The sequence below is a fragment of the Hetaerina americana genome, unplaced genomic scaffold (assembly GCF_022747635.1).
Source record: "Hetaerina americana unplaced genomic scaffold, ioHetAmer1.1.p SCAF_10, whole genome shotgun sequence".
Classification (NCBI taxonomy): Eukaryota; Metazoa; Arthropoda; class Insecta; order Odonata; family Calopterygidae; genus Hetaerina; species Hetaerina americana.
This window is the reverse complement of record NW_027286070.1, coordinates 18,598,170-18,670,258: the sequence shown is the minus strand read 5'-3', so window position 1 is coordinate 18,670,258 and position 72,089 is coordinate 18,598,170. Positions and strand designations below refer to the sequence as shown.

The 72,089-nt window shown below is 39.2% G+C and overlaps 1 protein-coding gene across 1 annotated transcript; it reads left to right on the top strand.

The window, feature by feature from the left end:
* Positions 1 to 20,299: 20,299 nt before the first annotated feature.
* Positions 20,300 to 67,626, top strand: LOC139698285 (RNA-binding protein 42). Its single transcript, XM_071597170.1, has 6 exons — positions 20,300 to 20,443; positions 20,663 to 20,964; positions 21,564 to 21,729; positions 25,417 to 25,898; positions 29,114 to 29,308; positions 66,755 to 67,626. Exons 1-6 carry the CDS (start codon positions 20,391 to 20,393, stop codon positions 66,877 to 66,879), a joined length of 1,323 nt encoding a protein of 440 aa, XP_071453271.1. The 5' UTR covers positions 20,300 to 20,390; the 3' UTR covers positions 66,880 to 67,626.
* The last annotated feature ends 4,463 nt before the right edge of the window (positions 67,627 to 72,089 follow it).

Genomic DNA, 72,089 nt, shown 5'->3' with positions numbered 1-72,089 from the left:
AGATATTAATCGGATATTAATCCATGAAGTATGTTATGGCTCATATTTCAAGTATTCCAATGTTTGTCAGTAGAATGAAGTACTATTGTTTCCAGTTGATATTTAAGTTAAATTAAAACCCTTGATGAGTTCATTGGAAGATCAGGGAGACAAGTATCGGATGACAATCATTGTACACTTAACAAAGGTTGTAAGGTTTTAGAGATACATGCAGGCTAAGTAAAACGCTAAAATACAGAAAATACAGGAGGATGAAAACTAGAGTAGGTAGAAAAGTTCAATACATTGAACGTGTTTTGAACCAAGATTATCAAAATACTAGGGGCATCGGAAGAATAATCAGTTAGGCAAAAATGCTTTCACAAGGAGGAAGGAATTGATGACACCAATGTTGAGTAAGGATGTTAAGAAATCTCAAAAAAAAGAAGCTCGTCAAAATTTTTATATGAAGCGTGGTTTTCACGGCTCAGAAACATGTTCATTGAAGCAAGTTGAAAGCCGTAGATTGGTTGCTTTTGAGTCGTGGGTGTGGGGAAGGATACGGAGGGCTATGTGGAGGGAGAGGAAAACAAATGCAGAGTTATTAAGCGGGGAAGGATAGAGGATTATTGAGATGAATCCAAAGGAGGGAGCAAAGGTGAATTCAGAGCGTTTTGATTGCCGATAAAATGTTTAAGACACTTGTGGAGAGGAGATTGTTAGGTAAGCGATGCAGAGGGAGGAAAATGATACGGCATGTTAGGCAAAATAAGAGGAGATAGAATCTTTGTGTAATAGAGGGACAATTAAATGTATTTTTCTTGATATATTTTACTCGAGAAATACCCCAAAAATGTTTCTCTTTACAACGTATCCTTATGTTCATGCTGATATTTGTTTCTCTCTATACTCTTCTCTTACGTAGTAAAGGCTGACATATGTTATGATCCTCATAAAAAAGGGTTAATCTCCAAATTACAGCAAATGTTTCCTGGGTATCTTACATTCTGTATGTATTGTTACTAATGGCATTAAAACCTCATTATTCATTCCATTCAGAAATTTTGATACTTGTCCCCTCAAATTTGACCCGAGTGGCCCTATAAAAAAACCTTGTTTCGGTTATTTTAGGCTCTCCCAGACGCCTGCGAAGTTTCATTAAAATCAGCGGCGACGCTGCCACCATCGAGTAATCGACCCTTCTCTGTGGGCGTCCGAATCCAGCATTAGGGGCCGTTATTCACAACCCATATGGGCAACAGGGAAAACGGGATGAAATTTCCGATGGGAGAGAACTCAAGTTACTTTTACAAAAGGAGGAGACGATTCACGCTAGATGATTGTGGTCATATTCAACCTGTTTGTTTTCCCCAACTAGTAATATAGTATCTATGAATGATAAAACAAGACATTTTATTAGGCTTACTACATTTTACTTATCTCGAGCTACAATGACTTTGCAAAACTAAAATTAGGACAAGAAATAATATTGTCTTCATTCATTTTACTGACTAATATTTTAATATCTTGACCAAATTTTTTAATTTGATGAAAATATTTCATTTCAACAGGCAAACTGAAGTATCCAGGACATAAACATATAGTTGAATGAAAAATATTCCGAGTTATTCCGGTTGGAAAGTATGGATGTTTCCATTGTCAAACGGGATAATATGCTTTTAAAAATAAGCAAATGATAGTAAGTAGATAACGTACGAGACTGCAAAACTTTAGTTGAAAAAATAAAACGTAGGAATACAATTTTATATAGATATATATATTTTTTTTAAAGTGCTCCAATTCTTTGGCCAGGAGATGCCGTTCGGTAGTTGTTTCTTCCACCACCAAACGAGAAATGGATGAAAACCCAAGGGTATAAAGTAGCAGTCATACGTATGCATACAATGTCATAAAAGATATGAACAGTGCGATTCGTGGCACGCATAGCCAGAAGAAAGAAACGAACCACTTTGGCCAAAACCTCGTTCAAACACGAAAACCTGCCAAATGGCGAACAAATTATCATTCACATGGGTATACATTTATGTAAAAGGGATAAAAACACATATTAAAGACAAATACAGAAGCGGTAGAGACGCCAGAACCGAGTATATATATATATATATATATATATATATATATATATATATATATATATATATATAGTTCTGTATATGCATATAATGTATATATATATATATATATATATATATATATATATATATATATATATATATATATATATATATATAGTTCTGTATATGCATATAATGTGTATATATATATAATTGCTTGAAAAAGAATTACTATACATTTCTCTGTAACTCTTTCATATAAATTAATACAAATATAAATTTCAGCAAAATTTTAAAAATTCATTCTATTTCAAAGTGAATAAAACAAAAAATGATAATGCAAATAAATTTTTCTTTGGTTCCTTTATTGATGACTTTCACGATTGTGCTCAGCAGCCAAACGAAACTATAAAATTCCAAGGATCAATTAAGGCATGCGATTGAAATGGTGGATACAATGCGAGTTCAACCTCCTCTTTACTTTATTATCTTTTATTATCATTCCCTTTCATGTGCAGAATTTTGTGGAAACCAAACTTGGCATTTTCTCTTCGAGGTGAAAGTAATTAACCTACGGAGGACGAGGGGATTCCCTCGCCTCAAGTCGGGCGCTTGCTGATGCGTTTTCCAGTGAATATAAATTGGAAAGGATACACCGGGTGTGTTTGGCATTTTTGCCCACCCATATATTTTTACGCTTCGCCCCAAAATGTGATCCACGCCCACAAAATCGGAGAGGGAAAAGATTCCACCCTTTGAAATTGGACCCTTGGTTAAACCCCACACACCACCCTCCGTCGCACCACCCCCTCCCCCACGAAGCGATGCGTTGGCTCCGGGCCTGTGGAGTTTCATTCAAATGGACAGTGACAACCCTTCCAGACCCCCTCCTCACATGGAATGGAGACAAACCTTCCGAGGTGAACCCTCAACCCCCACGAAATTACCATGCCGAGCTCTCTCTCTCTCTCTCTCTCTCTCTCTCTCTCTCTCTCTGAGCATGCTATGTAGTACGCGCCATGGGGTTAATTAACAGAAACAAGCATATCCTTAATTGCCACCGTACCCCTCCCCCCTATCCAGCGCGATCGTTACGATGTGCATTTCCTTTTCTCCCCCCCTCTCCGAAATGCTAGTAATTCTGCGACCACTTGTCTGTTCTCGGGAGAAATTACGAGAGACTTCCTCTACTTTGCGGAAGACCGAGTGAGAAGGCCTCGGATGAACCTGGACTAATGTCTTTCCCAAGTTCTTAACCAAATATGATGAATTTCAACTCCTGCCATGACCATAAACTCGCTAGTAATCCGAATTCCCCGGCATTCGAAGCGAACTTGAAGACGAATCATTCAAGTTACCAGAAAATGCACATTGCGTAAGTATCCTTGGCGTTAAAAGCATTGTTGGTTGCAATATTTTCATGAGTTTGGCTCAAGATCACTTCCTATAGATTCCAATGGCTTCCATGAGTTTTTCATCAAAAGGTTTTCGTCCAACTTTCCGCTTGAGAAGGCTCCCAAGTGTACACGTACCATCCATCTCTAGGTGTCTTTTCACGCGATAAATATATAGGTATTCTTCCAACGTGTGGTCTACCTCCCGCAACCCTCAAACTAATTAAATAACCATGAATTTTGAGCTTTCATTGTGCAGGATTTTTCAAGTTGTGTATTTTTTCTCAGTCAACTCATATTAGATGTAATGAAACAATGACTGAAACATCACATTCCACATTAATTGACTGATATAGCATGTGTCAAGACGTGTGTACCAAAATAGTTGAAGGCAAAGGTAAAAAATATTTGGTACTGAAGCAGAACAAAAACAAATTTATGAAGCTAGATTTGCTGAAAAACGGTAATATGATCGAGGAATACTTCCCCACGGCAGCCGTATCCTATAATCCCATAATCAATAGAAAGTGACAAAACAATTGTAAATAATATAACTCACGATTGGAGAATAGCTGGGTTTTACTTTATAGGATTCCGTGTGATTTTATAGGATTTTGACTTTCAATACTTCATCTTAATAAACATATTTTCAAAAATCCACAAATAAATAAATAAATGCAGCTTAGCAATTAAATAATACATAATAATTTGTAACCTAGACAACTCATAATATAATGACAGATCACCGTCGTAAATAAAATTATTGCGGTAGATCACTTAAAGGCCGGTTGATTTGTAGAGTACACATATTTATTGGTAAAAAACGATAAATGAAAACTTAGAAACATAATAAACCGAATAATGTTGCCATAATAAAACAAAAATAAAGTAAAACTTAATGCTTGATACCTGGCGTAGGATCAGCCCCTGCCACACACCCTAGCGTTAGCATGCCAAGAGCCATGCAAAGGTAGAACTCTGAGAATATCGCAATCGACGACTTGAAAGGGCTTATTGGATAAGCCTTCTCAATAACTGCCATATAGGCATGGATAGCTCTTCCATGTTAGTTATTGAAATTTCCGCGGAGCCTTTTTCCAGGTACTTATGATTGCTGTGGTTTTTTTCCATATTTGTCTCATCTTTTTCGGGATGTACCAGCCCGTTTCACGATTCAGCACTCCATTGTTATTGAAAATAACGCTTTCATTCCATATTTGCTTTTGATTATTACTCGCACGAGTATACAATATTGCGTATTCATGGTTGGTTACATTCAACTAGGAGATTAACATTTAGTGTGCCCTACAGCTTCTTGTTCGGCTTCTTTTCCGATTCTCATACATTTCCATAATAATCCACGTGCGAGCTGCTCGGAAATTTGGTCCGTGTTATAGCATCCTTTTATAAATTGTGGTTATAGAAATTCCCGTTCCTGAATACTATTTATCCGTAATACTATACCAGTTGCTCTTGTTGTTATGGATAAAACAAGGGTCCGAAATTTTCACCCCATTCAAAAAAAGGCAAAAATTGTTTTCCCATAGAATCTTCATAGAATGTTACTAAATAACAGCCTTCATTTTCGTTTATTATCTTAGTTTGAAATAAAAAATCGTACATTATTTTTGTACTCGATGCAATTTCAATAAATCAGCATCTGAAGACTTGGAAGGGCTTATTATTTTACATTTATTTTTATCTTTGCTTTTGTGAAAGAGTATGGATTTTCTTACCTGTATGTGGAATAAAAGTCCCGTTGTGTTTTTATTTCTACTAGTATTTAGGTATATTTTCAATTTATTATAGCCCATTTTCACCTTGTTCACCATTCGCACAGTAGTTTTCTGCTGTCAATAGTCGAGTTTCCATGCCCTACTAGCTTTATAATTATAGTTATACAAAACTCGTAGGGAAAAATTGTCCTCACTAAGCCCTTGCTCTTGCAGATATTCGTATGATTCCCGTGCGATTTTAATAAAATTCCACATGCGAGTCGGTCAACGATGCGAGTTGTGCAAAACCCCGGTTCGTGTGACATTACCCTAAGCACAAAAAAACTCATTCAAAGCGCATAAATAAATAAATATTTTCACAAAATTAGAAAGGAATTTTGTAGAAGACTAAAACCCAGCAGTAATATCTCAATGATGCTACTAAATTAATAACCTACAATTCTCCAACGAATTGCAATCCACCACAGGGATTTTGAGGATGTTAAACGTTATCAGGGCATGTCTATTAAAAAAGGAGGAAGGAAGAATTTTCCAAAGGGGAGATATTTCGTAAAATATCTGTGTTTGCATATTTTATTGTGAATGTATAAAAGTGTATCACAGCAGTTATTTTGCATGAAAAAAAGCTCTTCTCTCTTTATTTATTCAACTTGAAACTCCTAAGGAAGCATACTGTCAGCAATGTTACTTCAATATACTTTCCAACTATTTGCTTAACAAATGTGAATTTATTCAAGGGCTTATTTAGTGCGTGCATATTTTTGTCATGTTATCCAATTTAATAATGGTATATTTCCCATTCAGCAATTCTTATTTGTACTCCTCCGAATATGTATTTTTACACATAGGGTATAGAATGCCATGTAGATGTATATACTGTGCAAAGCTGCTGGTACTGTATCACCACCCCCTACCATACGCCCTTACGGCGGCTTACTGGGTATCGATTAGATGAGAATGCATGTGTATCTTTGATATTTTTTTCATGTTGGCAATGCTCTTACCTACCACATGTGCTCTCCTATTTATGGAGTTTTTAACAATTTTGACCGATATCCATTTAACCTTTTTCAATGTCGAAATTAAAGTTTTCTACCATGGATCCAAATATTTGCATGTATATATTTCTATATTGTTAAGTCCACGTTTTAGTTCTATTTAGTTTGGTAGACGTAGGTAGTTCTTTAGCCACTGACGGTTGTCATCTGGTACTCACCGCCACACGCCCTTTGGGAGACTTTCAGGGTACGCTGTACATTAATATGTAGTTATTTACGTATAATTTGCAAGACCTGTACTTGCGAGGAAATTTGTTTAGCACGCTTCCCAAATAATACTGACATCGCTTTAATTATTTCCTCTACAAATTATTTTTTCTTTGGTGAAAATTTTAATTTGCTTTTTAATTTTAAATTCCATTTTTCATTAAATTTTCTACTTTAAATTTTCCTGAGGGACTTCCAGACAATGTTAAAACTTAATTGGAACTGGACCCGTTTTTTGTTGATACCGGACGTTTTCGGTCGAAGAAAAAATTTGTGAATCCAGTCTATTTTCTTTTTTCTTTGCCTTGAAGCTCATTTGTAAATTTTGCGGGAAGGACTTGATCGAAGAATATAAGTTTATAGATATTGTATCTAACTGTCTACACGTTTCGGTCAAGAATGGAGTTCCGAGTGACGGTTGTTATTTCCCAAAGATCTGACTGGTATCGCGGAACCCATGAGGAAGTCGGAGTGTTGAAGACGGAAATAAAGTTCTGTCAGCGTCCATAACTCCAAGCTATTCGAAAGCAGCGGAGAGTAATTAGTGTCCAACTCTTTGGAGGAAACAAATGACAGCCCAAGGAGCCTGAGAATTCAAGGTCCCTGCTTGCCGAATTAGGCCCTATTGAAGCTATCCTACCCCTCTTATTCCTAAGCCTCAACTTCTCTCGGATAAATAATTTCTGATAACTCACAGACGCAAGCCCTATGAGAACGTGTATTTGGATAATGCAATGTTAATACGAATTAAAGCTGCTGACTTACAGATTAGGGAAGATTTTTGATGGACCCTGACAGCCCACACAAGTTTACTCCTAAGCCCTGGCTGACATAACACAAAATATCCTTAAATCCCAACCCAACACATTGAAATAACTCATTTTTTAGCTCTGAATATTTTCCGTCTGCCTCAATCCAATCTAAAACGTCTGTTTTTTTCCTTCCTTACCTCTATCACGGCATTCTCCCTCTATTACAGTCTTCAGCATCTCATGACCTCTCACAATCTCCTGCGTCTACTGGTTCCGCCTACTTCGAATTTCTGCTAACAGCCATCTCTCCTCACCTATCATGCCTAAACTTCATCGTGGAGTTTCCTATTCGTCCATCATACGGGGTTCGGTCCGAAAGTAATACAATTATTTTTTTAAAGTAATTCACTGAACAGATTTGCACAAATTCTTAAAAGTCTTCAAAGTACTGTCCTTGGGCCTCTACATTTTTTTCCAGCGGCTCTGCCATAACAGGTTCGCGCCCTGGAAGGCACATCCTTTTGCAATGTTTTCGTCACGGCTTATTGGATCCTCTCTATGGACGAAAAACGGCTTCCTTTCAGTGCTGTCTTAATCCGAGGGAACAAAAAGAAGTCTGCTGGGGCAATGTCAGGACTATAGGAGGGGGGGAGTAGCGTCAGCACCTGGTTTTTGGCCAGGTGCTGACTCGCGGATTCGTAGAGCGTTGTCGTGATGGAGTTGACAGGTAGCGGAGATGTCTTTTCTCGTCTTGATGACCCTCTTCCGGAGTCTATCCACCACATCCACGTAGTAAGCAGCATTAATTGTCTGTCCTTGAGAAAAAAACTCCTTATGGTCCACACCTTCACTGTCGAAATAGACAATGAGCATTGTTTTCACTTTTGATTTGCTCATTCTTGCCTTTTCCGGCCATTCTTGCCTTGCCTGTATTTTTCCATAATTCCCTACACCCACATCTCAAAGGTCTCGATTCGACGCTAACCCTGCTCCCTTAACGACATAGTTTCTGCATAAAATTACTATGCATATTGAATGTTTCACTATTCTTTTCTTTAACCCTTATAGGATCAATTGAGGAGGCTTCGTTACATACATATTCATAATATTCAGAATGACCTACATTTGGGATGAAGAACCTAAGGTTTTTCAATATTTAAATCTGGCTCTAGCGTGCGATTATTTGCGTGACAGAACGTTTGGTACTTTTAGAAAAGATCATGAGTTAAATAAAGCTAGTGATCATCCTTTTATAATCCTAGAAGAATAAAATATGCAATAAATTAATATAATGCAAAAAAACTTCTGCAATATTATCTTTAGATTCAACCCAGGGTGGTTAATATTTAGTTAAAATTGGGACATAAATTTGCATATCCTATTGACACGTTAATGATATCCCGCACGTCATATTTCTTCCTTAATGGTTAAAGAATATTGGCCAATACTTTTATTGGTCCTCAATATTCGCCACCTGGATAGGCTATGTCATGATAAAAGTAGATTTATGCAACCTAATGAGGAAATTTTCCGTGAAGATTCAATTCATTAGATTGGGGTTAAAATTAGAATATCTCAATACTGGTCACAGTTGCTGGTAAATTGCACCGCCAAACTAACCGTATTAAAAGCAGATTTCCGATAATATTTATGCAAATTAAGAAAACATTGCTTGAAAAGACAGAGCCGTACGAGTAAACACGATGCGTCCCCTAAAGGATAATTTATCGAAAAACAACTCTATCAACATTGCACTATCATTAATGTGAAAGATTAAATTCTTCGTATGATGTAATTTACCATAAAGAATCATTTGAATATGGAGTGTTGATGTAAAACGTGAATTATCCCAGCTGTCAAATGACGGCAATTATAAGAACCGATCTCAAATTTTGGTCGACTCAAATGATTTTTAATGGCATAATTTCACGAAATCTTTTATTGAAATATTTAAATTGGTACGAAATAGTGTTTGCAGTATTTTAAGCCAATGAATCTTACTTGGTACAATGTGTTTTTGTCTTCTCCTTGGAATATGTTTAAATAGTATATTAGTAATTTTTGTATGAACTTTATTGAGAGAGATAATATGTTAATTTTTCTCCGAGCCCAGAATCGATGTTCTTCGCCCTGTTCTTTCGGGGCTGCGCATTTAAAGCTTCAATTTGAACCGTACCAAATTGATCCATGACAGATAGGATACATGGGAATCTGAGGTAAAATGCACTCATTACGGTGTTTTAGCTCTAAGATTTTTTAGAAAATGTATGCTCACTACTGTGCTTTAACTTGTGAGCGTAGCTGTAATATAATTTACTTTGGAAGTGTTGAATTTCCCGGAAAGTCATGTCATGAAAATATTTTCAATATAATTACATAAAAATCTGGGCAGCACCCGAATGTAATTGGTAAAATCGGATTTTTCTCGGTATGCAATTCTTATTTGCGGTGATGCAATTGTAATTTGCAGTGAGGTATTGGAATTATGTTTAGAATGAACCTAAGGGAGGAAAACAATCACTGAAAAATCTCTTTTATTCCAAATGAAAGCGTTACCAAAAACACCCGCTTGGATCAATTCATTTATTGCTCGAATTTCCAATTTTGTCCCTTTTTTTGTTTAAGCCTCCCCGAGAAATTTCATTCCGACTTGAGGGCTAAATTGATGCAGCCTGGCAATTTCTGTGGCTTATTTTTAATCTCAAACCTCAAGCTTCCAACCATCTGGGCAACAGATGGTCTCAGAAAAAAAAATCTTTTTAGTAAATTTACCATGATTTTTTTTTCGATTTTTGTGTTTCACTATTTCGTTCAGTTCAAACAGACCAAGATTGAGCTATTCATTTTTTTCTTGCCACCAATAAATAGATATTTTAGTTTTTTTCTTGGGCACGAATAATGCTTTGATATTTTTAACGGCTCATAAATGGATGCACGAAGAATAAATCAAATTTGATTGGTTTTAATTATTCTTCTAAGTATTTAGTAAATTATTGGAAGCTAAAAATGAGATCAAAGTATGATAGCAGAGTCGTGCGATCTCATTTCAGCCAATTCGGGTGCAATGTAGGAAAGGCGTCTTTGGAAATATAATAGCTTGACGCAAGGATAAATTTACCAATCACCCTGCTATCCTCTCATGCCTAAACATTCTTAAGAAACACATTTAATAAGTGCTTTAAAGAACCAAGGAAGCAAAAGACAAGCAAATAATAGTTAATTATATTTGTCTTTTTATTTTCGTCAGTTTAATTTAGGAATTTAAAAATGAACAAAGGATTATTTGGGTACTCTTCATATTTGCCCATAAAATAACCAATGTCTTCATTTGTTCTGTTCCTATCCGTCGTTAGCCCAATTTGACTTCAAACTTATGCATTTTCGTTCCAGCAAAGTTTATATCTTAGATCTGAATATTTAATTTTAGCAGGGCATCATATTTTTCAGAACAGAAATATTATTCCCCTTACTGCCGGCTTAACATTTGTTCGGACAGTTTCATAAATATTAATGTGCAAACCATTGAAACAACAACTTTCTATTTCACAAGAATATTGCTTTCGCTGGCTGGATGAGACAATAAAAAAATTTGTTTTACCATCCTAATTAGTCTGGTTAATTAATTAATATTGACAATGCTAATATTTTACATATTAAAACAAGTAGCTATAAGTAACTAGGTTTTTAATCATTTAAACCAATCACTGAAGAAAATTAGATGATGCATCATATAACGAATATGAGATACTTAACGTATTATTCTTTTAACATAATAAACGGGAATATAACCGTCGTTGAAGAGGCTGAAATGGAAGAATACCGTCAAGTTGACTCAATTTTGAAGACAAAAGTGAGGTAAAGCTTTTAAAACTTGTAAGTTACTGCTTTTTAAGGATGCTACTAAGAATAATTCAAGGAGAATAGGGCAATTTGCTTAAAACGTAAATTTTTGCAAACAAAGATTTCCTTTAATCGACGGCAAAAATTATCATGCGCGACCGACGAGTTTTCTGGGATGCCATCGCGAAGACGAAGAAATGAGACATTTAGTAGTGTATGAAGTCAAAAATCCAGCCAAGCAAAGCAAAAAGTGAGAGAAAGCGGGCGTGACCTTTGGCAATTTTTCCCATCGTGCATGGAGAAGGAATTTCTCGATTACACTTTTACCTTGGGGATCGAGATGGTGTGGGGGCTAACGTACTAGCTTCCCACCCAGAGGGCCCGGGTTCAAATACCGGTGCTGTTGAATATTTTTCAGTTGTATTTCGATCCGTACTTGAGGTGCTGTGTGGAGGGCACTTGAGCGCCTTTCATAAAGAGTAGGCTAATGCCGACGCCGGGTTTCTCTCCACCCTTAATCCTTTTTGTCCATCCCCTATGGCGCAAATGATCTCAGCTGTCGGTCGTCTCCCCTAAATACTAATATTACTACTACATTTACCTTTTTTGGAATCGTCACGTAATACGTGGGATATTCTGGAAGAACCAATCAGTGATTAAAAAGAACCAGAAAGTAATTAATTGAATTAGGTTCATAAAATACTATAGATCGTAATTTTTTACCAAACAGATATTATGTCCTCTCATAAATATCTTGCAAAAATCGATTATTTTTATCTTAAAGGGAACAAAAGTGGAAATGTGAAATTATTTTTAGCGATACTACCACATCTGCATTATACTTTCCCGGTCTGTCAATAGAAAAATATGAAGGGTTGGTAAACTCACTTGAAATAAATGAATATATGTTGATTAAAAAGACTGTTAAAGTCAAAATAATGCTTCAGAAAAAGTGTCAAAGAAGAGAGATAAAGAATACGAGAAGAAGTAAGAAGGAAACCAGCTTCCAGGTTTACGATCCGATCCAAAAAATAAAATTGATAGGAAAGGATAGAATTATTTCAAAGGAACAGAGAAGTCCTGGGAAAAAATCCTAAACGACCGCGATAAGAAATTCTTCTGTTATAGTATCAAGTATAATCACATGAAACCCCGAACTTCAGCTGAGAAGAAGATATTAAAAAAGGGATGAAACATCAGAAAATAAGAACTTGTTCAAACAGCAAAGGTAAGAAAAGATAAAGTTTTGTGGGCTCATGGGGAATCATTGATACCTGTGGTGTATTGCAATGGCATTCAGCGACATCAGACCTAATGGCACCATACATGGAATTTCAAAGAAATTTCTCAACATGAAGAGGTTTAAATTGGGGTCAGTGCAGAACTTATGATGAAATGTACCTCGTATTCACGAATAGTATTACTCCACATGGCCAATGCTTCTGAGTGTTGTAATTATAAATTATCATAAGGGACTAGGACATCTTCACTCATAATCAGTATTTCAATCCTAAAATGGATAACTGTAACCCTCCTTTCTACTCTCATCCCTTGATAGCTTTTCTGTTTCACATCCTTCTTAATTTGCCCTACTTGTCTCTTAGTCGTCCTTGAGAGGTTTTCCTTTCCACTTTGTCTTCTGTTATGTTTCTCACTAATCCATTCTGTCTCAAAATGTGTCCAATCCATCAGGTTCTTTTTTGAGATAGATTACTATGTTGCTTTTCTCTTCTGCTCTTCTATTTACTTCCTCGTATCTCACTTTGTTCATCCATTTAATATTCATCTCCTCCAGCCCTATGGTTGAAAGCCTTCTGTAATTCACAAATCTCCTACTAAAACATGCTGAAGAATAGGAATATAGACTCTAAATATGGAAGAAGTGATAAAGAATATATGTGTTATCAGCTATATAAATGATCAGAAATAAAGTGTTCTGAAAGCTTATCAAATTAAGCCGCTGATATTTTTTTTTAATTGGAAGGCTTAGCTATTTAAATTGAAAAGATACCAGTTGCTGTAGGATAAGGGGTAATGACTTGTATATCACTGTTTACAATATTTTTAACTTTGCATCTTCTTTTCCAACATCAAAATGTTTTCCATTCTGCTTTCAGCTATTCCATGGTGCAATGCAATATTAGGCAGAGGGCAGAAGAAGCCTCTTCTTATCTATGCATTCCATAGGGTTGCCGTCTGGAGGACCCTGAATGATGATTTTGGAGGATTTCAATTGCAATCATGTGTTGGCTTTTTATTAGGCATTAGTTAAAAACAGATCTCACACCCATACCCCTTATAATTTGCAGATTCATTAGACAAACTCTGGAAAATTTCATTGCTTTTCAAGTTCTCTCATAAATGATTAGCCATGTAAATATATCTGGCTATACTGCTGTAAATAAATGTTATTCCATGTAGCTTGTAGTTGTTAGTGATTTGATTTCATTCAAAACATTCATAATTTTGAGCAAAAATTTCCAGATAGTATTCATATATTTTCATCCTTATTTTGTTTAATGAGATGAATTAATTAGTGCAATAATACAGATGATGCTGGGTAGGGTATAGCTCAATGATAATAGTAACAGAGAGGATTTACTCCAAGATCAGTAGTGACTCTACGCAACCTGTGCTCATCCAATGAAATTCCAGGTATAAGGGCCAATAAGGGAATATTTTCACAGGGTAATTTGATACACCAAGAAGTATAGAATAGTAACTCCCTAAAGCCCAAAGAGTATAGCAATTGCTAAGGATGTGATATTTTGTAAGGAGATTATAACTGAGATGTAACAAAGAATAAAAAGGGGGACATGAAGGTACCAATTTGTTAATCAACAGATGACATGAGTGATGTCACACCTCAAGAGAAAACTTCTTCAGAAACTTCAGAAAATCCGCAATGATAGCGTGAACAACACAGCACCTGATGAGACTGATCAAACTACTGAAGATGAAGAATATTTACAAATTACCTCAGTAATCATGGGACTAATAAAAAAATTACTGCTATGAAGAAGATCAGGTCCCCAAGAATTTATTTTGGTGACAGGGTAATAGAATTGTATAGCAAACTGATTTTATCCGACTCACAGAGCACAAAAATGCAAAACATTTACTCTAACTGAACTGAACTCAAGTATAACAATCCATATTTTAATTTTCTTGATTAAGGTTAATGTTCACATGTTTCTTCCTGCGTCAGTATAGGATTATGAATTACATAATTAAAATAATTTTTTGAGTCCATTATTTACTACACTAAATTTAAGATTTCCAAAATACATAGTTAAATGTCCCAGGATATATGTAAATAATACCTAAATATATAGGATAGTATTAAGTATTATTACTGTAGTCATAAGGAATCAATCTCTTCGGCAAAGACAACATGCATGAAAGGGGTCAATTTTCTTTAAAAATCACTATTTAGAGAGAAGAGAATATTCATGGGATTGGGATCATGTCCTCCTGGAGGCAGGAATAGGAGGAGTATAGAATCAGATGACAAGTGAGGGCAGGGCAACATGTATGACAGGTGTAGAAGACTGAGGAAAGGAATATGGGAGAGGCCAGAGGAGTAAGATATGAAGACATAGACATTAGAATTTCTGGGTCGGGGGAAAATTTCATTGTGATGAATCCCAGTTCCTGAATTCTCTCACCTATATTCTTCATATTCTGTCTATAACAACTATGTTAAAGAGGTATTGTAGTCATCCTTGACACCCTTATTATGCCTTCCATGTCATATTATCTATTTGGACTCCCCACCCATGATCCCTAGTTAAGTAAATGCCTTAATATTTGCAATGACTGCTACATGGGATTCTTTCTCCAGAGAGGGTGTAAATTTCCTTTTCTGCAATCTTTTTATTTGAAAATTTTATTTGCTTACTCTTACTAACATTAATGCCCATATTGTTATTTGTAACCCAGTCACCAAGGCGATCAATGTCATTTTGTAGTATTACGCGGTCATTTACATGCTCTACCCATCTGTATATAATGCAGTCATCAGCAAAGAGTCTTATTTGGGAGTGTATATTGTTTGGTAGATTATTTACATAAATTAGGAAGAGTAAAAGCCCTAGAACCCTTCCTTGTGGAACTCCTACTGTAACGTTTGCCTCTTTTAAAAATACATCCCCTAATTTTACTTTTTGTATTCTGTCTGCAAGGAAATTTTTATCCATTGCTTTACCCTCAAATCCAATGGTATGGAATCCAACTTTAACAATAATTTATCGACCGGCACTCAGTTGAAAGCTGCCAAAAAATCAACGATTACTGCATCTACATCCTTCCTGTCATTTATTGCATCACTGATATATTGGCTAAATTCAAAAAGCTGCATTTCACACAAATATCCCATTCTAAACTCATGTTAGTGTTTGCATAGTCATTTATCTCATGTCCACCATTCCTGAATATAGTCAACAATTCTTTTTTCCATTATTTTGCAAACAACTGAGGTTATGCTTACCGGTCTGTAATTGTTGGCTATTGTTTTATATCCTTTCTTGAAAATTGGTGTAATATTTGCTTTTTTCTAATCATTTGGCAAGGTATCATTATCTAAAATTACATTGAATAGATGACTCAGGTTCAAAGCTGTTACGGTATCACCCAGCTTAAGAATGTCAATTGATGTATTCTCTGGCCCCACTGACTTATTTTTCCTTACCTTCCTTATTTTTTTAACAAAATATGAATCCTCCACAAAAATACTGTTTCTTGCAGGAAGTGAGCTATTTGGTACTATTATCCTGATGAAGGTCTCTTTTGTTTATGAGCTATTTAAGCAAGCCTTATTTTCCTTTTTGTTTTCTATTCCCTGAAAAACATCCGTAAAGCAGGAGTTAAAAATATTTGCTATTTCTACAGTGCCTATTATAATGCCATTTTCCTTAGTTTTAAATATTTTCATGTATTTCCTGTTGCCTTTCCTCTTTCTCATGTATCTATTGCATTGTCTTTTGAAATTGCATTAATAAGAAATTTTTCCTTTGCCTATTATTATTATTAGTGGTGTAAGAGCAAGATCGAATTACAGAAAGGTACTACTGATTTATGAATAATCCCACAGGACTGTTCTCTTTATGTTGAAAGTTAAGATATTGATACAAGCATTATATCACCCTCTTTCCTTTATCTGTATGACTTTCTTGTCAGTGATGAGGTATTTTTCCATTTTACTTGGACAAAAAGTCCTTATAGCAAACCTCTCCTCTCACAGATAGAGACAAAAGATTCATGCCATCAATATATTTTTCAAAATTGAATGAAAATTGGGTGCCACAATAAGTGTGTTCATCATTGTAATAGAATCCCATGACTACTAATTCTCAAAGGTCCATGCCCTCTGGACAGCTTTCTCCTACATTATGCCCACCACAAATATCCGCCTTTATTCAGCACCCCTGCCTCTGTGCACAAACCCAACCTTTAAAACTGAAATAGACGGGTTTATTCAAATACATTGCTTGCACCTAAGGTTTCCAAAATGTGGATTCATTCTTGAAAGATTTTGTTTTTAATATTTGTAATATCCTGTTCCACAAATTCTTCTTTCTTTGGAAAATTTTCTCTTCTCCACTCCCTGTCACTACAGAACTAACACATCTGGTACTTTTGTCAATCAAATAATTTCATTTCTTTTCTGACTGAACATCTTTCTTGCTGTAGAGGATTTTACCATCTGCAGATTGCTCTAAATTATTTCTTCTAAAGTTTTTATTTAATATGGTCATTTTGATATTATCCACCTCATATCAGCAGTTGTAGAGTCAACAATTATCACAAGATTTCTCTAGCCCTCAGGTAAACCTTTGAGAAGGCAACTCTAGTTTGCCATTGGTTCTCTGATTGCTATGCGCTTCAATGATAATCACATAGCCTCATTGATGTATATGTTCACTATCTCCAAGCTCACCAGACTGAGATCAGAAAATAATTTTGGAGCAATTACGTTTGGCTCTACCTCCCTTTATCCCTAACTCTTAAAAGACATGGATGAATGAAAGAAGGAAAAAGACAAATTTGAACGCAGAATTACAAAGAGCTGAACAATAAACTGAGGTGAGAAACAAATAGGGAAAAAGAAAAATAATGGAAATAGCAATGGAAAGTTATGGCATATTTTCTGAGATAAGGCAAAATGACCATGCTATATAGGAGGCAACTGTCAGGATATAAGACAGGAAATTTCATTGACACCAATAGAAATTCAACAGGAAAAAAATTAATTGAAAAAGAGGTTCTGACAAGCTGGAAAGGATTTTAGAGAAACCTATGTAACAGATAAGAGGCTGAGTAGTTGGGGTATAGATAGGTAATACTAGGTAGTATGATGTTGGTAATGATAACTGAGGACCAGGAAGGACTTGAATGCAAGGTAGAAAGGGCATCAAAATATATTAAATCAAAGAAGGCTGTGGGAACAGATATCATTATAACAGAACTTCTCAAGAATTTGGGGAAGAAATGGTTTTGGGCTCAAGTATACTATTTATGAGGAAGTAATTTTGCCAGTAGATTTTTGTGTGTGCTGATTATCCTCCCAAGAAAGGGAAAACCAGCAAGCAGTACAAGTATGTGAGAATAATTAGTTTGATTTCACACATGACAAAGGTATTACTCAGGATAAAGGATGGGGAAAAAGCAAGCGAGTACTTAGTAGAAGATAAGTTTGGGTGTATAAAGATTATGGGCATGTCTTATATCATAGCAGTAATGAGGTGACAAGCATAAAGGAACATAGAGTATAACAAGTATTTGAATGCTTTCCAGATTTTGAGATGGTATTAGACAAAATAAACTGTGCAAAATTAATGGACATTCTGCAGAAGATGGGACTATAGAGATAGCCAACCTATTTGGTATCTGCAGGTGTACCAAACGGCACACGTGTGGAGAGCAAATGGATTGTTAGGATGAGCAGTGCTAGGCAGGGAAGTAAGACATGTGTGTCCATAATCGCCTGTTCTTTTCATTGTACGTACCTATGTACATAAAGAAGAAATGGCAAGAGAGGCATATGAAGAGCTGGGGGTCAGAGAGCAGGTAGGGATCTTTTCAAATTCGATTTTGTGGATTTGAAACTATGATCAAGTCAGCCAATGGTTAAAATCATTCCTTAGAGCATTGTGGAATATGTGTAATAGGTCTTAAATTAAAGCAGGGGATATAGACTAAAATAAGTAAACAGCTCGCCTTTTTGGTAATTTTTCATGAGGGTGGGTAGGGTAGTAGGATCAATGAAAGAAGAATTGTACTCAGAAAAGGAGAATTACAAAGATTTGGGAGTTAATGATGGGCACCTTTGTAAAGGTGTAAAGATAAGACCAGATAAGTGTAAATTGGAGACCTTTTAGATGAGGTAGTGAAGAACCATGGAAAAAATAAAATGAATGGAAAAGAAAACCAATAATGAAGTTCTATGCAGGCATGGTGGGTGAAAACGGAAGGTTTTAGGAAGAAGTCCGAAGAAGACAGAACAAATAAATGCTTGAGATAATAAGAAGCAATGGCATGCTGAAGAGAAATGCAGAGTAGAATGTCAGGCAAGTTAGGTCTAGGAAAGAATAAAACATGATTTTGGGTGGAATTAATGGTGGTAGAATGTATGCAAACCTAAAAAATTAGTATTGTAATATGTATGTCATAAGGGATCTAAAGATATTTAGAGTTGTTTTTTAGTGCTTAGAATTTCAACAGTGAGTAGTTCCAGCACTCATCAAAAACTTACCCTGACCTATAAGATTAAAACTAATTATAGTAAAAACTAGACCTTCAATGCCTAATAACACACCTCATATTAAAATAGTTGGATGTGATTGATGCTGAGGACGTTTTTTTAAATGGATTTGGTTTGATGACATTCTTAAATGCTTCCCTACTCTATTGAATGTTTAAAAAAATATGTCAGAATTTACGAGAAAAATTGACTGCAGCCTGTAGCATATTTTGTTTTACATTTCCAAGACTCATTAACTTTAAGATATTCCATGTCATCTCTCGGTGAAATTTTCAAATAGTTATAAAGAATATTAGAGTAAAATACTCTTTTTTTTTTAACTCTGTATTTATAAATTAATTGCCCAATATCCCCTCTATCCTTCCATCTCACCAAGTACCTATATACACATGTATAGCTACGTTGAAAAGAATGGGTGAAATTGGACAAACTTATTCTTCCCGACTCTCCATCCACTATATCTGGCTAGTGTGACACATATTCCAGGTAATTGGCTTTTCCCCTCTGTCTATCACTATTTTCTGTATAAATTCATTCATTCTACCTAATTTATCCTGTTGAACACGTTTTCAAAGATAAAATAAGAAATATTTGTTTCGTGCTATAATTTTTCTCTCAGCATCTTCATTACTACTGCAGCATCATATCTACTTGTATCCTTTTTGAACGACGGCTGACCCTCCTTTAAATAATCCATTACCCTCTTCACCATTAACTTTAGCATACAATATTGTTGTTGATGGGGTGAATCACCAAAATTTTTGAGCATTTTTGTCATGTTCACTCCATCTGCTATTAGAAACGTCTTCTTCAGGTGTTTAATATCAACTAGAAAGCTTCCCCTGTCGGTTATAGGTATGGTCCTCTGTATCAATGATAACAGGACAGCATGGCATTAGAAATGATGATAGTGGCTGCTACCATTGAGATACAAATGGAAGTGGATGGGTTCACCAAATCTCCTAACGGTAAATCAATATAGGTTGACTAAATCTCAATAATCCTCTTCAATCATGTGAATTAAATTATTTATCTACCAGCAAATGTAAGAAAAGCTAGATTCGCCAAATTCAGCTCAATGATGCACTCAATCATGGTTAGCATTAGAAGCTCATTCGGCATATAAATATTTCTCTCTTGCTGTTTCTGACCTTGTATTTTTTTGCACCTCAAATAAAATAGAGTTGTATGCTTTGTCTCCATATTCTTGACGAGGCCCATTTTATTTTATATCCTCAACAACCGATAAATGCTATTAAATAACTGAAGTTATATATTTCTGATCCCCCCCGAAAATTTCAATATTTATCTACGATAACTATGATGAGTAACTACTTAATAATATTATTATTTAAACAAATGCTGATGCATAGTCACGGTTTATTTCTAGCAATCAGACTGGTTCCATTTCAAAGAAACCGCTATTCAAAATATTTCACTAATTTCGGCTGTCAATTGTTATTAGTTACACAAGCTGCGTACGCGCGGAGGGCGTCATGCAGCAGGCAAATTGCGAAGTGGTTTTAATAAGGAGTGAGTAAATTGAATACCTTATATATTAAAAATTTGCTCGCAACAAAACCAAAAATGGAAGCCGAGTGCGAAGATAAGCTCAAACTAATGGAGGCGGAAATGAATAGGTTTGTATAATTGTGTAATAAATAAACATACTTTTAAAACACTAGTGGATTAACTTGGTATCATGTTTTCAAAGGGTAATATATCGAAATGATTATACAAAATATAATAGATCATTGGTGCTTATTTTCTATTTTCAACTTTAATTATTCGCTTCACCTCCTCGTTCATGAGGAAACGTAATAGGAAACTCGTTGCAAATTATTTGTTTACATTCGTAGGTTTGAGGCAGAAATTGCAGTTCCTGTCCTACCACCGCCTCCACCACCACGACAGGTAATTGGTTCTAATACATACAGACAAGTACAAAAGCAGTTGGAGCAACAACAAACTGTGGTTGTTCCTCCTTTGACTGGGCCCATGCCTTTTCCACCGATGTTAACTCCTGTACCAGGGGGTTTTGCAGGAATTCCACCACCTCCGCCCCCGCCGTCTTTGCCACCACCACCGCCTCCTCCACCAATGCTCATTCCTCATCAAGTTCAAAGAAGTGCTCTTGGCATGAGAAATGGATTTGATCCTGGTAGGTGTATAATAGAAAAATATGTACATTATGTTTGTGTAAACGTTATTACTGGAAATAGAATTTTAGTCTTTAAGCTTTATGAATGAATGTTTGAGCCGAAAGGGAATAGTTTGTAAAGGCACAACGTAACATGCTCAAACAGTATCAATATTGCAATGATATTAAATATCAATGCTGTCTGAGGGCACCCAATGAACCATAGCCGTAAATACGAAGATTTTATTGTTTAGATATTACTCACTTTCAGAAAATATATGACTTTTGTTGCCTTATTTCCATTTACACTATCCATTTATGTACCCTATTAAGAAGATGAATGTTTTTCATAAGAAAATAGTTAAAATGAACGTATGCATGAATACAAAAATGGGCAATTGATGTATCAGCTTGAAAGAAAACTTCATATCGTTGACATCAAAGAATATGCTTTGTAATCCACGTAAATATATATTACAACAACCTTTTCCATAGCTCCATCATTAGGTGTACAATATCTTATTTTTCTTCCATAATCTGCTTTATTTTCAGTTATTCTCAGTGCTCATTTAAAATCTACTTTGTCTTTAATTCATTAAATATTCTCCCTGAATTATCAGGCATGCATGGAATGGGCATTCCACCTGGTCCCCACTTACTGCCTCCACCTCCTCCAACTGGATTTTTGGGTCACCCATTGGAGCACCAGCAATTCATGACTGCTGCCATGCCACCAACCATGGAGAATCCTGTTGTTCCCATGACAACAGTAGAACCTATTGTCAGGTATGTGAAGATGCTCATAGTTATATTACTGGAAGAGTCATTACAGATCACAATCATATTGTGTATCATTTGATATATTTTTGCCAGGCTAATTCTTTTTGCCACCCTTGAAGGCCAAGTTTTAACTTCTCTTTTTTTTTAGAGGGACTGTTCAAATAATGTTGAGATGAGGAAACAAAATTGAGCATAATCATAAGTATAATTAATGGTTTTCCCAATTAAAAAATATAATAATAATGTCCGATTAACTGATCTTGAAGCTCTTTGTATTGTGTGCTGTTTCATAACTTCCAATTTTTTTTAACAATTTGGGGAACTTTGAACTACATAAAATGAGAGAATGCTACTTTAAAATCCATATCTGTTGTAGCTTAATCCCCAAAAGTAAGGTTGTGTGTAGTTCCACGATTGGCATTGGTGTTAATGCTCAGGGTTATCATTTTGAAGAATTTTAGTAATTTGTACTTCTATATGCAATCACTTTATTCCCATTTTTATTCTACTTATTTTTGGAAGAGACCCTGTTAGAATCTAACTTCTTCGAAATCACTATTAGGAAGTATCCAGGTACTTTTATTTTATATGAATATACCCAGGAAGAGTGTTGGATCCTCATGCTGGGAGAGCGCTCAGCGATTAAAGAAGGGGATAGGAAAAGGAAATGCATGGTAGAAAACCCATGAAAACTTGACTAGAATTGTATTTTGGGAAAATGCCAGATGAAGAAGGGTTTACTGTAATGCCAGGCATCAGGCCGTGTTTTGTTGGGAGTGGCTACCAATGTATTGGTGTTCAGTATGTGTCCATTGAAAACCCACCTTAAATGGTAGTCTACCTAATAATAATAAAACTTCCTGGTAGCATCACTCGGGGCTGTTTACTTCGGCGTATTTTTCAGCCCACAAGACCTGATTTTTCAAGTTGGACTTTATAAAAAATATATGGATCATGCAAAGAAGGTCAAAATATTTTGATGTTAACACTTAATGCAAAGAAATTTGAACTGTTTTATTAAAAATTACCACCTACATGTACTACCTTGATCAAAAATTTCCCGGAATTTATTCAGAAAATTAAAAATACAAGTTTATTCATCTAAATCTATATTGTCCCCTTCAAAGTAATCCCCATCGACTGCAACACACTTATGCCAGCGCTTGATCCAATCCTCGAAACATTTTTTATATTCGGTTTTCGGTATGTCCATCAGTGCTTCCTGCGATTTTTCCATTACTTCCTCTCGGCTGCTAAAACGCGTTCCCCGTAATGGTTTTTTAACTCGATTGAACAGAAAGAAGTCACAGGGAGCCAAATCAGGTGAATTCGGTGGCTGTTGGATGGTATTTGTTGCATTTTTCGTCAAAAAATTACGAATAATGATAGCACTGTGCGACGGTGCGTTATCATGGTGCAAAATCCACGAGTTTTCTGCCCACATTTCTGGTCTCTTTCGGCGAATTGCTTCACGCAAACGTCTCATAACGCCCAAATAATACTCTTTGTTTACTGTCTGGCCTTCTGGCAAAAATTCATGATGCACTACACCGTTGTAATCCATGAAAACCGTCAGCATTGCCTTCTTTTTTGACTGAAAACGACGTGGTTTTTTTGGTCTCGGCTCATTTGGTGAACGCCATTCACTTGCCTGATGTCTGGATTGCGTGTCGTACTCATAAACCCACGTCTCGTCTCCAGTAATGATCCTTTTGATGAATGTGGGATCGGATTCAGCCTCGCAAATCATGTCTTTTGCGACGTCAACACGGTCTCTTTTTTGCATGAAATTGAGGTCTTTTGGCACCAACTTTGCTGCTACACGACGGAAACCCAAATCATTAACCACAATGTCTTGGGCGGATCCATAGGCAATGTTCAAGTCCTCCGCTATTTCTCTGATGGTTAATTTGCGGTTATTGACCAACATTTCTTTTACTTTATCAATTTTTTCACCGACTTTCGATGTCGATGGTCTGCCACTGCGTTCATCATCTTCGATTGACTCACGACCACTTCTGAACCGCTCGTGCCACTGGTAAACGACCATTTTTTTTAGAGAATCGTTGCCGAAACACTTTTCCAACATTTCCAACGTCTGTGCACCACTAAATCCGTTTTTTACGCAAAATTTAATACAAGTTCATTGTTGCAAATTTAAATCCATTTCTGCAATTGTAAAAAATCGCCAACACACACAGAGATAGATGTACTCTTGGCTACGTAACTTTTGCAAATGTCAAGTTATGACACTAAGATTTAAAGGGAATATCAACAACAGATGTACCAATTTAACAAAAAAAACAGAACTCAAATGGGAACGATGGGAGGTGGTTATACAACAATGGTTATTCCGGGAACTTTTTGATCAAGGTAGTATATCAACTTTTATTCATCATAGAATTCCAGAAATTCATTATCACAGGGCCAAAATGCCTTGAGCTGCCTTGTTTCCATGCTCTGAAGCGTAATTTATGAGTTGAAGTTTTATTACAATACTGTATGACAACCTTCTTTCTTTAGATCCCACGAGGGCATTATTATTTTAACTTCTTATGTGACACTTTGTTTCTGTTAATATTTTGATATTATCAAAATTTGTGTTAAATGCAACCATTTTCTATGATTTTATGACACACTCATGCTACTATAGATTGAATGCCTGCATACTCCTAAGTTTATCAGGTGAGATATATGGTATTTATGTATCAGCAGAGAGGTGATTTCCCCTTTAGCCCAATGCAAATTAAGTTAAGCAGCAGCCCCACTTGTGAGATGAAACTAAATACCCAATACCATATGCATTCATAATTCATTTTATAATTTTTGGGAAGTACATTCAATGAAACATTAAAACTCTTGCTTAATACTGACTAAAAACAGTAATTATATCAAAATTTGTAATAAAGGCAACCATTTTGTATGCCCGATGTTGGGAAAAATACTTAACAGTAGGCATTTATCTGGCGAATCAGCTTGCGCTGATAGGTCAAAGTTATGCCCATGTACTCCTGGCCTATTAGATGCTGGGTAATTTTAGAGCACATTTTGGAGTGAAAACAGTTCCTCTTATGGGCCAGGAAGTATGGTACTTCACTTTTGAGTGCCCCCATAGTCTTTCATTTGAAGCTATTGATGATATCATTAAGTTAAGGCATTAGGGTGAAAGACTTATGTGGCATAATTGTAATATCTTCTAATTCTCCTTTATTTGATCTTTATCAGTATGTCAGTGGAAATTCTTCATGCAGTTCTCCACTTTTCCACTCCACTTTTTTATTGCTAACTCCCTCAAGTTCTGATTGATTGTCAGTATATTATCCTTTTACTTGACCTAAATATTTGTCTTTAATTAATTAATTGTAGTGCTTACCCTGTCTGTATTTTCCTTCCATTATGTTCCTAACAGACATGTATTAAGTCTCAAAGAGCTGCTGGGCCAACTTGATTTTTCTCTTCATTTTCTAATTCGGTCAAGTATTTTGAAGGCTTTAATTCATCTTAAATTAAGATTTCACATGTTTTGTCTTATTAATGATGTACTTAAATAAAGAAAGCGCTTTCCACTCAGTGCTTGTGCTCAGCCAATGATGTTGTGCCCTTTCCTTTGAGAGAGTTGGTTCTTTGTCTTCCAATAAATAACTTCAGTGTGAACTTTTCTTTACTGAAGTAATTGCTTGAATTTTTTTCCAGTGCCACCCCTAAGTTGTATGTTGCAAAGCCTGAACTACCAGATCATTTAATGGAGAATGTATCTGGAGAGCATGATCCCTCAGGTCTTGGGGTAGAGTACCACGGGGAAGACCAAATGAACAACCAAAATCCCCCACAGATGATGCAGATGATGTCCTCCTCCAGCCAAGTAAGCGCAGCTCAGATGATTGATCGTAAATTGGGGAAGAAATGGAAGGGAGCTGGAAACATGGGTGCAGGGGCCATTGGTGGCGGAGGTGGGAGTGGTGGAATGCAGCATGCTCGTGGAGGTGGTGGAGGCAGAGGGGACAAGTCAAAGCCCACTGTAGTTCCTCTCATGAGCATCACAGTGAACCCTGGGATTGTTGCATCTCTGGGAGAAGACCCGTCAACACAGAAGAAGCCCAAAAGGACCAAGAAAATAATAAGAGTAGCTGGTGGTCAACAATGGGAGGACAATTCCCTTGCGGAGTGGGATGACGGTTAGTATGGTGATATTTATGATGTAATTCTTGAGCAGACATAGTGGCCTTAAGTCAAAGCTGACAGTTATTTACTTCTCCTGGAGATTTGTTTCTACACTATGTATTGTTCCTTCATTACAGAAGGAGCATATACTCATGGGTCAATTGTTTGGTCTAAGTAATTATATCCCATGAGACCTTGCTTTTTTTGTTTTTGCTCAGGAGATTTATTAAATCTAGGGAATATTCACATCAATGTATTCACGCATTTAATTCCCTGAGTCTGCCAAAATGTTACTCGTTCACATTATTTTTACTTGTGTTTAATACATTCATGTTAGTACAAATTTTCTGAGCAAATACTTTTACTTTTTTTAAAATACATGATCATTTTTGATACTATAGATACCATTGAGTACTATGTTAAATTAGTTATTTTTGTTAGTATATTACAAAAATAATATTTTTTGGTCTCAGGACTTACAAAGTAAAATATAGGACAAGTCAGAGAATAAACCATCAACTGTTTCAGTCTTCTGAGGACTCTAGAAACTCTTCTACACTATAATAGCATTTATCTATCAAAAAATGCTGGAGATAGTTCTTAAATGTACCCCTAGAAGGAGATTTTATTTTCCACTTGCAGATTAAAATTTCAACTATCTGCCTGTAGGTTATGCATAGCAGAAGAGTGGCAGAACATATGTACATCAACACTCTGTCTAGTATTATGCCCATGTACTTGAGCATTGGTGATTTGTGGTTTCATATTACCCTTAAGATACGTACATAAGTAATAAACATGCAAAAAAGGTAAATCTAAAATTTTCAATTCTTTAAAATAAGGTTTGCAAGTTTGCCATGGAGGCAGTTTTGATGTTCACCTAATACATCTTTTTTGGATTATAACAACTGTATGGAAGCCAGGTGCTGCTGCCCAAAATATAATTCTTTAGCTCATATGCGACTCAAAGTTGCCATAGTAATCCATTTTCAGTGTATTTAAATCGACAATCTTTGTAAGATATCATAGAATAAATCCACTTCTTGCCAAGGTGGACCATATGCCAATGGTATGGATCCCTTAGTTTAAGGACTCGTCAATGGAAAAATCTAAAAACTTGGTGCTGTTTCATTTCTATGGGCTGCCTTTTTAAGCCAAGGTCTTAGGCACTTTACTTCTTTTTTAAATTAAATATGATTTAATTATTGTACATTTACAGACAGTTTATTCACGTTGAACCATTTTTCCAAGAGCCATAATTAGCTATTAAGCTTAGCTTGCAACAAGTTAGGATCCTTGTGGCTCATTACCAGAGTTGTATCATCTGCATACTTTGTTGTTATTATCAATATATATATAGGCTAATCATTGATATATAGTAGAAGTGATAATGTCCCATGAATGCTTCCTTGTGGCACCCCAACAATTATTGTTTCTATGGTTGATAAGTGATTTATTATAATGTTGTTGACCCCAATGCCAGAAACCTCCACAACTGTTTCCTGTCCTATAAATATGATTTAAGCCATTAATGGGCAGTTACCCTAATCCCAACACATTCACATTTACTTTAAAAAATTTCATGGCCCACAATATCAAATGCATGTGAAAGGTCATTGAATACAACACCAACAGAGTATTCCTTTGAGTCCCAAGAAGTCATTACCATTTTTAGAAAACTTTCAAGAGTAATATTGGTACCTTTTCCCACTTTGAATCCAAATTGTTCCTTACTTGAAATTTTATTTTTAATGAAATATTTAATAAGTCTCTCTCTCATTATGTACTTTAAGATTTATGAAAAATTAGCCCATCAGGACACTGGTCAGTATTAGTTAATATTATCCTCATTTCCTTTTTGTGAATATAATATATATTCCCTTTGTTATTTTTAGATGGTCTGGAAACTTGCTATTTGTGAAGGACTCATTTATTATAAATGTTAAGGGTTTGCTCATTGCCTTGGAGCATTTTTGTATTAATCATTGTGGGAATATTGTCGATTCTGACTGATGATTTACTTTTATGTCTGATGATGCACTTCAAGACCTCATCCTCTGTTGCAGGAAAGAGGACCATGGAAGATGTCACATGTTGGCAAAACTGTGCATCAAATCTATCGCTACTCATTATTCTATTTTGTAATTTCAGAGTCACATTAGCTAGGTAATTAATGGGAAACTCGGCATATTGTTTTAGATGGGATAGACCGACCATCTCCCTATTTTTAATGTTAAAATTGCTGTGTGTGCCCTTCCCCAGGTTACATTATTAACTACTTGCCGTGATGTTTTAGTGAAATTGTCAGATTGGCTAATGACTTTGTTATAATATGATTTCCATGCTTGAAGCAGAAAAGACATACCCTTTTTATACCTCTGGGAGTAGTGAATGAAGCCAGGGTTTGTATTTAGAGTATACTTGGTTAAAAAGTTGGAGTGAAAGTCAAAGAATACAAGGCTTTTGAAAAGGAATTGGGCTGAGTTAAATGTTGACATAAGAGAGCAAAAACTAGAGCAGGTGGAGCAGTTAACGTATCTTGGAAGTACTTTGGACCAAGGTGGTTTAGGTACTAGGAATGTTGGAAGAATAATAAGGATCCCAGAAAAATACTTGTGAAAACTCTGAAATGGAGTACAGTCTGGAAATATAGTTGTTGGTGCAAGATGAATGGTGTAGATTGGAGGCATGTGGAGAAAGATGGAAAGAAAACTCAACCAAGAAGTACTTTGTATAGTGGGAGAGGAGAGCGAATTGTTGGGAGAAATCTAAAGGAGGCAGGAAAGGTGGTTGTCTAGAATTTTAATTAAGGATGGAATGTTGATAACTGTCATAGAAGGGAGAATGTTAAGCAGGCAAGGTAGGGGGAAGAAAAGGATAGGTGCTTTGGACAGAACGAAGGGAGGGAAAATATATGCAGAATTGAAAAACTTTCAACTGCAGTTGGGGTATCAGTGTGTCTTCTGTTAGACAAGCCTGAGAAATGTAGCAATATTCCATCTATGTTCATCTAAAACATATCTTAAACAACAGAATAACAATATAAACCCATGTATTGTAAGAGAGTGAGCTGAAGATGTGTCATAATAAATCTCAGGTTCTATGGATAAAAATCATTAATTTGATTTTACTAAGTTTTTATTATTATCTCCATAAAATTCAGTAGTGTGAATTTTGAGTTTAACTAAAGAATCTTAATATATTGCTGGTACTTTTGGTTGTTTTTCAGATGATTATCGAATATTCTGTGGAGACTTGGGCAATGATGTCACAGATGAAGTGCTGACAAGAGCTTTCAGCAAGTACCAGTCATTTTTGAAAGCAAAGGTTGTCAGGGACAAGCGTACAAACAAAACTAAGGGATTTGGATTTGTCAGTTTTAAGGATCCACAAGATTTTATTAAAGCAATGAAAGAGATGAACGGTAAGTGAAAGTTTTAATACTCCATTGCATGCTTGTTAATTGGATGACTAGTAGAAACTTCAATGTAGCCAAAAGAAAGTTTTGTTCCTCCATTAGCTTATTCAGGTAAAAATTTAATTTCCCCCATGCGAATTATTACTTAATATCATGAATTTTTTTTGTTTAAATTTTGTTATATTGCTCTAGGATTTGATTAGCTTTATAATTGAAATCGTGAACTGAATTTATTTCTCTTTTAGAATTATTTAATTACAGTTTTAATTATTTTCACACAAATTAAAACTCTTTTCAGCAATGATTATATTTTTGAAAACTCTTGCAGTGTAGGTAATTATTTTGTTCAATGCAAGATTTTTTGACCAAATTAATGCCTTTGTGATGATCTTTTAATTCTTGTAAATTTCATCAATTTTTGATTATAATGGAAAAATTTTTGCATCAATGAATTAAGCACCAGGGAAAAATGCTGTTCCTCTCACCAATGGTGGTAGACCTCCCGTTGATGTGATTTTCTTGCTCAAATTATTGTATTTTTTAATTATCTGAGTCGAATGCAACCCAATACTGACGTTACAAGTAATTGATAGTTAAAAATCTTTTTAAGGTTTAAAAAGTTAAAATGATTCTTTATATTTGTTTGGCATGGCTATATTGAAATACTGGTTGTCCCTGGATGAATGACAACCCGACCTAAAAGCATTTTGTTTTTGTTGAATGAGTTCCCTTGACTCAGGGTAATTTATAATTACGTATCTATTTGCATTAATAATTCTGGAACTGTTTTCTTTCTCACTTCATCTTCATGCCAGTTTCTCTATGTGGTCAGTTGTTTATACAAAGCATCCATATTGATTGTATCTATTGCAAATCAGAGTACAATATATGTACACCATTTTCGTAGACTGCCAAAAACCTAGTTTTATAGGGTAGATTTTCTTTAATTGATCAATTATGCCTTTCTTTTATACCTTAATATTTATTTCTTTTGAATCAACATATACTGTTATGATCATGCATTTATTACCTCATGTGGATCATTACAGTAGTTTTATCTAAATCATTACTATCATGTGTACATGGTGTTCTTCAAGGTCACCAGTTACTTACAAAGTCGATGTAGAGTATTCTTAGAAATATATTTCATCCATAAACTGGTAGGTGAAATGAGGCTTTGCATCATTTGAGTTCACTCCTTTCCTTCAGTTGTATACTCTCATGAAAGCTTTGGTATGATTAATTTTCATGGGATTTGTGGAATCTGGTTGAAAAATATAACCGTTTTCTAGTCCTGAAATTCAGCTGATGATTAATGTGATGCCAATAGCCCTTACTGTCTACTCTTCATATTATGTACTCTCCCGGATTTATTCTGCTACATTTTTTCTCAAGTAATCAGATTGGAGTTTTATAATATGAATTTTTTTTTGCATTCATATTTTACATTACCCATTGCATCAGCAATATTTCATGATAAGCTTAAGAATAAGTGGGTTAGGATACCTTTGGCAGCCTTTGGTAACGATCCACTAATTTTAGTTAATCATTAGCAGCTTAATGGATGCCTCATTATGTATTAATGGGCACCTAGGCTGTTTAGCTAGTATTCATCATTATTTGGTTTTCTTCATGAGCTGGATATGAAATTACATTTATTCCTACCAGTTATAAGTAATAATCTTTTATAGTAAAGACAAGTCATATCCCCTTTCTTCTATATTGCCCTTTGGAGTTCTTTTGAGTATTTCTTATAATTAGTTAAAACAGTTGGTGCAGTATTTATATTTTTCCTATTTCAGTGTCTCAAAAACTTCAGATGTTGTTCATGACCATTGTTTATTCCATTTAATGATAGAGCTTAGTCAGGCAGAGAGGTTGGGGTTGGTCTAGGTAATTCCCTTGGCTATTGGTGATTTCTCTGGGGAAAAGATAACTAAGATTTTATAAGAGAGACTTGTATGGAATTTGAAGAACCTTTCTCCAAATTTTGCGAGTGGTATTGGTTATTATTTTTTGCTCATTTAATGATGGATGTATTCCATCCAAGTCTATTCCATTATTGTGGTATAATATTCAACTTTCCAAATTCTAGAGAAATTATTGCTGTTTTTGTGTATGCATCTCATAGATGTATTTTATTTTTCTTCAGAAAATTGGTTAGTAATAATGCCATAATTATACTGTAGGAAACTTGACCTTTAATTTTTTCAATTAGCCATACGCTAACAAAATCTTTTCAATCAGCCATATGCTAGCAAAATTGTCTGGAAATTGATCTAACTGCTGAAAATATAGCTTCTTTCTTTCAACTGTTAGACATTATAATCAGATACCTCAAACAAATCTTTTTAATTATGTTGACAGTGCAAAAATAAGTTAAGTGCATTGGAAGTAATAAATAAATGGTAATAATGAAATGGCTGTGATATGCTAGCTACAAATTTGGGGGAACAACTTTCGATTACCATAAGTGGCAGAAATACCTTCAGCAAGCTGCCTGAAAAATTTTAACTGGTTTTAGTGACTAAATTTTCATTGAGAGAGAAGAGGCTGTAGAAAATACAGACTTATTTTTAGTAGTGCAAGATAATCATTACAGATCAGTCTCAAGTAATTAGTTTTCCATTTCCTTGTCAATTTATTGCTGGATCCCTTTTATTTTTGTTTTTCCATTTACCAGGTTAAAAACAAATTTGGGAAATTTTTATTCAAAATAATGCTCTTGGAATGCTCTTCTGCTCATAATATGTATGCAGTTATTATTATAAATTTTGTTTCAAATATTAAGTGCTGGATTACATTAGAAAAATAATAGTGAACAGCTAAACTGCAGGTAATGTAAAAACATGATGTAGTGCAAGAAAATACAGAATACCTTAGTCAGGAAATTTATTTTTTTTTCATTGTAAATATGATGGAGTATAACTTGCATGTTAATGCAAAAGTTCGTGTCTTCTACATTGACTGCAATCACGCAGACTCATTTATATTGTTAAAAACTGATTCACTTTCTCTCTATGGCAATGGCTGTTTGTGTCGTGAAAGTGATTCATTAGAGGATTGCAAAATTGTGGGCATTAAATGAAGGAATGTCCATTACATGATACTAGAACTCTTTCCTCATTTAGATTAATTTTACAGTTTTGGAACATTGAATTACAGTATACATTGGTATATGGACTTCAACATGTATTCAGGAATCACCAAAGATTCCACTATATACACTACTTCCCCAAGGGGCCCCAGCCGTATGATACAAATAAATGTGGTAGGGTTGAGTACTGCTTTCTGGTGGTCACCACAGGTCCAGCATGTGAAACCCACTGCCCATTGTCAGGTGACCTTTGTGCTGCAGCCTGGGCATTACCTGTCCTCAGTCCATTAACTCCTAAATTACTCTTTGACCTGATCATCTGCTTGTTATGATGGTAGAGAACGCTGAAAGGGAGGCCAGCACTGGTCCACTTTTGAAAGCCATTGATCCGTCCCCTCTTAGCCAGTGGTGCGAATACTTCTGTGTTGTCTACATCATGCCTTGGCAAACAACGTACATCCTTGTTCTTGCTCCCTGTACACCCATTTCGTCCTTGAGAGGATAATCTTGAAATGAACAAGACCAAGGGCTGTGTTAAAAAGATAGGCACTTTGTATTCACCCCTCGGTTCATGGGAATCCTCCATGTCCCTCCAGTACCCTTTGTAGCTCTCCTTCATTTCCAGTTCATCTTTGTTTTCCTTTGGGGAGATGCCGTAAAAGTAACTCTCCTCGTTTTCTGATGGTATGAGTTCATTGGTCTCCTGACTATCATCCCATACTGTGAGGGTTTCATCATTTGGGATACCTTGATCAGTGGTTTCGATTTCTGCTAGAGGCAGGAAGCAAGGTGTCGATAGGCAAGGTTGTGATGCTGAGTGGACACCATGAGCCATCAGAAGGAGCTGAAGTATTAACATGCTCAGCTCTTGATAGTGATGACTCAGGAGTTTCATTCTCTGAGGGAATTTATCTGAAACGAGTGAAAGAGAATATGCAAAAGATTTGAATTAGTTTTGATTATTTGTAAGATTTTTCATTAACCATTATTCTAAACTATGTACTATGTCATCGATGGATTTTTTAAGTGGAAAAATATATGATCACTCGAAGGGACTATCACTAACTAACAAACCGTTGGTCAGGGGTCTGAAACAAGGGTTTGGTCCACATAATAAATCAAGCTAAGCTAGGCATTCAGATGCCACCCTTTATGGTTTTGGATTTATTGAATATGTCTGCCTTTCAATGCAACAATTTCACCCGCAGTTTCTTAGTAATATGTCCGCCTTTATTGGAAAATTGGCTAAATACTTCTAAAAGTGAGAAACGTGAAGTACAAATGATGGCGAGACCAGTTCATTTTTAGGTTAGAATCGCCCATTGTGATTGCAAGGGTTGACAAAAAATTAAGCGGTGGCAGGGTTTGCTGATATCAGAAACATGAGGAAAAGTATTATTTACAGAGTAACTAAGTTGACGAATATTTAATCAAATGCCCAGCACTTGGTAATGCGTGTAATATTACCCTCACCGTTATGAAATTATAATACAATTATCTCTAGTTTTTAAATGGTATAATATCTATATTCCCTCAAGAATAACTTTGTAAATGTAACCTTTTTAACCTAGATAATAGATCAATAGGCAATATAAACATATTTGGCAAAGTTACATTTACAAGATTTTATATTAAATACATATATCATTTGAAATTGCTTGTATCATTTATTAAATCGCATACAAGTTATTGTATTCAGTTACTAATTTTCTTAACCCCTCAGCCTGGTTCTCAGTCACAGTCGGACATTATCAGCGTATCGACGTACGCCATACGCCCCGTGGCCCCACTCCGCTCCATCAGTTTGGAATTTTTCTTTGCAGCGCCATCGAATATTTTTAATATCTATGGTTGCCCTAGGCCTTTCAGATTATGATTCTTCGTAATCCATCTATTTCAGCTACTTGAAAAGACTCTCTAAAAGGAAGATAAATCTATCAAGTCTAGTTTTGAGATAAGCGAGTTCTTTGCATATATTTTATTTCCTCAGGTTCTGTTCGTCTTTATTTCTTGATATGATCTCCCTATCTAATTTCTCTGGAACCATTCTTGTATCATTCTTTCTTTTTGTTTCGTAAAAACTGTTGCGAGGGCAAAACGCCTAATAACCGTCAATAGTCGTAGTTGTTAGATTTCTTTCTTGAGAAAGAGAAGTAAAAAAGCCTTGTATATAAACCCCGTAATGGTTCCAAGAGGGATAAGCTGTTTTTGAGTGAAGATAATATATTGAATTTATGTGAACTCTGGATGTAGAAAGAGAATTGATAATTAGTGCAAGTTCAAGGGAGGAAGTTTGGCCGAGGGTCACTTCGTCGGAAAGATACGGCCGACCGGGAAGAAGTCCAGGCCTTAAATAGGACGTCAAGTGTGCTCCGAACGAGGTAAAAGGAGGGATACAGTGTACTGGTGCTCCGACTGCAGTGCAGGCCTATATTTAGAGGATTATTGCAAATTATGTCACACAAAACTGAACTGTTAGAACTGAGGTTCATTAACTTAAAGGCGAATAAAGAAGTGAAAATATAACATTAGTAAAATTTTTATTGAATAGAATAAGCAATTTAACGTAAGGTAATTTTTTTTTAATTTTAGAATAAATATGTAAAAAATATAAATTATTTTCAACAATGCTGCAATAGGGAGAGGTCTTAGAAAAATTGAATACCGCGAGTCGGGCCCAAGCATTGAAATACCTATACCGGCTTGAGGGATTGAAGAAAGAGGAAATATAGGCTGGCAGTTTAGGAAGGAAAATCTGGGGAAAAGACCATGAAAATAGAGAAAAGTCAGGAAGTAGAATCTATTCAAAATGTGGCTGCCCTGTTTGATGGCAATGCTTAAATAAGCATGGTACAACTGGGGTAAATATAGTCCTACGAACTCTTCCATGACATCTGAATGATACCTCGGAATATTGCCTAAAGGGAACTAGAAAGTGGCTTTGTAAACTATTTTTTTAAATTGAGGTAGTCAGGCTTTTGTGTTAGGTTTTAGATGGACATATAGTAGGCTGTACCATGATTTTTTTTCTTTGACTCCCCTAAGGAAACACAACCTGACACTTAAAATTGTAATAAAATCCCCGTATTCAATTTCGTAAACTTCCGCCCTCTATTTCGTCCCACATTCCTCTACTTTTTCCGCCCACTTCCTCAATTGAGTTACATTCTCTCCTCTATCAGTCTTCCACATTGCATTGGCAATAAAAAGTTACTTCCAGTGAAATTGATGGCCGTTGACAATGCCCATATTTTATCTAATTTCAGTCATGGCTTGACTGAAGATGAGAGAAGTTGGCAATCTGCAATTGCAACTTTGGTGGCGAAGAGAAATCCCCACGTATGGTTAAAATAGATTTAAAAACTCTGAGAGATTAGTGTAGTTAGATGTTTCCATGTTGGTAAACAGTGAATTTTGGATTTGCATTTTCAAGGCATCAGATTGTGCAACCAGGTGTTCTCGTAGATCTCCCACTGAATTCCGGAGAAGCAGATATCTTGTGAACTCCATCATCCCCCATCGGTCAGTAACCCATCAGCCTTGGGGATAGAGGCAACGGACCCTCTCCTTGCCATTGAGAAACCATAAAAACTTCGTCACTCCACTGATGTTTCTTCTTTGAATGTTCCCTCAAGTAATTGCATCCCATGTTCTTCCCTTCTTTCCTGATTTTAATGATTTTCATTTAAATTGCCCCGGGTCATTTATGCCGGGCAAAAGTACCATAAAAACTTGCAGATATTTTTTTAAACCAGTGGGTCAACTCTGATCGATTAGGTGATGGGAACAAGAGTGAGGCCAAAGCACAATCCTTGCCATACTGTACCAGAAATGTCGTGAAGAGCTAATAAAATATGTTGACCTGAAATAAATCATGTAAGCAGTGATATTACTTCTGACCAAAGTCAATTTTTAGGACCTGGCGACGATTGCGATTACCTGTCAATAGTAACAGCAGCTGTGAGGCACTTGTAACTGTAGTCAATTTTCAAAACTGTTGGGCAGTTTTTATGAATAATTTTGAGACACGGGATTATTTGTATTCCTGTAGTTTTGGTTTTCAATCAACTGACAGTTTTTCTCCGTCGGTATGTGAAAAATGTATATTATTAGGACTTATAAATGCTTTTTCCTTTGAAATTGAAATGTTAACTGTGGGTTAACTTGCTATTATTTGAAAATATTTAGTGCGCCAATTACTTAAAGCTGATTCCGTAGGGAGTTACGTAGTATAGCTTTCCTATATCGTTTTAACGTTTTGATAATAATGTTTAGTGTAATTTCAGATTATTCAATTTTCATCGAATACCTCAGTGTGTGCCACCTGATTCGAAGCGTTCTAATTGTATCAGAGAAGTTAATTTTAATCTTAGAGAAGTTTGTGTTTCTCTTGAGCGTAAAGCTCACACCCTTGCCCCGAGTCTCGATGTTGGTTTAAAAAGGTTATCTCTCATTTTCCCGAACCTTTTCCCGTTTCCCAGAAACGACTGTACGGCGGTGAATAAAAACGGGGAATAAGAGCGAAGACCCTAGTGAGAGAGCTTGAGAATGCGGTAGACTCATTAGAGGAAATTGATCGAATCGTTCCTTTTTTCGTCGGGAGAAATATTCTGGCGAGATTTTCCTATTTCCGAATCACTTCCTATGGTTTCCCGGGGCGTGAAGATCATTTACGTAAATTTGTACCTCCTCCGATTGTATCCGGCAGTTTCGTCTACGTATTCGGCGGAATTGACTTCACTGGACGGGCAAGTTTTGCGCAACTCCCAAGACCAGTCGCTCGTTGCGGGGGTGACTCAAGGCAGTATTACTTCCCTCCCAGGACATTTCTGCCGTTCCGTCGTCATTCGGAGGACTTAATCAAGAAGCGAGGCGATCGATGCAGTAATAGGGATTGCCTGTGACGTGCAGGGGTGAATTTAGGTGCAGTGTATTCGTCTTAACTGGTTTTGTGTAAATGGCGTGTTCGAAAAAGGCTTAACGAACCTAGGGGACACAACTTATCTCGATGGGAAGACAAATGAATAATATAGTGTCGTTTTAAGTTCATCATTTTCCGTTCTTTGTGTTCTTGTTAACGTGAATTATTCTATTATGATCAATATCCTCATATTTTAATCATTGTATCTTATGAATGAAATAATTTTCCATTCTGAAGTTCTTTGCCATACAAAGTTGTGTGAGATATTTCGCGGGAATGATAAAGCAACAGAAAGGGCGCGGAGTTAGTCAGATGGGAAAATAAAATGCATCGACGGTGCATGCAATTTCACCATAGAAGGCAGTGGTTTGCCTTTTCTTTTCCAATGTATGCCATTATTGTTTTACTTTCGGTCTATTGTGGCGTCAAGTATTCGTTGTAGAAACAGCTGCTCCCGACTTGGTCTTAAATTACATTAGTGTAAATGGTGAGTAAATCTTTTAAATTAGAGTAGGTAATTGAAATTTTTCCGAAAATATCATCGTGGTGAGGGCATTGATTCATCAAATAACCAGAAATCCTGCTTATTTGGCTAATGTGATAAAATACGTTTTTGACAAACCAGTTAAAAAAGTCTCTTGTGGAAGTTCGTACTCTTTTCGTTGCCTTCTCACTCGTTGAAGTACTTGTGTGAAAGAGTCTACCTACTAATTGCCGTAAACTTCTCAATGCATAATTCTTCCTCGAACATGTGAGTTGTATTTTGTCTTGTCTGTAATATTCCTTATGTTTTCCACGAGTCATGGAAAGATCTTTGTGGTGATGCATCTGTAAATTAATAAAATGATAATTTAATCCTCTCTTTCGCTTTTTTTGACGCTGCTTTTATAAAAAAAATGCGAGTGATCCTTTAAATTTGACGCAAACGAAATCTGTTAAACTGCTCTAGTGCCGAGAAACTCTGTGGTGCTCGTTTTAAGATTAATTTTATTTTTCAACTCTTCTTTTTATTTTTAAGGTGTTTATTGCTTCCTTGGAGTTGTTTCAGTGTGGCCAATATGATTCATTCATAGAGAATTCCTGGAAGGTTCACTGCCATGACTGATTTGTACTACTAAAGATTGAATTGGTGTTCCAGTGCGACTGTTGCATGTCGCTGCGAATAGAAGTCCTATTTCGATTGCCTTGGACGTCGCAGCGGAGCGCTAAGAAATTTCACTTTGGCGAAACACATTTGGAATTTCTCATTATCGGCGATTTACAGCCAAGTCGTTTTTTCTCGGAGTCATAGTTACCGGCAACGCAGTTTGAAAGTGCTTATGGGAACCTTGGTAAATCTCATCCTTTCGGTTCGCTTAAATTACACGTTGGAAGTTTATTTTTACCCGACCAGTTTAATGCAGCGACGTTTCGCGAAGGAATAAGGCCGTCTATATCGGAAAACGGCCCTCGGAAAGAAAACGTTAAGGTTAAAAATTGGACCTCCCGATGATTTGCATCGGCAAGCCGGGAAATGAACTTGAACAGGTAGCTAATGCATGTATTTATGAAAAGCCCTTACCCTCCCGTTAAGATATTGCCTGGGTTTTGATCCGGGGCGAATCGGGGCTACGGCCGCAGTCAAATAATTAAAGGGATGCCCAGCGTCTTCAGAATTCGAAGTACCCTCGGATACTCGTAGTATATGGTATCATGCTACAGGCTTCGGCGGAAAAGATATTTCTCCGCCTTATTTCGCGCGCAACTTACCCCTGCGTGAGATTTATTTCCTGGCGGTTCCCCCATTTCCAATCCTCCCCGCGGCGGACGTACGTGAGCGAGGGGCATGCGTCAGTATTCCCCCGTTCACTTTCCCTCTGAATCAGCACCGAGTACCCTAAAAGCTTTTATTCGATTCCATTTCTATCTTCCCTCTCACGCATTCGTTCTCCCGTCGGTGAGAATTCACTTTCAAGTCAATGGGCAGCCTTGGGGAACCGCTTTACATCCCCTGACTTAGCCGATACTCCTAACCATGGAATTGCCCAGATAGAGCTGCGACCTGAGTTGATCCGTGATTGTCGATTAAAGAAGAGGGAAAATCCTTAAATACCCATGATGCCTTTTGCCTGGAATTCGGGGAAGGTCGTCGGTCGCCTTCATCTCCAATCAGATCTCCTTCATCTATCAATCAGCCTCATCGGGTTCAGTTGTCACCCTGGGGAGACCTCAGACAATATTAGCGAAACATGGGTCGTATGAACGGCCATTTGATTTTCAGCGAGCGCTTGGCGTAGCTTATAACTCCCCTCTTTCCTTTTAGTGCCCACCGAAGAATTGAAACGAACCCGGTGAGGAGAGGTTTTAATGCGTTCGCTTTGCTAACGTTCGCCGTTTTCTATTAAAGCAATGGCAAGTCGAAATTGTTGGGCTTCAACCTTGTCAGACCAGGTAATTTTACTTATTTGCCAAAGAAGGCGATCTGTGCGCTAAATTTTGAGTTTGCGTTGGTACTCTTTGCGAGCCATTTCCTTAACATGCAAGGGGTGAGCGTTCCTGATGGCATCGCTCGAGTGAACGTTCTCAAGCATGCATTTTTGATCTAATCACATTACCTTCTCTACCAAACGTAGTAATAGGGAATGCCATTGATTTTGTCATATTAAACATTTTTTGGGCTCGAAAATTTCATGAAGTTATTGGAGATTAGTGAGAAGCAAATGAAACCAATTTAGCCGTCTTAAGCCCTAGTGTTTTTTAATGCATCAAATTTCGGTGCTGTCTCGTGAGTATTACTTTTTGAATGCTGAGGTGCCGGTGTATTTAATCATTTGGTGTGTACAGTACTTCGTGAACACAAATTTACGAAAAAGAGAAAGCACGTGTAAATTAAAAAAAATAATGAATTTATTTTATGCAAAAAATATTTACACCGCACGTAATTGAGTTACAGGTATCTTTGCGACCTATTTTTATATACAACATTGGATTGTTGAAAATTACAGGTTGTATTCCGGTTTATTAGTACCCGTGGAAGTTAGTCCTTGTAAACCTGTGCTTGTGCATTGAAGAATGATATCATAATACGCTAAATCCTTAGAAAAATATTTTTATGATATGGGCTCGAGTTCTAAGGGTACTCAATCTTTTTTCTCGGAATATGGAGCAGTTATAACGATGTGGTTGAGCTTAAATTATGCGGTTACTCTCATTATCAATACAAGAAAGATTGTTTAGCTGCACAATTTTCCTACGTGTGTATTTACAGTGACAGTCGTTTTCAATACAGACTTTACATGGCATCGTTTGCTTTACCAGAAGAGCTTGATGTTCCGTTTCCTTCCTTCAATTGAGTGAGTTATGCGGTGATTGTATTATGCATGTGAAAATGTGCGTTCGTGGGTGCGACAGTCCAAACAAGGCTGAACGTTTTGTGACAGGGTCCCACACAGAAGCGTTCTCGTGAGCCATGGAATCATGGCGTGGAAGTTTTTGAAAAATATGTGCTTCTAGGGAGGCGATAGTATTGAGAAGTAACAGAAGTTTCGACTTCCTGTATTTTGTATTTTTTAGTGTCCAGAAAGCCTGCAGGGTGTGTGGCAAGGAGTGAACATGCACCAGACTAATTTTGAGCCGAATATTTTTACCCCTGCCGCGATCGGGTAAGGCTATTCTAAAAATATCAGAAAAACATTGACGAATGTTTCTAGTTAATGTTGGTCAGAAAAAATAAGAATGGTTTTCAGTTTGAACGCATCTTGCATGGGTTGTCTCCTACTGCAACGTAGGTTATTGTATTTATACTTTTAAGTTTTCGGTGCGTCATAACTTTCAGTCATCGAAGCATAAGGTAACCAATATTGCCAAGTAAGAATAGGCTTGGGGATGACAGTATCCTTTAACCCCAAACAAATCCCTTTTTCTAGGTTCTGCTAGCTTCCTAGGATGCTGGCACCGTCCATAAATCATTTCCGTTTTACGGAACATTCACCCATTTATTACCGATTTCAAAACGCCCATTTCCTCTCCGTGTATCTCCTACAACCGCTATTCATAATTTCCCCACGCAAACTCCCTCTCGTCTCAATCCCTATTTATCGCATCGTATTTCATTCATGTTATATTGAATTCGGTACCATTGAAAATTTTGCATTTAAATTACTATTGCACTATATTTTTTTCTACTTACTCTGAGCTGCTGACATTCTTCGGATGCCTGGGAGTAGATGTGTGATGGCCTTAAGTTTAGGCGTCGCAAATTCGAGAATAAAATTTTCTTGCGCGCGCTAGGCTATAAAATCATCACATTTACATTGACTCAAGCGCAACTCTCTTTCAATGGAAGTGCCACCCACGCAAGCTTTCATTTTCTTTTTCGAAACTCGACTGTCTACCCCTCGTGCGGAATATCAACATTGCTGGCTTCCGTGACGTCAGAAGACTCGGATTTTGGTTGACAAACGTTTGAGTGGCAATTTTATTTTATCCTGCCAGCTACATGCCCGAGAGGCAGAAATTTGGACCACCCAAAGGAAGCCAGAATATATACGTGTGGAAATATAGCGGAAATGCGCAGGGTTCGGTATAGACCAAAGATATAGTGAAAATTGCTCACTTTAAAATACCTCTCACTCTTTAAAATCGTATGTAATTACTGTGGTTGGGAAAGAGAATCATCCCTTAACGTTTTCGTCGTTAATTAATCGACCTGAAGGTGAAAGAAGATAGTTTTTTGAACTCTGATAGATTGGTATGGGATGGTATGTAACCTTAGACTGACAATGAGAAGGTATTTTTGTTCAATGCATAATAATAATTCCAGCAGTATATTTTTTAATGATAAAAAGAGCTTGTATATCACGTTTTGTTTCAAATAAGATAAAAAATATAGACTATACTTTCCATTCGGTCGTTCAATTATGAGCCGCGGCTAACTATTTCTTGTGATAATGGTGGAGGTTCATCGGGGAGACAGAGAATTTACGTACCCTTCTTATAGAGTTAGTCGTCGATGGGCGGACGTAATTCGAGGTTTGGTTGATGTGACTTGCCGAGAAATCGAAAATAAAATCAGAATAATGTCATCTAATCACCGCTTGGTTCTCGCGAGTCGGCGAAAAGAGAAGGGATCGATTCATTTGAAGTCGTTAAAGCTGGAGGAATGACTTGATTTGAGTAGTACTGAGAATCCGTCCTTGTTCTTGATAATGTGAGAAATTTGAGTCGCAGTCCCATGCCTGAAACGTGAAATATTCGGAAGTCGCTCGGAAAACATCTCACATTTCCCGCCTCTGAACTTCCCCGAGTTTTAAACGCGGAGTATTGATATTTCTTCTGGGTTCGGAATTCCGAACCATCATTTTTTTCCGTGGAGTCGCTTGCAAATACGTCATTTCCAAAGTCCGAAAAATTAGGTCGGCATAAGATTTTTATCCCGTGTGATATTGAATCTCAGCTCCTGAAATTTTTTTAATGGGAATTTTAGAGAGTAAGCCATGTAGGTTTTGGGATCCAAATCCTATTTCTGAAGTCCGGTGCATTATACGCCAATTGGCTCACCATCTGTGTAGCTTCCCAACTCTCATCCGACGCTTTCTTTCAAATAAGACGGAAATTGCAGTCATAGATGATGCGAAATGTTGATATGTCATGATCCTCCGTTCGATAGTATGCCTAATTTCGTAACTGTTTACTAATTTACATTATACGTGGTAACTAATATGTATAGTTTATTTCATAAGAGCTTTATAGCAGGCATTCATACTGGCCCACCTAGAATTACTGAAAGGTAAAAACGTTCATTATTTTAGCGTTCTTATTCTAAGAAGCACTTAAACTGCGACAGTATTACGTTACTCTAATAGGCTGTAGTACCTATTATCCATTGAAAGCCAATAGAGCGAATGTTTTTACCCATCCTCGATTCTCGTTGTGCCAGTGATTATCTACAAACTGTTGGCAATGATAGTACCAATGTATCACGTAATTTTTCTTATAACATTTCTTGTTTCTGGCAAAGAAGTGGGTACCTGATAATATGATACGTAAAAGAATATTCGAGAATTTGAGAAATAAATTCACTTGCTTTGGGGTAATTGGCTCATAATTTTTAAAAATTAAACAATTCGCGCCCAGAAATAAAGTTTTGGTAATCATTTTGAAATTAAGGTTAGCTTCTAAATAACGATGGTTTAATTGTAATCATTCGCTTTTTAATTAATAAATTTGGTGGATTGGGTGCGTCGAAAAAATGAGAAATGGTTTTTTATCTCGGGAAAAAACCCCACTGAATAACGTGAAAACATGAAAAGTAAGCTGCTCAAGCCGGTCTATGAATAACGCCGTATGACGTTAATTCGCTAGCTAACCCTGGAGGCACTGATTGGAATCCTTAATATGTTTTACTTGAGGGGTAAAACTCGTTGTTGTTCTTACATGATCATTCCTCAGAGCGACAGAATTAACCTTTTTCCACTCCTTGAAATCACATTAAAGTTTCTGTTGTAGCGAAAAAGCAACAGCATCTATATTTTTATAAATAAGCCTTTGTATTCTTATGATTATTTAATTTGAAAATTGAGACGCCACGTCCTGGTGTCCTCTTGGTACAATTAAAGAGACTCTAGAGTGATGGGCGCTCAAGTAGATAATATGAAACAAAGTCGCAGCTGAACCCATGACATTACAATGTAAAAAGTCATTGGAGCGCACAATCGGCTTGATAATACATTGCTGAAAAATCGGAACTTCAAAATAGTTCGAACCTTTTTTGCTTTTCTACTATCGCGGGGTCGATCAGTGATATCTGTAACGCAGTTGTTCATTTATGCCTCACTCACCTTCTCTCCCTGACTAAATTAAACCAAGTTAGACACGCCACACCAATTATGTACCAATAGGAAAATCTCTAATTTTTTCGAATTAATTTTATTTCATATCTTTGCATATGTTTGTTACAAATATCATGACAGAGTGTTTTTCTAGTGAAACTTTATTTCCCTCTAATGAAGGGTGTACATTTAGTGAAAAATGTGAAATTTATCCCTCGACGTTGATGACTTATTGTATGCGTTGGACTCGTACAGCTAGCGATTTCACTGTCCGATAGTGTACTAAACATCTTGCTTACAAGTGTTCTCACTAATCTTGCTATCTTCCGCTGAAAGATATCATCAGAAATATACTGAGGTTTTCTCGATATTAAATTAGAAAACTTTTTGTATAGCCTCGTAGACTTCGAAAGCAAATGGAAATCACTTGTATTGGGCAAAAACACCATGGAAAAACAAATGCTTTGATTTGTTTACGCAACGTATTATCCTTGCGAAATTTTAGAACGATAATCAAACGTAGAAATGATACGTAAAATAAGGAACTTACTCATTGTAGGGAAAGGCACGCACTAGGGAACGGCTGAGTTGCATTGTTTACTCTTTGAGTACTAGTATCGTATTAGCACTTATGAATCCGCAGGTAATGAGTTCTAATTCCTACCGCGGTTAAGTAAACCTATGTATAACGTTTAGTGTATCCAACGTAAATAAATACGAAAATGATTCATTTTCAAGTAACCAATAGAAAGACATCATTAGGATTAAATAAAGTTACATTCAAATATGACTACATAAATAAGTGTAATAATATTAGAAAGAACTGCCTACTGTTCCTCGGAATTTTTTTCACAGAAATGCTTAGGAAAAGTAAAACGAATAAGAGTAAAATTATAAGAGTTTCCTTCTAGTATTAGGGATATATAAAACTACCGCGAAGTGAAGTTGTAAAACTATGAAGTTCATATGGTGTACTTGTTTTTCCCACCCCCGGACATTTGGCTGTTATGCACTGCTGCATTTCACTCTTGCATGCTAAACCGCGGGCACTGGAGTACGACATTCAAATTGAAAATCACTTAAGATTACTCTGTTAATCACCCTCCATTTCGCTTTGCGGGAAATGAAACACGTTTCGCCAGCCCACTTGCCACCCCAAGAGGGTTATATCATTAATTGGCGAGCACTAAGACAAGTGGATATCTCCCATCTCTTGATCCAGTGGGAGCGTTGTTCAACCTCTCACATATTTTCTTCGCATTTTTCCTTCCGTACGTGCCGGGCATTGGACCCGTGAAATATCGTTCGGTTATTGACCTGCCAGGGCCACAGCGTACCGAATCAAACTCAGTAATGAAAGAGTCGGCGTGGTGGCCCGAGTAAAGTGACGATCGTTCTAGTACTTGTCACGAGGTCGGAAACTCGAGGGCGATCTCATTCTCGCGAAAAATCTTTGAACCTAAAATTGATAGAAGCCCTAGGAAAGGTATGCAGCCATCCTAGGCAATAGAGGGACAGAAAATGTCTCTTCTTCCATTCAATTCTTGCTTTTAGGTGTTTAATCTGGTTAGCGTTTTAGAAGTGTTTAGGGAAGAATCATTTTTTTGCCAAAAGCATTTGGCACCGACCATAAATGAGAAATATTAGTGAAAGAATTTTATTTATTTTGTGTTAGTTTTCTCGTCCCTTCACAAATTCGACGAACTTAATTGACCCCAACGGTGGCGATCGGATCGTGTCTTATAAGTGTCGATGAGGACTGGTCGGGCTGAAAGTTTGAGAGAAGTAAAGTCTAGTTTAGTTTACTCTATTTAATTTTTATTGGATTTCTTAAACCCTCCTCCCAGACATACAGTCACACGCGCTGGTGTGGCAGATCAAACCACCTGGATTAAAATAAACAAAGAAGCTGACCCGTTAAAGTGAGAAATACGTGTACATACTTCCTTTTCCCTCTCCGATTTCGTGGTCTTAATTAAAAAAAAAGTTTGTGGTCGTAATTAACCAACGGTGTGTTTGTCTGGGTAACATTTATGTGAACACTGACTCGATTACGGGCGTCGTTTGCTCGTCTTTCATCTTTAGTGTAACTTCTTAAAGTAAATTACCAATTACCCTCCCCCCCCCCTTCCACGTTGGCACGTTAAGTGGATGGCGCTTTCATTTCCCCCCTGCCGTATGCCTTGATGGCGTCCTGTGGCGTCTTATATACTCTTAATAACGCCTCCGTGAAGCTGTTCTAAGCTCCTTGAATGTTGGGGAAAAAATACAATCATCGTGACTATCATCCCATTTAGGTAATTAATGAAATAAAATTATCCGAGTCGGATGCCATGACTTCGTTGAGGTTCTTGGAATCCGTAAGGAAAATTTTAATGTTAATTAAAATACATGAAAAGAGATTTTTTTAATAATTGATAATAAAAAAGTACGCGAAAATGTATGAAATTAATTTTTGGAGAACTTCAAAGTTCCATTTCTTAATGAACAAATGAAAATGAAAATTAAGTGTCGATATGTTGTAAATACAATAATGATTATGATAATACTAGATATTTTAAGTCATGAAAAGATAGATTTAAGATGTAAATTATCCCACGAACGATAAGGGATCAAATTAGTGTTTTCCAAACGCGCTAGGGGGTAAAATATTCGGGTCAATTTTTTTATTTTTTAGTAATAGCGGTGGCTTGCAGGATATTAAAAGAATACTAATAAAAATAAAAAAATGATGTAGGTAGCGTGTTTGTAGCATTTTCCGTCCCCCACTTGCGTTGAACCTCTAAAGGAGTCACGAGGGAATGAGGCGAGGAGCGATGACGCATAAACATCTACATAATACTCCGCAAGCCGCCATAAGGGTGTGTGGCGGGGGGTAGGGCCAGTACATGCTTCCTATACATGCTGCAAGCGGCGTCGGCGGAATTCCTCCCTTACCTATGACGGCGAGAGTCCTCAGGGGGTTACTGTCGCCGGCCACCCCCTGACCCATGCCCTCCTCCTCCGACTCCTTCCTCTCTCCCGAAGCGGGAATGGGATGGACGGATGGAGGCCGCCGGTGTGCGGAGGGGAAGTGGAGTAGGCTCCGGCCGGCCCTTCGCAGCCAGCGGCTCGGTCACTCCAGTCTCGCGTCTCCTTTCGGTTCCCGGGTGGCTTCGTCGGCGGTGCGTGAGCGCGTACGTGTGGCGCCTCGGGCGTCGCAGGCTTGAGTGCCCTGCCTCCTTTCCGAATCATTCGTGGGGGTGTCGTAGTGGCGGGGTGGGATGGCGCCGGAGGGAGTGGTAGAGATCGAGGGGGGTGGGACGGAGGGTGTGTGTGGTGTGGTGCGGGCTTCCTCCTCGTGGGGAAGTTTTCGTGTGCTGGAATATGGGTGTAGTGTGGGGGGATGGGGGAAAGGGAGAGGGTATTCTCTCTTGTTTTTTTTCATTCCCTTGGAATCAAGTGGGTGTCGGATGTTTGTCAACTTTCTGCTTCTCTCTCTCTCTGCCCCCCGCTGAAGAAGTAGGCGTTCGCTCTATTATCTGCCCAAACCCACGATCCCCACTTCCCCATCGAGATGCACGGTGGATCGCGTATATGCTTCAGTCACGCCAATTGTTTCATCCAGAGCTACATAGCTCTCGTGGGCGCGTTCCCGCGCGTAGCTCGGTGTTCCGCGATATACGAGGGTCATCCGGAAAGTAGTACCCGTTCGTGAAATAAAGACACAAAAGTAAATATTAACAAACATAAAAAATTTTATTTGAAAGAGGATACTTTAAACTACTTCTCAACATAATCTCCAAGCAAATTAAGGCATTTGTCATAACGTGTGACAAGTTTCTGTATTCCTGCTGCATAGTCCTTCGCCGCTAGCTCATTGAGATACGCGAGGGACCCATCTTGCACAAATTTTTGCATAATGCAGATGGTGTTTAAAAATTTCATGAACAATTGTTCGAGAAACATTGGGAAAATGCTCACAGATGTCATCAATTGTGACGCGCCGATCGTTCCTCACGAATTCGTCAACTGAGCTCACCAGTTGGTCTGTAATGACAGACGGTCTCTCCGAACGCTCATCGTCGTGTGTGTTCCCCCTCCCCATGTTGAAGTTGCGACACCACCGCCGAACAGACGACTCGTCCATTACATTGTCTCCATACACCTCCTTTAATTGGCGATGAATATCACATGGGCGAACGTTTCTTGCATTGAGGAATTTAATCACTGCCCTCACTTCACAACTGGCGGCGTTCTCAATTTTTTTAAACATTGTAAACAATCACAGAAACAACACAGGCAATGCTAGCGTCACGCAACTTGGCTCAGAGAAGGCAGACAAGCCACTGAAGCTATCTGACCTCGTCCAGCGGCTACTCGCGTCGTCAGCACTTCATGCGGCACGAACGGGTACTACTTTCCGGATGACCCTCGTACAAAGAGTCTGAGGCAAGGTGGTTCATTCCTTAATGCTTGGAAAAAATACTTTCAAACTCTGTGTTGAGTGAACACATTTTCTTCGTATGACTGTCTACGGGGAAGGGAAAGGATCGTGTTCTAAAAATTTATGAGCCACGTACCAAGTTTCTGAATGTTCATTATGCACACGGTAATAAGTTTTTGTCATAGTTTTAAGCCTTGTCAGTATGTGATATATAGGAAAATAATCAGATTTACAATTAATTATAAGCGGTGATACAGTTATGTTTTTGAACTGTTTACGGCGCATGTAAGTAATACTTATCCCCTGCCCAGGCAAAGAGGGTAAGTGTCAGGGGTAATTAATTGAATTTTTTCCCGAGTTCAAAGGACGTCGTTTTCAAGTGTAAATTGGTTATTACCCCCCTCAAATAATATGTCGATAGTCAATCTAGTTGAAAATGTTCTCGTTTTCATAGAATTTTGTCTACTTCTATCGGATTTCAATGAAATAGTTGTCAACTTGCCCTGTATTTGTCGATTGAAAATATCTGTGGACTATATCCTCACACAACCGGTTGTGTGAGGCCATTAGTGACGTTGAATACCCAAATTTTTAGGTAATTTGAATGGGCCGGCAGGATAACATTAGGGTTTTATGTCCTCCGATGACAAAGTTCAGGCCGTATCGTAATTCTTCCCTGCCCGAATGTAGTTAGTCGCATGAAAAGGCACTAATCCATACTCCGAATGGAATATTCCTTTTCACCCCGTCAAAATGGGTTTTTAATTTTAGTTTGCGAAATTGATCTTAAGTTTATCCAATGTCGGCATAAGTAAACGTGAAAAAAACATGAGTTTTTAATTTTCGTTATATATTTAATTTTCGATCTCTCTGCGGAAGATGGGAAACGAATTCGTTGAAGAATTCCTTTCAGGACAGTTGAGATTAAAGAGATGCGGTTGCTTTTCGAAGAGAAAATTAATTAGCTATAAAAGTTAATAAATCTTTTTAAACATTAATGGCTTCATCTACGATTAATTGTGGTTCCTTTTGCCACGCAGCATTTATTTCACGCGCAAAAGATCATCCTTCTCAATCATAAGACCAGATTCGCATCCCCTGAACTCAAAGAGCTAACTCGTTGTAAGTCAACCGAGGCGGTGGGAAGTGGAAACGAAAATGAAAGTCGTCCTTTTTATGAGATATTCTGTTGCTTTCTAATGTTTTACAATAGCTTGGGAAAATTTCAGTTTCGTCGATAAATTCAAACCGGCTATTGAAAAGTTACGAGTTATTGAAATACATGGGTGGTCTGAAAAGTATCCGACCTAACAAAGATAAAAGACATTTTCTGAAATTTTTGAGGTCGGATATATAAACCCGTATATATATACGGGTTGAAGATATCGAATCACCGCTTCGTTTGTCTTCTTCTTCGTTTACAATACATTTGTAATGTTACAGTACTTGTACCTAGGAGCGATCTTGGTTGTATATTTGAAAAATATGGCTACAATGCGGTCCCATTTAACTGACAAAAACTGATCAGAAGTAGATTTACTGGGGTCAAATATGCAATTCCAAAGACCCCGAGTTTAAGTTACTAGAAATCTTATGGCTCTATTGTCTCGTTATAACTGCAAATTGCATGTAACTTGCATTAATTTATTCTCAGATACGACTTTGATTCCAGCTTTTATCCCTCCGGGTCCATGGGTTAGAAAGTTCTGATGAGGGATCATTTTTAAGTGCGTCTTAATGGCATGCAAATGAACAAAATGTTCGTGAGCCCGTGAGGTTATTGAGATTTCAACTCTCTCATCTCCTTTAACCATTCCTGCGTTTACACAGCTCCACGAGCTTCCACCAACTCAAAAACTTACTTGGCTCCTACTGCTCCTTGTTGGTGTTTCAATTGTTCAATGTCAACTAGTGTATATTATTGCTTTAAAGTTATTATTTAATTTAATTATAAATGATGTAATGAAATAATATGTATCATTATTTGATGAAATTAATTTCCGTTGACTTCAGCTAGATCGAAACTTAACTGTGCTACTTTCGAAACAGAAGCGGGAGTTCATACGATTTCTTTATGCGGAAATATGCATGTCTCTGTTTGCTAAGATCCTTTGAAGGTAATTCTGCTGAATTCCTCAGATAGATCATTTAGTTTTCACTGCATAACATACGTCATTTCGCTATTGATAGAAATTTCGCCTCCTTGCTGTTCTTCTCTTCACTTCAGTTACCATTACTTTGCTCTGCCTGGACTAGTTAATGCACATTAATAATGCAAGCTGTGCTCATTTGTTAAATTCCCATCGCTCTAGTTGATTTTGCGTGTTAATTAGACCAGCATGCAGTGCCAAGGTTAACTCTTACTTGTTTTTAAGTGCCCATGAAATAATGGTTTTGTTTCCAACCTGTCATTTTAGCATAAAAATCTGCACAAACCGCTGTTGTGGGTGTCGCTGCACGAGTCAACTTCGTTGTATTCCTGCTTAATTTTTTTGCCATTGTTAAAGCTACTTTGTAATGGAATTTGCTTTGTCAAAGGTTGCAAATGTATCGCTTTCCAGTCACGGAGGCAGGATAATGTGTAGTTCTTCATTGTCAACTGTTTTTACCCATAAATGAAAATTCATGAAGCAGCAGGAAGGCATAAACGCATATTCTCCCCCCACGAAGCAAATGCCTTTACCTCATGAATTTTTATTTCTCTTGTTTTGAATTTTATTTAAATTTAGATGGCTGCCTGATGTCTTTTTCAAATGAAAAGTTTGTATGTCACCTTGTAATTCGTCCCTGTTGTTGGTACAAGGTTTAGAATGAGTGGGTTTTTAATTCGTTTTTGAGGAAGTGGATACAAATGGAATCGGAGCGAGTTTTCGAATGCTGTTTTATTGAAGTTTTAATGCCATCCCTGGGTAGATAGTATGTTTTTCTTGAAGGTATTGAAGGTAGTTGTAAATATTGTGTATATAATGTAAGCTCTGACCTAAGATTTCCTCTATAAAATCTGATAGTCCCATATTTATTCACGCATGTGATTATCTTATGAAATCTTTTTATTTTTGAGCGCTAATTTTATTTTAATAATTTTTGGGTGGTAAAGCAGGAAAAATGGAGAAGACTTTAAATTCTCTTGATAATACTCGAAATTTCTATATGATGTGAATTATTTTGTCAAAATATGATTAAAAAATGAGGAGATGGTGCGATTTAATCATCTAACTGCTGAACCAATTCACAAAACTTAAGGTATGCGGTCGCGAAATTAATAGGTGGTGGGGAACATAATTTAAATACGGGCGTGACATCTCAATACAGTGGCCATGACTGAGGGGATCAACATGTGCGTTATGAGAAGAAAAATCAGTCTTTCGGGTCAGAAAGGTCGGCTTGAAATCGATTTTTTTCAGAAATACCATGTTAATGTGAGTGAAAGCGACAGAGCTCAAAAGATCATCTCCTGCAATAATTTCTCGGATTCTCATAGGATTCTTCCATTCATGTCCCCGCTCATTACGTCACCTACGATAAAGTGCCGTTTTCAAACGTCGTTGGACTGTGTCGACAGTGTGTGTCTCCCGGTGTAGACTGTTTGCGAAGCAGGTTAACCATTATTGGCGTGGTCGTCAGCGTAACTTTGGGGCAGATGTGACCAATCCAAGCCTAGGGTAGCAAAATTGATGGCGATTCCTCCCAACGCCTTCAGGCAAGACGATTCCCGACGTGTCAGATGGAGGACCGGTCCCCCCTCGATCTGCGTCGCCATGTATTCATCTTGTCCTTTGTCAGCGATGTCAGATGCGACCTTTTCATTATATCCACAGGACGTTACCGATGCTCCTTGACGCAGGGTGTGCCCGGTTTATAGATCTCGGTGAAAGCTTAACTCTTTCGCAATTATTCTGGCGTCCTAATAGGTGCTGTGTACAGAGTCAAACTAAGTACTTCACATAACATGAAATCAGGGAACTGGAGATCAGGCTACGCGGGATATATACGCGAGCATACGAAATCATTAAATGTATATAATATAAATATCATTAAGCCTGGTCTCCCGTTCCCTAATATCATGTAATTTGAGGTACTTAGTCTAACTCTATCATCAGCACCCATTAGGATGACAGAATATTTGCGAACGGGTTTAGGCTACCTTTAGGTGTGTGTGTGTGTGTGTGTGTGTGTGTGTGTGTGTGTGTGTGTGTGTGTGTGTGTGTGTGTGTGTGTGTGTGTGTGTGTGTGTGTGTGTGTGTGTGTGTGTGTGTGTGTGTGTGTGTGTGTGTGTGTGTGTGTGTGTGTGTGTGTGTGTGTGTGTGTGTGTGTGTGTGTGTGTGTGTGTGTGTGTGTGTGTGTGTGTGTGTGTGTGTGTGTGTGTGTGTGTGTGTGTGTGTGTGTGTGTGTGTGTGTGTGTGTGTGTGTGTGTGTGTGTGTGTGTGTGTGTGTGTGTGTGTGTGTGTGTGTGTGTGTGTGTGTGTGTGTGTGTGTGTGTGTGTGTGTGTGTGTGTGTGTGTGTGTGTGTGTGTGTGTGTGTGTGTGTGTGTGTGTGTGTGTGTGTGTGTGTGTGTGTGTGTGTGTGTGTGTGTGTGTGTGTGTGTGTGTGTGTGTGTGTGTGTGTGTGTGTGTGTGTGTGTGTGTGTGTGTGTGTGTGTGTGTGTGTGTGTGTGTGTGTGTGTGTGTGTGTGTGTGTGTGTGTGTGTGTGTGTGTGTGTGTGTGTGTGTGTGTGTGTGTGTGTGTGTGTGTGTGTGTGTGTGTGTGTGTGTGTGTGTGTGTGTGTGTGTGTGTGTGTGTGTGTGTGTGTGTGTGTGTGTGTGTGTGTGTGTGTGTGTGTGTGTGTGTGTGTGTGTGTGTGTGTGTGTGTGTGTGTGTGTGTGTGTGTGTGTGTGTGTGTGTGTGTGTGTGTGTGTGTGTGTGTGTGTGTGTGTGTGTGTGTGTGTGTGTGTGTGTGTGTGTGTGTGTGTGTGTGTGTGTGTGTGTGTGTGTGTGTGTGTGTGTGTGTGTGTGTGTGTGTGTGTGTGTGTGTGTGTGTGTGTGTGTGTGTGTGTGTGTGTGTGTGTGTGTGTGTGTGTGTGTGTGTGTGTGTGTGTGTGTGTGTGTGTGTGTGTGTGTGTGTGTGTGTGTGTGTGTGTGTGTGTGTGTGTGTGTGTGTGTGTGTGTGTGTGTGTGTGTGTGTGTGTGTGTGTGTGTGTGTGTGTGTGTGTGTGTGTGTGTGTGTGTGTGTGTGTGTGTGTGTGTGTGTGTGTGTGTGTGTGTGTGTGTGTGTGTGTGTGTGTGTGTGTGTGTGTGTGTGTGTGTGTGTGTGTGTGTGTGTGTGTGTGTGTGTGTGTGTGTGTGTGTGTGTGTGTGTGTGTGTGTGTGTGTGTGTGTGTGTGTGTGTGTGTGTGTGTGTGTGTGTGTGTGTGTGTGTGTGTGTGTGTGTGTGTGTGTGTGTGTGTGTGTGTGTGTGTGTGTGTGTGTGTGTGTGTGTGTGTGTGTGTGTGTGTGTGTGTGTGTGTGTGTGTGTGTGTGTGTGTGTGTGTGTGTGTGTGTGTGTGTGTGTGTGTGTGTGTGTGTGTGTGTGTGTGTGTGTGTGTGTGTGTGTGTGTGTGTGTGTGTGTGTGTGTGTGTGTGTGTGTGTGTGTGTGTGTGTGTGTGTGTGTGTGTGTGTGTGTGTGTGTGTGTGTGTGTGTGTGTGTGTGTGTGTGTGTGTGTGTGTGTGTGTGTGTGTGTGTGTGTGTGTGTGTGTGTGTGTGTGTGTGTGTGTGTGTGTGTGTGTGTGTGTGTGTGTGTGTGTGTGTGTGTGTGTGTGTGTGTGTGTGTGTGTGTGTGTGTGTGTGTGTGTGTGTGTGTGTGTGTGTGTGTGTGTGTGTGTGTGTGTGTGTGTGTGTGTGTGTGTGTGTGTGTGTGTGTGTGTGTGTGTGTGTGTGTGTGTGTGTGTGTGTGTGTGTGTGTGTGTGTGTGTGTGTGTGTGTGTGTGTGTGTGTGTGTGTGTGTGTGTGTGTGTGTGTGTGTGTGTGTGTGTGTGTGTGTGTGTGTGTGTGTGTGTGTGTGTGTGTGTGTGTGTGTGTGTGTGTGTGTGTGTGTGTGTGTGTGTGTGTGTGTGTGTGTGTGTGTGTGTGTGTGTGTGTGTGTGTGTGTGTGTGTGTGTGTGTGTGTGTGTGTGTGTGTGTGTGTGTGTGTGTGTGTGTGTGTGTGTGTGTGTGTGTGTGTGTGTGTGTGTGTGTGTGTGTGTGTGTGTGTGTGTGTGTGTGTGTGTGTGTGTGTGTGTGTGTGTGTGTGTGTGTGTGTGTGTGTGTGTGTGTGTGTGTGTGTGTGTGTGTGTGTGTGTGTGTGTGTGTGTGTGTGTGTGTGTGTGTGTGTGTGTGTGTGTGTGTGTGTGTGTGTGTGTGTGTGTGTGTGTGTGTGTGTGTGTGTGTGTGTGTGTGTGTGTGTGTGTGTGTGTGTGTGTGTGTGTGTGTGTGTGTGTGTGTGTGTGTGTGTGTGTGTGTGTGTGTGTGTGTGTGTGTGTGTGTGTGTGTGTGTGTGTGTGTGTGTGTGTGTGTGTGTGTGTGTGTGTGTGTGTGTGTGTGTGTGTGTGTGTGTGTGTGTGTGTGTGTGTGTGTGTGTGTGTGTGTGTGTGTGTGTGTGTGTGTGTGTGTGTGTGTGTGTGTGTGTGTGTGTGTGTGTGTGTGTGTGTGTGTGTGTGTGTGTGTGTGTGTGTGTGTGTGTGTGTGTGTGTGTGTGTGTGTGTGTGTGTGTGTGTGTGTGTGTGTGTGTGTGTGTGTGTGTGTGTGTGTGTGTGTGTGTGTGTGTGTGTGTGTGTGTGTGTGTGTGTGTGTGTGTGTGTGTGTGTGTGTGTGTGTGTGTGTGTGTGTGTGTGTGTGTGTGTGTGTGTGTGTGTGTGTGTGTGTGTGTGTGTGTGTGTGTGTGTGTGTGTGTGTGTGTGTGTGTGTGTGTGTGTGTGTGTGTGTGTGTGTGTGTGTGTGTGTGTGTGTGTGTGTGTGTGTGTGTGTGTGTGTGTGTGTGTGTGTGTGTGTGTGTGTGTGTGTGTGTGTGTGTGTGTGTGTGTGTGTGTGTGTGTGTGTGTGTGTGTGTGTGTGTGTGTGTGTGTGTGTGTGTGTGTGTGTGTGTGTGTGTGTGTGTGTGTGTGTGTGTGTGTGTGTGTGTGTGTGTGTGTGTGTGTGTGTGTGTGTGTGTGTGTGTGTGTGTGTGTGTGTGTGTGTGTGTGTGTGTGTGTGTGTGTGTGTGTGTGTGTGTGTGTGTGTGTGTGTGTGTGTGTGTGTGTGTGTGTGTGTGTGTGTGTGTGTGTGTGTGTGTGTGTGTGTGTGTGTGTGTGTGTGTGTGTGTGTGTGTGTGTGTGTGTGTGTGTGTGTGTGTGTGTGTGTGTGTGTGTGTGTGTGTGTGTGTGTGTGTGTGTGTGTGTGTGTGTGTGTGTGTGTGTGTGTGTGTGTGTGTGTGTGTGTGTGTGTGTGTGTGTGTGTGTGTGTGTGTGTGTGTGTGTGTGTGTGTGTGTGTGTGTGTGTGTGTGTGTGTGTGTGTGTGTGTGTGTGTGTGTGTGTGTGTGTGTGTGTGTGTGTGTGTGTGTGTGTGTGTGTGTGTGTGTGTGTGTGTGTGTGTGTGTGTGTGTGTGTGTGTGTGTGTGTGTGTGTGTGTGTGTGTGTGTGTGTGTGTGTGTGTGTGTGTGTGTGTGTGTGTGTGTGTGTGTGTGTGTGTGTGTGTGTGTGTGTGTGTGTGTGTGTGTGTGTGTGTGTGTGTGTGTGTGTGTGTGTGTGTGTGTGTGTGTGTGTGTGTGTGTGTGTGTGTGTGTGTGTGTGTGTGTGTGTGTGTGTGTGTGTGTGTGTGTGTGTGTGTGTGTGTGTGTGTGTGTGTGTGTGTGTGTGTGTGTGTGTGTGTGTGTGTGTGTGTGTGTGTGTGTGTGTGTGTGTGTGTGTGTGTGTGTGTGTGTGTGTGTGTGTGTGTGTGTGTGTGTGTGTGTGTGTGTGTGTGTGTGTGTGTGTGTGTGTGTGTGTGTGTGTGTGTGTGTGTGTGTGTGTGTGTGTGTGTGTGTGTGTGTGTGTGTGTGTGTGTGTGTGTGTGTGTGTGTGTGTGTGTGTGTGTGTGTGTGTGTGTGTGTGTGTGTGTGTGTGTGTGTGTGTGTGTGTGTGTGTGTGTGTGTGTGTGTGTGTGTGTGTGTGTGTGTGTGTGTGTGTGTGTGTGTGTGTGTGTGTGTGTGTGTGTGTGTGTGTGTGTGTGTGTGTGTGTGTGTGTGTGTGTGTGTGTGTGTGTGTGTGTGTGTGTGTGTGTGTGTGTGTGTGTGTGTGTGTGTGTGTGTGTGTGTGTGTGTGTGTGTGTGTGTGTGTGTGTGTGTGTGTGTGTGTGTGTGTGTGTGTGTGTGTGTGTGTGTGTGTGTGTGTGTGTGTGTGTGTGTGTGTGTGTGTGTGTGTGTGTGTGTGTGTGTGTGTGTGTGTGTGTGTGTGTGTGTGTGTGTGTGTGTGTGTGTGTGTGTGTGTGTGTGTGTGTGTGTGTGTGTGTGTGTGTGTGTGTGTGTGTGTGTGTGTGTGTGTGTGTGTGTGTGTGTGTGTGTGTGTGTGTGTGTGTGTGTGTGTGTGTGTGTGTGTGTGTGTGTGTGTGTGTGTGTGTGTGTGTGTGTGTGTGTGTGTGTGTGTGTGTGTGTGTGTGTGTGTGTGTGTGTGTGTGTGTGTGTGTGTGTGTGTGTGTGTGTGTGTGTGTGTGTGTGTGTGTGTGTGTGTGTGTGTGTGTGTGTGTGTGTGTGTGTGTGTGTGTGTGTGTGTGTGTGTGTGTGTGTGTGTGTGTGTGTGTGTGTGTGTGTGTGTGTGTGTGTGTGTGTGTGTGTGTGTGTGTGTGTGTGTGTGTGTGTGTGTGTGTGTGTGTGTGTGTGTGTGTGTGTGTGTGTGTGTGTGTGTGTGTGTGTGTGTGTGTGTGTGTGTGTGTGTGTGTGTGTGTGTGTGTGTGTGTGTGTGTGTGTGTGTGTGTGTGTGTGTGTGTGTGTGTGTGTGTGTGTGTGTGTGTGTGTGTGTGTGTGTGTGTGTGTGTGTGTGTGTGTGTGTGTGTGTGTGTGTGTGTGTGTGTGTGTGTGTGTGTGTGTGTGTGTGTGTGTGTGTGTGTGTGTGTGTGTGTGTGTGTGTGTGTGTGTGTGTGTGTGTGTGTGTGTGTGTGTGTGTGTGTGTGTGTGTGTGTGTGTGTGTGTGTGTGTGTGTGTGTGTGTGTGTGTGTGTGTGTGTGTGTGTGTGTGTGTGTGTGTGTGTGTGTGTGTGTGTGTGTGTGTGTGTGTGTGTGTGTGTGTGTGTGTGTGTGTGTGTGTGTGTGTGTGTGTGTGTGTGTGTGTGTGTGTGTGTGTGTGTGTGTGTGTGTGTGTGTGTGTGTGTGTGTGTGTGTGTGTGTGTGTGTGTGTGTGTGTGTGTGTGTGTGTGTGTGTGTGTGTGTGTGTGTGTGTGTGTGTGTGTGTGTGTGTGTGTGTGTGTGTGTGTGTGTGTGTGTGTGTGTGTGTGTGTGTGTGTGTGTGTGTGTGTGTGTGTGTGTGTGTGTGTGTGTGTGTGTGTGTGTGTGTGTGTGTGTGTGTGTGTGTGTGTGTGTGTGTGTGTGTGTGTGTGTGTGTGTGTGTGTGTGTGTGTGTGTGTGTGTGTGTGTGTGTGTGTGTGTGTGTGTGTGTGTGTGTGTGTGTGTGTGTGTGTGTGTGTGTGTGTGTGTGTGTGTGTGTGTGTGTGTGTGTGTGTGTGTGTGTGTGTGTGTGTGTGTGTGTGTGTGTGTGTGTGTGTGTGTGTGTGTGTGTGTGTGTGTGTGTGTGTGTGTGTGTGTGTGTGTGTGTGTGTGTGTGTGTGTGTGTGTGTGTGTGTGTGTGTGTGTGTGTGTGTGTGTGTGTGTGTGTGTGTGTGTGTGTGTGTGTGTGTGTGTGTGTGTGTGTGTGTGTGTGTGTGTGTGTGTGTGTGTGTGTGTGTGTGTGTGTGTGTGTGTGTGTGTGTGTGTGTGTGTGTGTGTGTGTGTGTGTGTGTGTGTGTGTGTGTGTGTGTGTGTGTGTGTGTGTGTGTGTGTGTGTGTGTGTGTGTGTGTGTGTGTGTGTGTGTGTGTGTGTGTGTGTGTGTGTGTGTGTGTGTGTGTGTGTGTGTGTGTGTGTGTGTGTGTGTGTGTGTGTGTGTGTGTGTGTGTGTGTGTGTGTGTGTGTGTGTGTGTGTGTGTGTGTGTGTGTGTGTGTGTGTGTGTGTGTGTGTGTGTGTGTGTGTGTGTGTGTGTGTGTGTGTGTGTGTGTGTGTGTGTGTGTGTGTGTGTGTGTGTGTGTGTGTGTGTGTGTGTGTGTGTGTGTGTGTGTGTGTGTGTGTGTGTGTGTGTGTGTGTGTGTGTGTGTGTGTGTGTGTGTGTGTGTGTGTGTGTGTGTGTGTGTGTGTGTGTGTGTGTGTGTGTGTGTGTGTGTGTGTGTGTGTGTGTGTGTGTGTGTGTGTGTGTGTGTGTGTGTGTGTGTGTGTGTGTGTGTGTGTGTGTGTGTGTGTGTGTGTGTGTGTGTGTGTGTGTGTGTGTGTGTGTGTGTGTGTGTGTGTGTGTGTGTGTGTGTGTGTGTGTGTGTGTGTGTGTGTGTGTGTGTGTGTGTGTGTGTGTGTGTGTGTGTGTGTGTGTGTGTGTGTGTGTGTGTGTGTGTGTGTGTGTGTGTGTGTGTGTGTGTGTGTGTGTGTGTGTGTGTGTGTGTGTGTGTGTGTGTGTGTGTGTGTGTGTGTGTGTGTGTGTGTGTGTGTGTGTGTGTGTGTGTGTGTGTGTGTGTGTGTGTGTGTGTGTGTGTGTGTGTGTGTGTGTGTGTGTGTGTGTGTGTGTGTGTGTGTGTGTGTGTGTGTGTGTGTGTGTGTGTGTGTGTGTGTGTGTGTGTGTGTGTGTGTGTGTGTGTGTGTGTGTGTGTGTGTGTGTGTGTGTGTGTGTGTGTGTGTGTGTGTGTGTGTGTGTGTGTGTGTGTGTGTGTGTGTGTGTGTGTGTGTGTGTGTGTGTGTGTGTGTGTGTGTGTGTGTGTGTGTGTGTGTGTGTGTGTGTGTGTGTGTGTGTGTGTGTGTGTGTGTGTGTGTGTGTGTGTGTGTGTGTGTGTGTGTGTGTGTGTGTGTGTGTGTGTGTGTGTGTGTGTGTGTGTGTGTGTGTGTGTGTGTGTGTGTGTGTGTGTGTGTGTGTGTGTGTGTGTGTGTGTGTGTGTGTGTGTGTGTGTGTGTGTGTGTGTGTGTGTGTGTGTGTGTGTGTGTGTGTGTGTGTGTGTGTGTGTGTGTGTGTGTGTGTGTGTGTGTGTGTGTGTGTGTGTGTGTGTGTGTGTGTGTGTGTGTGTGTGTGTGTGTGTGTGTGTGTGTGTGTGTGTGTGTGTGTGTGTGTGTGTGTGTGTGTGTGTGTGTGTGTGTGTGTGTGTGTGTGTGTGTGTGTGTGTGTGTGTGTGTGTGTGTGTGTGTGTGTGTGTGTGTGTGTGTGTGTGTGTGTGTGTGTGTGTGTGTGTGTGTGTGTGTGTGTGTGTGTGTGTGTGTGTGTGTGTGTGTGTGTGTGTGTGTGTGTGTGTGTGTGTGTGTGTGTGTGTGTGTGTGTGTGTGTGTGTGTGTGTGTGTGTGTGCGCGCGCGTGCGCGCGTGCGCGTGCGCGCGTGCGCGTGCGCGTGCGCGTGTGCGTGTGCGCGTGCGCGTGCGCGCGTGTGCGCGCGCGCGCGTGTGCGTGCGTGCGCGTGTGCGTGTGCGCGTGTGCGTGCGTGCGCGTGTGCGTGCGTGCGCGCGTGCGTGCGTGCGTGCGTGCGCGTGCGTGCGTGCGCGTGCGCGTGCGTGTGTGTTTTTTTTTTTTTTTATAAAGAGTTCAGGGGAAATGCTTTATGCACTGATAGACATGAAACCCTCATGTTTCCTGTCCCTCGTGTCGGACTCCCACCGACTAAAACCCCTCGTCTCTTCCTCTGTGGTCTTTATTTTCTCCTGCGGTACTGCTGGTGGCTTATTACTTCGCAGGAGGGACCATTAGCCGTAGCTTTTCCTATAGTTTTTATGCTTCCGTTTCCATTGTTGCGCTCCTGGCGCGCTCTGCTCGTCGTAGCTCCTTCATGATGGCTGTAATGTAGTCGCAAATCACGCTCCAGGTGACTTCCGACGTGATCATATGTTCCACCAAGGTCTCTGGCGTAAGTTGAGTGTTTAACTTTAACACAAGTGCATCTCGAGATGCACTGAACCGTGGGCACTCAAAGATCACGTGTTCAGGATTCTCCTCGACTCCTTGGCACGTTGGACAGTACGGCGAATCCTCATGCTTGTATTTGTGCAAATACGCACGATAACACCCATGTCCTGATAGCACCTGCGTGAGGTAGTAATTGAGCTCCCCGTGGGAACGGTTTATCCATTTCGCCACGTTTGGGATAAGCCGGTGCGTCCATCTTCCCTTCATTGATGTGTCCCACAATCTCTGCCATTCATTAACACTCTCTTCTCTTATTTCTTTCCTGGTCTCACCCGGGTTCTCCTGTCGATACCAGTTCTTCCTTTCCTTTGCCAGGAGCTCCACTGGTAACATACTCGAAATGACGTTTATGGCGTCATCGGAAACTGTCCGAAAAGCGCTTGCCACCCGCAAAGCACTAATCCGGTATGGCGCTGCTAACTTCCTTCGATACCACTTCCTCAGCAGTGCATCAGCCCATATGGGAATCCCATAGGTTAGCACTGAGGTTATAACCGATGCCAGCAGTTGTCTTCTTTTCTGCTTGGGGCCACCAACATTGGGCATAAGCCGTTGCAGTGTGGAAGCCACTAAAGAAGCTTTGCCACTGACTTGCCCCACCTGCTCCTTGAAATTTAGCCTGGCGTCCAGGGTCACCCCCAGATACCGAATGAACGGCCGCGATTTGATCTCGGTATTGCCGGCGTAAAGTGTCACTTTTTCGCACCGCCTTCTGCTTGAAACGAGAACCGCTTCAGTTTTATGATCTGCCAATTCCAATCCGACAGAAAACATCCATTTCCTGATCGCCAAGAAAACCTCCCCGAATATAGCGGTGACTTGCTCCACAAGTTTAGCGGTAATTACCACCGCCAAGTCATCAGCGAATGCCACGAGGCGCACCTCGCGCGGTAGCCTCAGCAGCAGTACCGAATTGTAGAGGATGTTCCACAGGAGTGGCCCCAGTACTGAGCCCTGAGGAACCCCTCCAGTCACTCTATACGTCTTCGGTCCGTCTTCTGTGTTGTACACTAGAAACCTGTTATTCAGGTAACTCGCCACCATCCTCCGAAGACACCATGGAACATTAAACTCCTTTAGAGCCTCCATGACACACTTCCAACTCGCTGAATTAAAGGCATTTTTGATATCAAGTGTGGCAATCAAGCAGTACTGCTTGGAGCCTCTTGCATACCTTTTCCCTGATATTGCGTCCTTTGCAGTACTGACCACCTCGCTTATGGCATCCAACGTAGAGCGGGATTTTCTAAACCCATACTGGGTTTCCGCCAGCAAGGGATCCACGACTTCCTCGATCCTATTATAAATGATCCTTTCAAAGACCTTTCCAACCGTGTCCAACATACAGAGCGGACGATACGATGATGGTTCGTCCGGAGGCTTTTTTCCTTTAGGCAGTAGAACTAGTCTCTGCCATTTCCATTTATCCGGGAATGTTCCTTCCTTGAGACATGCATTATACATATCGAGGAACATCGCAGGTGCAGCCTTGATGGCTATCTTCAGGGCCACGTTTGGGATTCCGTCAATGCCAGGAGCTTTGTTGTTTTTCACCCTTGCTGTTGCAGTGAGCATCTCCTCTTCCGTGATGGCTGGAATTTCCCCGTCTGCCTTCTCCTCGATATCATAACTCTCCTCTTTCTGTTCTGGGAACAGAGTTGATACAATTTTCCCGAGTAGCACTGGACAGGTAGGCGATGGCATGGGCTGGCTCTTCAATCGACTCATGACAACCTTATATGGCCTGCCCCACGGGTCGCTGTCAACCTCACTGATAAGCTCTTTCCAGCTCTCGGTTTTGGCTTCCTTGATGGCCTTTTTGAGTTCTCTTCTAGCGTCCTTGAACTTTTCCTCCATTGTGGCAAACGTGGGTTTCCCTCGGGCCCGTTGAGCTAGTCTGCGGGCCCGGTGACACTTACTTCGAAGACTTGCAATCCCTTCGCTCCACCAGTGTACCGGAGGTCGACTGTCATTATAGTTCTTCCGCGGCATAGTTACATCACAAGCTTCAGTAACCCTTCGCATGACCTCCTCCACCTTTTCCGTCGCGTCTCCATAATTCACAGGACTAGTGTTCAATGCCTCGCAAAAGAGATCAGCTTCGAACAGCTTGGCTCTCCAGCCCCTTGAGTTCGATCTTGGTGGTTTCGCCCCTCGCTTCGCATCCTCGTTTATCTCCCACAGTATGGCCTGATGATCACTGTGGGTGTAAATGTCCTGCACCTTCCACGAGAAACGATCTCCCTTCACTAGACTACTGCTCACAAAGGTGAGGTCAACTATAGATGAGGACTCTCCCTTGACGAAGGTGGGCTCGCTACCTGTGTTGAGTAGGACCACATCTAGAGCCGACCAAGCCTCAAGCAGGGCTTGCCCCCTTGCATTCGTCTTCCTGCTGCCCCAGTCTATCGCCCATGCGTTGTGTGTGTGTGTGTGTGTGTGTGTGTGTGTGTGTGTGTGTGTGTGTGTGTGTGTGTGTGTGTGTGTGTGTGTGTGTGTGTGTGTGTGTGTGTGTGTGTGTGTGTGTGTGTGTGTGTGTGTGTGTGTGTGTGTGTGTGTGTGTGTGTGTGTGTGTGTGTGTGAGTGTGAGTGCGTGTGAGTGCGTGTGAGTGCGTGTGAGTGCGTGTGAGTGCGTGCGTGCGTGCGTGCGTGCGTGCGTGCGTGCGTGCGTGCGTGCGTGCGTGCGTGCGTGCGTGCGTGCGTGCGTGCGTGCGTGCGTGCGTGCGTGCGTGCGTGCGTGCGTGCGTGCGTGCGCGCGCGCGCGTGCGCGTGTGCGTGTGTGTGTGTGTGTGTGTGTGTGTGGGGGGGGGGGGGCGTGTGAAACAGGGATTCTTCTTGGTTCACCGGCAGACCTGTAAAGTAAAAATAGGTTTGAATATTCCAGCCTTTTCATGAAATAATAAAGATCATATTTTAAATCAACCCTTGATTTTTTTAAGGCGTTGTCATAAACATAAATAATAACCTGAAATAAACGTTAATATCATTAGGTGTACTCCGTAAATAGCGAGGAAAAATAGTACCAACGAGGAGAACCCGTTTTAGGGTGGCCATCAATAGCAATAAATTCTGTGCAGATATTTTGTTAAATTATTTACGAATATGTTCACATATTTTGCTTTTATTTTGGTATTCATAAGGAACACTTAAACGACACGACGTGTGTGATAATATTTAATTTTGCATTTCTTTTATTCTTCTTTGACATAATAACAAAAGGAAATATAATAAATAATATCAATTTGTTCAATAGGTCGTCAGCTTTGGGTTTTACTGATTTCCTTAGGCTCCAAATGTTGAAGACCTCTTGGAGAATTTTTTTTTAGATTGTGTAAACATTATTTTGTTTACTAAATCCATTGAGGCAAATTTTCTAAATGTGTACGTTATTTTGCGGCTTTTTCATGGCTACTTGTGATACTCCCTAATTGTTTTATTAAAATAGAGGATCCAATATTTACCTAAAATTGGCTCAATTAGTGTTCCACCAATGTTCCCAATTTATAGGCGCCCAATTTTAGCCCTCAATCTTTTTTTAAAGCTCATTATTAATATTTTTTTAATTCAATTTGGATTTATTTGCATTCTTTGTTATGCGCATTGTTCCTTAAATGGGCTCAAAAAAAGTGTCGATCTATGAGTAGCTCTAGCTGTTCTGTTATCCAGTTTTCTCCATTGGGTCCGAGGGTCGACGTTTTTGTGTCCTTGGATACCTTGTCACACGACTCGCCAACTCAAGGGGTGTATTTTTTTATGGTTTCCAAAACTTAAAATTAGCGTGAAATCGCGAACAGTAATGAGGTAGGGGAGGTGAAACTCCCAGTTCGTTATCCCTACCCCATAAGTGTGACTTTCACATGCAATAGGACTCATTACGAGAAGATATTTGCCCTCACTTATCAAAAACAAGCGTAACCTCAATGATGCAGTTATAGTAACGACCGTGGCAAAAGTATAAACGTAGGTAAAAACATTTCCACTTTCCTCAAATCCTTAGGGGATGATTCTCAGATCATTTAATGAAATTTGCATTGTTTATTTCCGTACGATGTTTTAATTATGATGAAAATTTAATGATAAATTTCTATAACTATTCATTGGTAAATTCCGCTTTGTACCAAACGAGTTACTTGTGATATCTATTGTTTTTACTATGGTGCTCTTTGGGATTGCTATAAATGCGTTGGAGGCATATTGAACTTGTGGATAATTGATGCGTACAGATGCCATTTTTCAAGTAGTCTTGTAATGTGAAATACTTAAAGTCTTTGAAGAGGCTATCATTTTCCTTGTGGACTAGTGATATCGCGTTACTCAATGCCTGATGGTAAAAGCGACGTACTTTCTCAGTTGCCCGCATCACTCTCCCATAATATGAGCCTACAAGTCCAGTTTTGACAAATATCTTGATTCGCCATCTGTCCGATAACCTCGTTGATAAAAAATGCGTTGAAATTCTATACTCCCAAAGTTCCTCCGAAAATTAGAGATCACTTAATCAGCGCTTTCCCCCAGGACCCGGGTCGGAGGAAGCCGTTGATTTTTGGCGGACCTCCCGTCCCCCAGCAGAAGTTGAAAGTTTCCTCTTGAACAAGGTGATGCGGCCTCTCCTCTACGCCCGCCCACAGGAAAGTTCTGCCCATTCTTCGTTTCCTTCCTTTCCTCTCAGTGCCGGTCCTATCGCCCGCAACAGCCTCGCGGTTCCCCCCGCCGAGGAGGGTCGAGCCCGCTGCTTGTTCCAACTCCCTCGTATGTTAGTTCGAATGGGGCCACCTCGGAAGCCATGCGGGCCGGACGCGGCCGCCGCCTCCTGAGGCGGCGCAATGTCAAGAGCATGCGAGTGTTCTTAGGGTCCTCCCACGCTTCTCCTGTGGGAGGTGCCTTCTCTACTTCGCGCCTGTGTTGAGCCCCGCCCAAAACCACACCGCGTTCCTTCCCAGCGGTCCTGTTCACCCATTCGTTTTTGTTCATGCACCCTTGACACCCTCGCGCATTTTTGTTGCTGTAGGGCGAAGAAGACTGCCTCCTTTGAGCCCATTACTTCTCTCTCGTGAATAGGACGTATATAAGGGGCTCATCCGCGCTTTTCTCGTGGGAGACATTTTTTCCGTTCACAATATGGTTATCTCATGTTAATTTCGGCACAAATTCATGATGACCTATGGATATTATTTAGGCATGAAACGCGGGATGGAATTAAAAAATAAATTTTATTTCCGTGGAAATTTCAACAGTTAACTATCAAATATGAAGAAACCATCTTATTATACTGTTTTTAACATTTATTTTGAAAAATTCCAGAAAATTCACCTTCAAAAATATATTCCGTTTTTTTCTGTCTTTTTTCATTGTCCTTAGTAACTAAATACTGCCTATCAGCTACCGTATTTAATACATCATCTTTTCTCTTCCTCCCCATCCAACTTCTTTTCTCCATTCTTTGCCTCGACCACGTCTCAAAAGGAAAGTTGAAACGAAATGAAAAACCATTCATTCTAATTGCCAACTAGTATGGCTTGAAAAAAAAGCATTACGGTGATAATATATTTATCATCATTGCAAATTTTATCTAATATCGCAGACGTGCCTTATTCGCAATACACTTAAGAAATAAATAGAGAAAGGGGAGAAACCTGGAGACCTCAGGGAATTTCTTTCGCATGGTGAGGTCAGGAAGTTGCAAGTCTTCACAGAAAATTCGTGTTTTCTTCAATTTAAAAAGGAACATTCCATATAATTTGGAGTGGCCTTATTGTTTCACTCAAAATATTCCAAAAGACAAAGGAGGAGTCCAGTTTTGTAAACTAGAAGAAATGAATTTTTTTTTCGCATCCCCAGTTGCCAAACAATGATTTTATGGTCATGAATATTATGATTCCCCCATTGATTGTTGATACTAAATTTTACTCGCTAACCATCACAAGTTTGCATTCCCATTTGGATCATTAAGTCAGTGAAACCTACAGTACACTCTGGGGCACTTGAAACAAAATCCTGGGAAAAAACTTGGACTCTCTAAACCGCTACTTTCTAATATCCTAATTTCAAATGTAATTCTCACGGACGTTCTTCTTTCTTCTAGGGCGGTACGTCGGCAGTCGTCCGATCAAGCTTAGGAAAAGCACCTGGAAGAACCGAAATTTGGATATGGCGAGGAAGAAAGAGAAAGAGAAGGCGGCTCTCATCGGTCTGCTTGCCGGACGGTGACCGCCTCTTAGGGCTCATCGTCCCCTCCGGTTGCATCCTCTCTTGAGGGCTGTAAAGCACTCTCATGTGTTTCTAACGGTCCGATTGTGAACCCTGAGGAACACCAAGGGGCATTTCATAACGTTCATTGGTTGTGGTCAATGCGCAAGGGAGCGCACGGGTTGCTGTGTCGACAAGTGGATTAATTTGTGCTGCGCATAGGTAGTGATTGTGTGTAATATAAATATAAAATCAATCCAGATGTAAAGTCCGATTGGATTTTTTTCAAGAAAAATAATATTTTCTCATGGTATGAAATATTTTGGCTTTATCAGCCAGAAACACGTGTGCGGTCCTCATATTCTCCAAGAATTTAAAGCTTTGGTGACCATAATGGTGATCATTGTGTTCGGAAGTTGACGTCAATTTCATTTAAAAGGTTAGATTTTGTGTTTTGTTTCCTGCATAGAATATATGGACATATTATTCCAAAACAGTTAAGTATTTTCAGGAATCTCTGTGATTGTCAAAGCCACGCCAACATTTTAATCACCGAAGTTTTCAAACTTAACGTCGTCATACTGTGAGACTGCATTTCAGTAAATATTATAAACGCTGTGGATTGTCATTCACCTCATCAAACAAAAAGAAAACAGGGGATGTGTCAAATGATTGTTGCAGTGGTGTGATCTATGTATTATATATTGTTGAATTGTAAATTATGAAGAGTGTACTGTTTTATTTGCTGTCAGAAAAAATACATGAATTTAAATTCTATTTCTAAAATTATTTAAACAAAACCCCTCTAATGAAGTATTTATTTATGTACCCTGGAAGCCACCACTAGGGTGTTTGGCAGTGGATGAATACACATCAGACTAATGTTTACCTGAGCATGACCCTACTACAGTCAGACAATGTTATCATGATCCATTATTGTTCATGCAAAAAAATTGATCTTAAATCTATCTGTTCTACACTTAATCTCTCTCATCTAATTGACTTGATCTCTCCTAACATAGAAGGATGGGGGCCAGAAATACATTGTCGACATCACTGCTAAAGAAATGGCCTTCCAATTTATAAGTTACAAGTTTTCCCTAAGACTGCATGGAATTATGTGGTCTATTGCAATGCCGGAAAAAATATTTTAGGTCCCTTGTCAACTGCACAATTTTATGCAATTGGACTAAGTCCTTAGGAATACGATAAAAAATTATTAGTTAAGAATTTTTAATTGATGACAGTTAATATCACCCTCCAACATAGTTGATATGAATTATGTTAAAAAAATATTTTTTTAAACTATAAATTTGGTATTTCCTTGAATTATACTTATTAAAGGTAAGTGAGTCATGCAATGAGTCCTTACTGTTAATTTTTCTGCGCATAATATCCTATTAGCTTGACGTACTTTCCCTGTGTTTCACTAACTTTTTAAAGTTGTCCTAAAAGTAGGATTTCTGAAGGTATCAAAATAGGCCTCTATATTGGTGGTGCCCTTGTTTGATGTGAATCGTTTCCACTGAGCCATTTTTTCACGTTTGCAAATAAAGTAGCTGGGGCCGTATCGTTATGTCCCCACTGACACACCCCATGTTCTTCTAAATTGCTGCTAAAATACAAGAACTGCTCCACCTAATCTAGTTTATTCTCTCCTAATGTGAAACTAAAACTTATTATATAGAACCCTTAAGGCATGGGTGATGGCACAATGCTTTCAACCAAGAGGAAGGAGAGGTTGAAGAGGCACACCCACAATGTCTTGGGTTGATTAAGTTGCTATGCATCCGCTTGCGTTTAAAAGTAGAATTGCCTATTTTAAGATACATGTAAATGGTGCAATACATCTGATAGCAACAATCTATAAAGGAAATAACGATGTTTTAAACAGTCAGAAGCAAACATGCCAGTGCATATCTATTTGCTAATATGTTGAATGTTTTGCTGAAGCTGGTATGTAACCCAACTACTATTGATCAGAAAGTCAAGTTTCGAATCTGCCTGTGGGTAATGTTGCTGTATTTTTATATTTATTTTCAGACCCGAGATATAACTATGTTTGTGTGATCACCTTGTGACCAAACCAAGGATTGAAATGCATGATTTTAAGTCTCTGGAGTACTCATTGCAGTTGAGTGCTAGCCTGATAACCAATGAGCTTCAGGGTCTATGTATTCTTAATAGATGTAGATCATTAAAGCATTGGAAATAGCTGATGTTTATCTGCAACAATTGCGACCAACATTTCAGATGTGATGATGTATTACTGGGCATAATATACCTGTTGGGTTTTAACAGTGCAGATGGGAAGACCAATAGAGTCAAAACACATTGACCAGTCACGATTGGAAGGAGGCAGGAGAGGAGGTCAGTGAAAGGCACTTAAGGTGAGTGGAAAAGAATAGCCACTGAAACGAAGAGTGGGGTCGCTCATCCTTTGTTTCCCCCTGAGATCTGAAGTTTTAAATTGTACAGTACATTCTACCTCACGTTGATAGCGCTCACCTTCCAGCGAGGCTGAAGAATTCAACTACAGTTTACTTCTTACGGAGTGCTGTTAAGATTCCATGTCCTGTCACCCGCAATCAAATGCTCCTATTTTTCTATTCGTTTTTGGCAAGCTCTGTAGCGTGTAAAGCCACTTTGAAGTACTTAAAACACACACTCCTTTGTCCTAATTAGCACCATTTTCAAAGATCAATATTTGCAAATCATCAGGCATTTCCTAGGCAGTCATCGAAAAGGTTACAGTTTCAAAGAAACTGCGGGAGTTGCCGCAACAGTAACTTTTAACGGAGTCATCTACTAATGTGCATTTCAATGCAACAATTTCAGAGTGTAAAAATCATTCGCCTTGACTGGGATTCGAACCCAGATCCCTCAATATCCGGTCGAGTGCTTTAGCCACTTAAGCTATCGAGGGGTCCTCTTAAACTCTGAAATTTTGGGGCTTTAAAGGAACTAGATGTTGTGACGAAATGCCATACAGGGATCTGGGTTCTAATCCCAGTTAAGGAGAATGATTTTTACACTCTGAAATATTTGCATTGAGGTTACAGCTGTTACTTGTGGCCTTACAGAATCAATGTCATAGGTAAAGGATGAGAATAAGTCATTGGAAAACAAAGATAGTGAGATTTAAAAAAAGAAGAGATAAGCCAAGGTAAGCATAAAGTTAGGGGGCATAAACTAGAAGAGGTATAATCATTCATTTTTTTTAATGTCTTCGATGGGTGTGGTCAGAGTACCAGGGACATTTAAAGAAGAATGGTGCCGGAGTAAAATGTATTACAACAAGGTGGGATTTGATGGCGAGCTCCTTACAGTAAAGATGTAAAGAAACCACCAGCGATCACTTATAATGGAGGATAATTTTATATAAAAGTAAGGGAGGTAGAAAATATGTAGAGCTAAGGAATAAGTTGTTTTAATATGTAGAATATGGTTTGAAGAGTTTTTTGTCTCTAGTTAGGGCTTAGGAGTACAATAATGTATAGAACCATTGCCCATCGTTAGCCTGCCCTAAGCCAGTAGACTGCTATCTAATAAAAAATTCTATACTATGCATTTCCCGTCTTGTCCAAGTTTGGAACTGATATAATGCATAGCGGGGAGGATCATTTGACAGGGAAAGCTCAGGCTTCCTAATACCCTCTCTGGCAGTCCCATCCCACTACTCTCCTTCTCTCGAAAAATAATTCCACTCCTGGAACTGGACTGTTTATACCCTTGTTCACTCTCTCATAGCAAAGTTAGGCTACAATACCTTACCCTTCTTCTCGACCCCCCTCCTGCCTTCCTGTGGTAGTCACCATCCTTCAGATATTTCTATCATTTCTGAGCCCCCTGCAACCCAAGATTGAGGGTGTTCTTATTCATTTGTCAAACTGTCTCATGAGGTTGAACTATCAAAGTCTCGTCATAATACCAGCATTCATATCGATATCTGCAGTAAATTCTCAATGCTGAATAATGTCTTCAGTAATTGTTCAGAGTTTAGCTAGCATGTTTATATTCTAATTGAAAATACCCAAATAATTCTCTTATCTTACTGTATATGAAGACTATTCTAATGCTGCTAGTCGATTCTCTAGAATATCTGGAATTTACATTTATTGCCTAAGTAGCTTGTTCCATTGATCATTTAGTGATGCATTTACAAGTCACAAAAAGCTTAAAATATAAAAGAAATATTTAAAATTAGCATACCGTGTAAATCAGTTGAATAACTTGCTCTCCAACATTTAATTCTCAAAGTAGACTGTTTGGAAATTACAAAAACTGTGAATTTGTGACTGGAATTGAGTTAAAAGGAACCAGCCACTGAGGTTAGAGAATATAGCTGCTTGCTATTGGAGAAAAAATAATTTAGAGGTGTTTTGGGCTCGGCATTTGTCAGGCATCAAATGTGGCCTTGAATATTTCTATCAACTTTTCATCTGTGTAACAATACTCTATGAAACAATATTATTTGAGATTATTTTAAGAAAACTAAATTTAATGAAATTCATTTATACTATTCAACTATAACCCTGCTATAAATTTCTATAAATTTTATAAGGAAGCATAGTATATATTAGTGAATAGACCATGAATAGATTAGTAGAGTGTGAGCAGATTAGTGAAAAGACCTACCAACTGAAAGACCCTACCGATCAAAGGGGTCAGGTTTGAATCCAGTTGATTTCTCAGGGCAACTCTGCTCTGTCAAACAAATTTTTTGTACCCGATGTCCTTGGGAAACCATATGTGGCACAGGGAAAGGAATTGATATCCAACCCTGATTTGTAAATTTCACATGACATTTAGGGCTAGGTATCTGGTGAGCTTTACTTGCATATATCACACCAATCATTGGGCTGATAACTGTTTGTGGGAACCCCCATGTTACAATCAAGATATGCCTGAATGTGTTAGCGTTTTGTTGTATAAATAGATAGCCTTTGTAGGCAATGCAAAAATGTTTCCCTAATTGTATTAAAGCCTAACTGTATAAAAATATTTCATTGGTTTTCTTGAATTTTGCCATAAAATTCAAATATTTTGATTTTTAAACTCTTATTTTGCGCTGAATAATCTTCCATGGTAGTGATTCTTTGCTATCATTTCTGTTCATTTTTAGGTGTTTTACCTAGCATGGGCAATGCAGCAAACCCACTTGCATTAACTATATGAATAAATGAAAACAAAAATAATTATATTTGGGGACCTTGGGATGTATAGTTTAA

Excerpts from the sequence above, each read along its gene's own strand:
- LOC139698285 (XM_071597170.1), top strand. The coding sequence starts at position 20,391 with ATGGAAGCCGAGTGCGAAGATAAGCTCAAACTAATGGAGGCGGAAATG. Across the intron at positions 21,730-25,416 it reads ACAGTAGAACCTATTGTCAG|TGCCACCCCTAAGTTGTATG; the intron begins GTATGTGAAGAT and ends ATTTTTTTCCAG. Across the intron at positions 29,309-66,754 it reads AGCAATGAAAGAGATGAACG|GGCGGTACGTCGGCAGTCGT; the intron begins GTAAGTGAAAGT and ends TCTTTCTTCTAG.